This window comes from Schistocerca americana, chromosome 3, assembly GCF_021461395.2.
Source record: "Schistocerca americana isolate TAMUIC-IGC-003095 chromosome 3, iqSchAmer2.1, whole genome shotgun sequence".
NCBI classification, from domain to species: Eukaryota; Metazoa; Arthropoda; class Insecta; order Orthoptera; family Acrididae; genus Schistocerca; species Schistocerca americana.
The window spans coordinates 681189930-681262018 of NC_060121.1; the positions used below are offsets into that span (position 1 = coordinate 681189930).

The 72089-nt window shown below is 41.1% G+C and overlaps 1 protein-coding gene across 1 annotated transcript; it reads right to left on the minus strand.

Annotated features, from left to right (window-relative positions):
• Positions 1-23745: 23745 nt before the first annotated feature.
• Positions 23746-52694, minus strand: LOC124606311. Its single transcript, XM_047138293.1, has 2 exons — positions 51374-52694; positions 23746-23921 (listed from the first exon to the last, which is right to left on the minus strand). Exons 1-2 carry the CDS (start codon positions 52692-52694, stop codon positions 23746-23748), a joined length of 1497 nt encoding a protein of 498 aa, XP_046994249.1.
• Between the last annotated feature and the right edge of the window lie 19395 nt (positions 52695-72089).

Sequence of the window (72089 nt, forward strand, 5' to 3'; positions counted from 1 at the left end):
TTATTCATAAAGTATATGGGCGATGATTCGCCGCAAGAACTAAGTTTTTGGAGTGTCAGAGTGGAATTAATAAAAACAGTAGAGCTGTAAGCTACAATGGTGACAACACGGCAAGCAGCGGAGGCTGTGGCAGTGACTACAGTGTAAGCTGTAGCCGCTCTAACTGAACAAATTCGGGTATTGTCGGAGGGAAGGATAAGGGACAAAGAAAAATATGAAGAATTAGCGTGGAGATTTGGGGCACTGCAAGTAGGGGAAGAGATGTCAGGTGAAAGTAAATTGCAGTTCGGGGAGTGTCATAGACCATTAGATCCTGAAATCATGGAACTGATTAACCCCTTTTCAGGTAAAACAATGGAGGATGTGTCGGTATTCCAAAATGACATTATCACAATGGCTGAAGCCAATGGGTGGTCGGATGTTGTCATGTTGTGAGTGGCGATGTTACGCCTGATAGCGAATAGAGTGCTGTTTCAGGATGCCGAGGAGAGGGCGTTAGATGTGTTTTTGCGGGGAGTACCGCCGGAGATGTCACGTCGAATGAGAATGCAGAATCCCAGTGATCTTGCGGCGACTCTAAGGATTGCCACATACTTACAGTAGGTAAATTATACGACGAAGCAAACGGTGGAGCATAAAGTTCTGGCCACGTAGATTAAGTGTTTTGATTGTGGACTGGTAGGGCATATTAGGACTCAGTGTCAGCGTCAGTTGCGGTGTTACTCATGTAGGAAAATGGGTCACCAGGTAGTGAAATGTAGGAGAAAAGTAGGGGGGAACCTCGGCAACAGCAGCCGTTAAACGAGAACGGGACTGCTTCAACCGTCGGAGGGCGGTCCCAGTGAAATTTGGTAATGCGCTTGTAGGTGCAGACGGAATGCTGCTTATTAGGCTTGCTGAACGGAAGGGAACATAGGTTTCTGGTTGACACGGGGCACACGTGTCTGTTATTACTCTAGACCTGGCTAGCAGGAGAAGGCTTCAGCCACCACATTATAGGTTATGTGGGGTCGGGGATAATAAAGTGGAGTCATTGGGTACGACGGTAATTCAGTTTGTGATGCAGGAACTAAGTTTAGTGAGCGGGTAGAGGTTTTACCATGTGTGGGTGAGGAGTTTTCGGTGATTCTCGGACTGGACCTCTTTGACAAACATCGTGCGAAGATAGGTCTTTGGCAACAAACAGTGGAACTCAGTGGAACACTGATTTGCATGGGGGAAAGAGTTGCAAATGGATGGATGTCGCAAAATGCACTTAACGCGAAGGTGACGCCAGGTAAAATGCGAATGGATTCATTATAGGTCAGTCAGCAGGATAACATTCCGGCAGGTGCAGGGAAGGCAGTTTGGGTTTCGATAAATAAGGACTTACCGAAGGAGACGTTGTACATGGCTCAAATGGCTCTGAGCACTATGGGACTCAACTTCTGAGGTCATTACTCCCCTAGAACTTAGAACTAGTTAAACTTAACTAACCTAAGGACATCATACACATCCATGCCCGAGGCAGGATTCGAACCTGCGACCGTAGCGGTCTCGCGGTTCCAGACTGCAGCGCCTGGAACCGCACGGCCACTTCGGCCGGGCGTTGTACATGGTGGAGCCACTCTCGAGTAATGACAAGTTGGATAATGCGCATTGATTTGTGCGGAGGAGTTTAACTCACGCAAGTTCTGTGGAAGGAAATTATAGGGTACCTGTAAGTATAGATACTTTTGGCAGAGCGGACTTTGGCTTGTCGAAAGGGCTGTTATTGGCCACATTGGGCGTTTTCGATGAAGATGACAACGATAGGGAGGATTTAGAGGCCAGCCATAAGCAAAATGCCGATGCAGCGCAATTGAAGGGGAAATTACAGCATTTGCACGGAGATGACAGGGTCGCGTTGGAGGAATTATTGTTGACATTTAGCGATTTATCGGAACGGAGGGTAGGTTACCGGCAACACCGATTACGAAGCATCACATACCAACGGATGACTATAAACCAGTGTTTAGGAAACCATATAGGGTAGCACGTCACATGCAACCGGAACATGCAACATGGAATCATAGAGCATAGCGATAGTCCATATTCAAGCAATGTAGTCCTCGTACCTAAGAAGTCGGTGGATGGTACAAGGAAATATAGGTTCTGTTGTGATTATAGGTTTCTGAACGCGAAAACATTTGGGACGCATATCCGATTCCGAATATCACGAATACCTTGCATAATCTGGGACAATGTAAGTATTTTACGACGATGCACTTACGGAATGGATACCTCCAGTTGGAAGTAACGCCAGAGGATAGGGCAAAGACTGCGTTTACTGTTCCTGGGGGACACTATCATTATATACGTATGCCGTTCGGGTTGAAAAACCCACCGACCACTTTTCAGCGATTATTAGATGGAATTTTAAGAGGATTGAAACCAAACACATGTATGTTTTTCCTAGATGACATTATAGTATTTTCGAAGGATGTACCAGAACATGTACCGAGTTTAAGAGAAGTCCTTAGAAGATTGCGGTCGGCATGGTTAACATTATGTTTAGAAAAACGTAATTTTGGGCAGACGCAGGTCAGACATTTAGGTCATGTAATCAGTGAACAAGGGGTTCAAACCGATCCTCGGTTAACAGAGGCAGTTCAAAATTTTCCGACATCACGTACCACGAAGCAATTACAATCGTATATTGGGTTGCGTTCATATAATCGTAAATTTGTATAGGATTTTGCTAAAATAGCGTAGCCGTTAATACAGTTTAAGAGAAAGGTGTTAAATTTCAATGGACAGTGGAATGTCAGCAAGCTTTTGATGGAACTTCCTGGCAGATTAAAACTGTGTGCTCGACCGAGACTCGAACTCGGGACCTTTGCCTTTCGCGGGCAAGCGCTCTACCAAGCGGGTAGAGCGCTTGCCCGCGAAAGGCAAAGGTCCCGAGTTCGAGTCTCGGGCGAGCACACAGTTTTAATCTGCCAGGAAGTTTCATATCAGCGCACACTCCGCTGCAGAGTGAAAATCTCATTCTGGAAGCTTTTGATGAATTAAAAATGGGATTAATTTCTGGCCCGGTGTTGGTGTTTCCGAATTTTGAAGAAGTTTACATCTTATCATGTGACGCTTCAAATCACGCAGTCGGATGTGTTCTGGGGCAAATGGTAAAGGGTCAGGAGCATCCGAATGGCGTATACTTCCAGACAGTTAAATAGGACAGAGCAGAATTATTCTCCACAATGGGCTCAAATGGCTCAAATGGCTCTGAGCACTATGGGACTTAACATCTATGGTCATCAGTCCCCTAGAACTTAGAACTACTTAAACCTAACTAACCTAAGGACAGCACACAACACCCAGCCATCACGAGGCAGAGAAAATCCCCGACCCCGCCGGGAATCGAACCCGGGAACCCGGGCGTGGGAAGCGAGAACGCTACCGCACGACCACGAGATGCGGGCTCTCCACAATGGGAAAGTAGATGTATGCTGTAATATATGGAGTAACGAATTTTCGTTGTTACCTTTATGGTAGGAAGTTGAAGGTCGTGACAGATTATGTAGCATTGAAATGGTGACTGGGACTCAAGGATCCTTCTAGTCGATTAAGACGGTGGACTCTAAAATAAAGTGAATTTGAAGTAATTCGTAAGCCATGGAAGAAACATGGGAATGCAGATGCATTAAGTCGCAAGTTAGACGCATTAAAAATAATGGGTAAGAGTGTTGCGCAATGGCAAAGGGCACAAGCAGAGGATGAGGAGTGCCAGGGTTTTTAGACCTCAACCACATTTCATGGTGGAAGGAAATTTCTTGTGTAGAGTTACTAGGTGTGGACCACGGGTAGTGGTGCCAAAGAGTTTGAGAGAAGAAGTCTGAAAGCAGGTCCATTATCATGTGCTCTCAGGGCATGCGGCTCTTCGAGCAACGGAAAGGCGAGTAGCAGAACGATTTTGGTGGCGCACTCGGAGAAGGGATGTGGAACAGTACGTAGCAAATTGTGTACCGTGTGCGCAGCGAACGGATGTGACGCGCTCAAGAATTCCATTACAACGGTTACGAGAGGCTTCGAAACCTTTCGAGTTTATCAGGCCAAATATCTGCGGGCCATATAACAAAACACCGGCAGGGAATCGATACGTGTTAAATGTAATTGATCACTTTTCGCGGTTTCTAGCCGTGGTCGCAATACCAGACCAACAGGCAAGTACGGTAGCGCAATGTTTAATCAATAACTAGTTATTGAAGTTTGGGATTCCTGATACCATTATTACACATCAGGGAACGTACTTGATGTCCGAATTAATGACACAGTTGTGTCGGTTATTGCGAATTAGAAAATTATGGACCAGTCCATTTTATCTGTAGGCGAATGGGAGAACGGAGCGAGTACAGAAGACAATTTCAAAAATTCTAAGTTATTATGTGAATGGAAACCGTGGTAACTGGGACGTTTATGTTGCATGCATGGTATCGAGTTATAACACCAAAATACTTTCGGGGGTCGGAATGTCACCATCCTAGGTGGTCTATGGAAGAAACATCCCATCACTGTTTGAAGTTCCATGTCCGAAATCGGGAGCTAAAGGGGACGCAGCGAGGAAATTTGCACGGACAATACGGGAAGTCTGGAAGAGGGTAGAGAAGGCCAATACGAAAGCGTCAGGAAAAGCAGGAAGAACAGAATAAGAGATTGGGACCTGTACCACAGAACAGTGTGGGTCAATGGGTATTGATCACGAATCCATATACAACTAAGGGAAAGACGAAAAAATTCTTGATGAAGTACCACCGAACATACCAGGTCGTGGAGATGACTCCGCCTGTAAATGTGAAATTGCAGCTGCCAACAAAAACATCCCTTTATCCACGTAAGTAGAGTAAAGACTTTTAAAGGAATGTCGGACGGATTACCTCAGTTACAAGGAAGTGACCGAATTACAGAGGGTAGGAAAAAGCAAGCGGAAGAAGAAGGTCGTGGCGGAGGCAACAGCGGACGCATAACGTTCCGCATGCGTTACTGTCACGGGGTTAGTAAATTATTATATGTGTATGGCTTGTTTACATTTTGTGATTTTCTATCAAGGGATAATTTGCGTTTTTTTGTGTTTTGGTGGGGGGCAGAAAATAGTGGTGTTTTCTTGTTATTGTTTTAGTTTTGTAATTGTATGTGGGAGACTATTACTGAGAGTTCGATAGGGGATGTCATACGATGTTGTAGTAAGATGTGGTGGGAAGGGGTTCTGGAGATATTACTGATGCAGAATCTGACATATTTAAACTCCGCGTTAAATCCAGAGTTTTTGGAAACGTTGCATTCCTTTATCAATGCTCAGGAAGGATCTATCACGGTTAATAAAGTATTGGAACACGTTCGAATGTCACAACAGTATCGCACCTACAGATTAATGACAGTGAGCATTTCAGCCACAGGGTGTGCTGTTTTTCTATTTTTCTTGAGTATAGATTTGTGGAGAGTGCGGAAATATGCACCAGTAGAGGAGGAACCAACACATCAGTTACCAACAGCATGGGTAACGAGTGTAAACTTTGTCGAGGGGTTGCGTTAATGTTTGCATGTTCTCGTTAGTTATAGTCTGTAGCATATAAGTTTTGCAAACAAGGTATATTTACGCAGCCACAGGCCACGGCTATTATATTTCGATTCGGGACGAATCTTGTTGAAAGGAGGAAGATGTGCTGCACTAGTATTAGTCTTAGTCATAGGAAAGGAGAATTCTGTTAAAATTCAGTAAAGGCGTGTTTAGGCAATGAAGTCTGGGGGCGTTGGCAGAGTGTTGTAATACTCCACAGCCAGTAGGCCAGGCAGAGTAAACATAGCGAGGAGATGCAGCGGCGTATTGCACCTAAGATTTGTTCGAGTGAAGCAACAGCAAGACAGGGACCTGGAGCGATGCTTTAAGTTATTGCGATGTATGAGGCGGGGTACTAGGCCAGAGCAAGAGGGCGATGTGTAAGTGGCTGACGTATGGGAATTCACTCGTTCCATAGTTTCTGTGTGTCTCTGACACTACAGACACTACATCAGAAGAAAGGAGAAAACAGTATAAATAGTTGGGGTGGGTTGTTTTGGGGAAGGAGACCAGACAGCAAGGTCATCGGTCTTATCGGATTAAGGAAGGATAGGGAAAGAAGTCGGCCGTGCCCTTTCAGAGGAACCATCCCGGCATTTGCCTGGAGTGATTTAGGGAAATCACGGAAAACCTAAATCAGGATGACCGGACGCGGGATTGAACCATCGTCCTCCCGAATGCAGTATAAATAGTCAGGCACTTTTGGATTGAGGGGTGTGCCACGTCAGTCGAGAGTTGGGTCAGACCCGTGCTGGTCTACGCGTATAGGGACCAGTCTGGCAATAATGTTGTAAATATTCGATGTAAACCTGTACTTTATTTATATGTACCTGTTCTGGCTGTATTCCGCCTCCGGGGACACAACACTGGGGTGGAATGGATCGGCAGCCGGATACGTGGAGGTAGCGTGGCCAGCCTGAAGGAGGGCAGTGACAGTGGTCTGCAGCAGGTCCAAGATGGACCACGTTCGCTTCCCACCTGGCATACTGGGGTCCGGACGAGACATACGCTGTAGGAGGTGCAGCAGCGCCAGAGACGGTGGCCGGTGTAGCCATCCGGCAAGCACCACTAGCGGCAAGTTGCGGCACAGCGTCCAGGAGGGTGCGGGTTCGAGTCCGGTGCTGTCCTGTGATCAGCGGCGGCCCGAGGACCTCGGGTTACCAGTGCAACCACCTTCGCGGTGGGTCCCTGTTTCAGCTCGGCCATCTGGAGTCCCAGGTTCGACAATCGATGCCCTGTAACAGCATGCAGACGGTTTTTGAATTTTAGGAAATATCTTTTTTGACTACGTAACGGTGATATGAAAATGGGTCCTGGCCCGAAACTTTCATCGGCTCCTTAAAACAAATCAAATTTTGCCACTTTGGCCAGTTTCTCGTTGTACTGCATAATAAACTGTACATGTCTCGGAGCCAGAATCGTGCTGCAGTGGTTTGAGGAGCATTATGGTGAACTCACATTGATTTCTCCGCTACCAAATTGGTCTGATGTAAATCCTATGGAACGCATCTTTGTCGTTATTGAGCGCCACCATCGCGTGCGCATATTAGCGGCCCGTTTTTACGCTAATTACGTGACTTAGTGGCCGGCCGCGGTGATCTAGTGGTTCTAGGCGCGCAGTCCGGAACCGCGCGACTGCTACGGTCGCAGGTTCGAATCCTGCCTCGGGCGTGGATGTATGTGATGTCCTTAGGTTAGTTAGGTTTAAGTAGTTCTAAGTTCTAGGGGACTGATGACCTCAGATGTTAAGTCCCATAGTGCTCAGAGCCATTTGCACCATTTGACTTAGTGGGTAAAGATTCAGTGGCACATACCTCTAGAAAGCTACCGAAAACTTTCGGATCCCTGATACGCAGAATCTGTCACGTATTTCGTCCTAACAGACAGACAAACCAGCTATGAAGCAGGTGGTCATAACCTTTTGTCTTATTACTGTATGCCTGGTGTAACAACAACGACGCTGTACTATTGTACATATGAGTAAATTTTTTTCCATCTGATTTTTCGTTAAACTAGTGTAATTGATGTTCTGATTTCATTTCTTTCTTGTTTCATGTCATTGTGTTAAGAAAACTGTAAACATGTTTCAATGTGAATATTAATGTTAATGTCAAATGTCAAGCAATATTGTAATAGAATTGAAATGTAACAAATGTTGAAACTGTTGTAAGATGTTTGAAATTGTAACTGTGCGTCTGGTCCATACGTAGGCAATGTGTTAGGATATGTAGAATGCAAAACCTCGGGTGAATACCCTGTCTGTAAGGGAGCAGTAAAAGGTGGATGGCCGGCGAGCGCGGGAAAATGCGCACGGGCACTGCACGGCACAACGGACTCAGCAGTAGTAGTTGGAGTTTGGCACTGGTTTGAGCAACACCTTCTGGAGCGACGTGGCTCTCCTGGAAGACGTAGTTTCACTGAGCCTCGGGTATGCCGTTCCAAATCTCACACAGCATGGCAAAATTCCATAGGCACTAAATGGACCATAGAGTGAACTGTTCAATAATAACCCGAATTTTACCAGAACTTTCCCCTCATTTAATTATCCTCACAACTAATCTAGACAGGGTCCTTTTGAAATGTTGTGCAATCCGAGTGTCCCGAAATGAAATTTTAAATTTTGTGTTAATAATAATTTCTTGCAGACCTAGTTCTGTTAGAATGGTGTTTAAAGAACTGTTTTGTCAGTGAACCAGTAAATGAATAACGAAGGTCTAACGAAGTTGAAAGATAGCTTTAATATTGATATGGTAATGAAGTTTAACTATTTCGAGATAGATATAAAGGTTTTTAAATGAACAGTAAATAAGAAAAAAAAGAGTAGTAACTCATATACTGGAAATCTTCAACGCATAATAATTTCAGTAATCAATTTTTCTTTATAGTTTCAGAGTTCCCCCCCCCCCCCTTTTTATTCATTTGAATTCTGAGGTGCTCTAAATTGAATTTCACCAGCAAAAGTTAAAGTCAATATAAAAGCCAACATTTATCAGTGTTTTATCTTTATCAAAATTGACATTTTGTATCTGGCTCGAAAGTGCTATTTCTAGGGTAACCTATGCCCGATTTTAATCAGATCAATAGACAGTACGAAGTTTTGTAGTATACATTATAGTGTTGTGTTATGGCTCTGAGCACTATGGGACTTAACATCTGTGGTCATCAGTCCCCCAGAACTTAGAACTACTTAAACCTAACTAACCTAAAGACATCACACACATCCATCCCCCAGGCAGGATTCGAACCTGCGACCGTCGCAGTCGCGCGGTTCTGGACTGAGCGCCTAGAACCGCTAGACCACCGCGGCCAGTGTAGTGTTATGTATTCATGGTTTTTCCATATCAGTACAGAACGTGAAACTATCAGTTCAATAGATTTTCTGGTTCTACAATTTAACTATATTATGCAGTGTTACTACCTGTTGTTTTGCATGAATATACACCAACGTGTACAGGGAAGAAACTCAGTTTATGCCTAATTAGGCTGGCGACCGTATTGTTATCAAATTCGTAGCATCTTCAGTGTTGCGTTTGGTCCATACTGACGTGTAATTGCATTTTGAACTTGCTTGACGTATCATTGTTATTACAGAGTGGGTGTAAGTCTGATTTCCGACCATTCAGGTACACGCGGTCGATATCTATACAAAAATCCTTTCTCATAAGGTGAACCCCGCTCACTTACCATAGTACAGGCCTTAACGAGTATTGTGTGCCCCACGCGCACGTTACACTGGTACAGCATAATACGTGAAACTTTTGTCTGATACCTTTAAATGGCAATAAGTAACTGCAAACTCATCTTATGTATATATAACGGGGAATTCACGCAGTAAGCTATGAGAGAGGAACTGTTTCATTTTGAAGGGAGGGACGAATGCATAACATGAATTAATGAAAAGACGGGAAAAGTGATGTTGTTCGTTTTTCGTCAAAATTATGAAGACGCGAAGATAAAGATAACTGGATCGAATTCACATAAAGTACAGTGAGACACAAGTCAGCTGGTGGAATGGTATTTCCTACTACATTAGAAGAATATTACATACCTTGATTATTTATTTACATCTAGAATCGACTGTAATCGTTCATATTATACTGAAGGGATGTCGCACTTCCTTTCAATTCGTATGACGTCATTACGTAGGAGAAACAGTGAGAGCGATGCCCTATAGCGCGAAGAATGTCAGCATCAAAATTACAATAGACCACGATGGGCACGGTGTCCAGCTTGATATGAACACTTAGATTTTCAGGCATTAATCATAAGGGGGAAAAAATAAGGAAAACACGGACGAAAACGAATGGTACCCCTATCTAGAATTTCACGCACCGTAAGTGTATTCATCAAGTTGCGAAAGTGATTCGATTGTGAATACTATGTCGAGGACTCCGTTTTACAAATGCAGACATAGACTAACATTAAGATCTGTCGTGTTCTTCAGTTTCATGATACAGTTGTCCCGGTAGCCTATGTTGTGTTAGCACCTTCATCTGTGTATAGCTGCAGCAACCTACTACCTTTTTAACCAACTTACTGTAATCAAACAATTGTCTTCCGCCTTAGTTTCTATCTGTTTCCCCCAATATTGAAATTAAAATTTTTTGGTGGCTAGAATACATCTTGTCACCTATTCCTTTCATTCAGTTAAGACCAAAATTATACTACCTCAAGAATATTACCTTGCGCTCTACTGTTCCGGTAAACCTTAACGTAACAGCGAGATTTGTGCTTTACCGGTCTATAAATATGGCGAAGGTATGACAAGAGTTGGTTTAGTTATGAAATACTGTGAAACTCTTAACATCAACGCTCAGTTTTCCTACGCGGACCGGATGATTTTAGGGTGTTCTGCGATGGACAATTTCATTTCTAGTAATAAAAGGAAAGTTTCCTGCTTCGCGCTGGAGTGTAGATCAGTTTTTCACGTTAGCCAAACAGAAGAGGTTTCTCGTTGGGTTTATGCGCATAACCGAATACAAGCGCACGACATTTCCAGAGCACAAACTGCAAGCATGTCGCTGAAACGCTGTAAGGGCAGCCTGGTCAGATTTAACGTACCGTGAATATCGGCAGTTTCCTGATTCACTTGTTAACTGCATGTCGAGCATGAAATTGTATCCGCAGACGGCGGCTGCTGCACTACTTACACAATCAGGCCCGACGGCGGAATATATCCATAATACTGCCCACAGTGAGCGGCGTTCACGTCGCAGAAGTAAGCGTTGCTGCTTACCGCCAGCAGTATTTTCTACAGATGCAACTGGGCAGAAACAATGTTCGATTTCGATTGACTCTGGTAGAAGTCGTTCGATTTGGTCTTCATTGGTTGCGGATTTGCTGGCTTTTAGCACGAATGTAAGCAACTCCACAGTAATAGTAGGAAATAACAGTGGAAATATTACTCAAAGAATCCTAATTACCAACCAATGCGTTCTTGGGCAATTCCGTTGAAGCTACCCCGAGAATAAAATACAAATAAATCTAATCTACGCCACCATATTTCATATAACTCTTTTAAATATATCGCATAATGTATTAAAGTTAATTACATTAAACTCTAGTGATGTAATCAAGTCTTCGTTTACGCTGTAGTCTCGACGACATATGGAAGAAACAAAGAAACTTAGAGATCTAACATTTCATCGGTGTCGAAGTCGTCTGAGGCCGATCTAAATACCACACCTGCGTATCTTCTCCTTAAGCTGCCTTAGTAATGTATTCACGAATAGCCTGGTAATCTCGTGGTAACCTTTAGCTAGTAATCTGGAAGTGCTGAGTCTTGGGTTCAAATTCAGTCATTGCTTAAATTCTGAATAAAAATAAACATCAATGGTGGCCGAGGACTTTCGGAATAAGTAGTCGCCCTCTTCTGCCAATGGCCTTGTCAACGAGGGCAGAGTAGCGTTCAGAAGAACAGGGCACTCTCTTGCCCTCGGGGTAGGAAACACCCCACAAGGGGCTGAAGAGCCAGCAGTGATCAACGGCATAAAGAAGCAGAAACCGTAGGAAACTAGTGAATTAAGAAAATATACTGTGTACGAGGATATGGAACGGGTAATGGAGATGGGCACCTAATAGTCATGAGGGATTGGAACGCTGTTGTAGGGAAAAAACTGAAGAAAGGGTTACGGGAGAATATGCGGTTGGCACTAGGACTGAGAGAGGAGAAAGTCTAACTGAGTTCTGCAATACATTTCGAATGGTAACAAGGAACACTCTATTTAGGAATCATAAGACAAGTAGCTATGCTTTGAAAAAGCCGGGGACACTCCCAGATTCCAACTGAATTACATCATAGTCAAGCAGACATTCTGAATTCAGATACTGGATTTTAAGACTTATCCAAGAGCAGGTATAGTCTCAGATCACAATTTAGTAACGAAGAAGAGCAGGATGAAGTTTAAGAGAACTGTCCGAAAGATGCAGTATGGAAAGAAGTGGGATACCGACACACTTCATGATGGTACAACGCGCGTGAAGTTCGCTAATGATATGAATATTGCGATACGGAATATCAGAGTGGGTAGCTCAGATCAAGAGGAGAGGATGTCCTTAAAAAGGGGACATTAAAGGTACTCGCAATTACGAATATGGACCAACATCAGCAATATAATGGAATTACGACAATGGAAATTTGTGGCGGACGGGGACTCGAACTCGGAGTACCCGCTCATCGGGAGCATTCACCTTACCATCTGCGTATCCGAGCACGTCTCACAGTCTGACCCCAACTTCCTTATGCCGTAGACCACGGGTCCACAACCTGTACTCGTACATCCATTATGTATATTCCTGTACAAGGAAGACATTTTAATGGAAAGTCGCTTGCCTGGTCGCTAACGGAAACCGTCACTGCGTACGAAAATCAGCCTCCCGTGCGTAGATATTTAATGCAACGTACCTCCACAAACCTACCAACAAGCAGTCGGATCCCTGATACGCAGATTCAGTGACGTATTTTGTTCCAAATACGGACAAAAAGCTATTATGCACGAGGTCATAATGTTTTCCCTAATCAGTGTACTAGTTTTAATAACCCTAATATAAATTAATGAAGCGTTTTAAAATAGAAACGCCAGTAGAAACAGTTGTAGGATCGTTGAACGCTAGCTGGTGACGCTTCTTGTTAATGCTAGCTAGTGTCTTGTCGTATGATAAGTTCCTCAACTCGCCAGAGACCTCGTCTATTTCTTATTGTTGGACATTCGATTGAATCAATTACTTTATTGGTTCCTGAATCAAAGAGTTTGATACGGAAAGTATGAGATCTATTCCGACAGTATGTAGATTAACCAAAATACATTAATCGAATGATTAAGAATTTTATTATGATTTTAGCCGAATAGAAGGCAAAGCTAAGAAAAATGAGTGATTATTAGGGGTGCTACCAGAATGCTGCTGGCGACTTACAGTAGAAATGGAGCCCAGACACTTAAAAGACATGAGTGATGTATGTGTATTCAACCGTGACAGTGAAACTTACAATTACGTAAATGATGTTACAAAAATAGACATGAATTCGAACAGAGTTAACGACGGATCAAGAAGTAACGAAAGAATCGCAAACGTAATTACCAGTCGTGTGAACTGAACAACTAAGCGAAATGCCCTTTGAAACAAAAGTTGGACAGCAGAACACATGCGTACAAGAGTGTCAAGCACCTAGATCAAATTATGAACACGCTAAAAGTAGAGGTGCTTAATGAACTTCTCTCCCTTGACTATCGGGTTTTCTGAAGCTGGAGGTGCACCTTACAAACATTGTCTTATCGTGGCTGCGTTTGAGCTGGCTGCTGACGATTCACCATGCGCCATACTACAGTAGAAAGTAGCACTGGGTGATATGGGTCAGTGTGTTTGACTGCGATCCGCTAACCTCATAGTTTTCCCCATTACCGATTTCGGATAAGGAACAATATGTAAGCTCTGGGTAAGTTTAAAATAGATCTTAGTAGCCTTGACAGAGGGCAGAAGTCAAGAAAAACATGGAGCAGCGTGGAACCACGAGTTGCGTTAGAGTCAAGAGTTCCAAGCCAGAATGCCTTTGTACTTTTTGTTAGCCTTCTTTCAGGTCCCAGGTAGGAACCCAGTACGATCTTCGTAGTCAATCCCTAAAAGGGCCGAAGTGATCCTGCAATGAGGGATCTGGAAGTTTGTTCACTAGCTGCCACCAAAAACTTAAAGAAGTACCTGCCAACGAGATTCATGTTTATGGAAACGATAGCCAAGTGTCGCCTCATTCTCAAGGCCTGACTTGTTTGTAGAAAAATTCTGGCCATTTTGGTGTGAGCTTTGCAGTCCTTCCCATAGAATATGCAATGTTTGGAAGCTTTGCAGACTCGTCTACGGCGATATACTCATATTTAGCTTGTGGTATGGTGTTTAAAGACCAAAACACAGCGAATCACTGGAAGTCGACAACTGAAGACTCCACCTACAATTTACAAACTGTAGGGGTTCTCAATTCTTCCACCACCGTTTACTGTTCTGCTACTGAAAGTGCCGGTCAACAGTCCCACCATCCATTGTTCCGGGAGGATTTAGACTGAAAGGTCGCTTGGCTGCTTTTGTGGTTCACTAATATTAAAGTCACACTTTGAGCAATAGTCAGCTCCTTGAAAGCGGGATAAATCTTCACGTGTCTCCTTCAAAGTGGAGTTACCATGGCTGAAGGCTATAAACGTTAAAGAAGAAAGCTACTACAAGTATGAAAGGTAAAATTAGGTACAGAGAGATGACTTACCTACCCTGCATACATTCTGCAGGGCGGTTAGATGACTTTCCGGAACTTGAGTTTCTTCCCTCCCATTGGTTTTGTAACTGGTCTACCAGTTTCATTTTCACAGCTTCTTTGACCACTGAATCCTAACAGGGTGAGGCTGTGTAAACATTATAAAGGACAATCAACACGAACTGCAGAAGAGCTGTGCTCAGAACACCACCCACACACCCACCTTCTAAATCTCTGGAAGAGCTGAACATTCTATTCCGATAAGACATCCCAATGAGGCGTAGCGCCGTATAACGATCCTGCCTTGGAGACGGTTAAGTGTGAGAAGTCTCAGAGCTGGATAGTGACACATGGTGACGCGAGACTGGGCGCGCACGTAGTTTATGTATCAGCCGATAGAGGACAGTATTGGATAGTGATTTAATCTCGATTGTGACCACTAGAGTGCACTAAAGCAATAGAATGTTTGTCATAAACTATACTAGTATTTTCATAAAGTGTTATTATGTCTTTTAGTGTAGGTAAAATGTTATAAATGTTTTTTAGCAGTATGAATGATGCGTGAGTGTGGTTGAAGGTTAATATGAAGACAATTGTTTAGCGAGTTATGTAGTTGGATTTATTGTGGGAACATTTCGAAGAAGTATGGGTACGGACAAAGGAGATTTTTGTAGAATAGATTTGTCAAGTAAGTTTATGGTAAAGGGAATATTAATTCAGGTATAAATAACAACAGTGAATAACTGTATGTGTAAACAAAACTTCAGCATATTAGATAATTACGTCGGTAAAAAGTGCAGTCGTGAGGTTTACTATTTTGCGATTGGTTAGGGATGAAAAGCACGGACTGACGCGGAAGAATGTTGTTTTGCTATTGGCTGTTGAGCAAACTGACCAGTGGTGAAGCAATATTCTTCGCGCGCCTTTCTCTGCTGGTAGAGAAGACTTTTAGAGTATTCTAGAGAGGAGAGGGAGCCTAGCCATGAAATAGTTCGGACGTGTGTAATAGTAGTTCCGATGTAAATGATAATTTGCCGGACGTAGAGGTGATTCATGCAACAAAAGTGTTGTAAAATGACGGCATAATTATTCCGATGGGTGTGTAGAAATTTCGGAATTTTTAAGTGAATTTTGTAACTAGAAAAGACATATATTCCGCGTGGCGTATTGAGCAGGTCGGTGGCTAAAAACTGTGACAACATTTGGTACCGATAGACTTAATATTTGACGAGCATTATCAATAGAAAACAATCAGTATTTTTGTACCTATTACGAATTCGCGAAATGCAACACCATAAACTTGCTAACGTGAGTGAAATGGATTATGAATGACTGTGTTAAGACTAGCACGGGCTTGGCAGTGATACTTGTTCACCTAAGTCTCAGAATATATCAATTGAGGACAAAGTTTCAAACCTTTCATTTGTGTGAAAACTTTCTCCCGAAACGTAGATTAGTGACTTCAATTGCAGCCTGGTTCAGGTCGAAGTACAGTAGGTTACACTCGGCTTTCCTACTGATGATCGACTGCTACGGTCGCAGGTTCGAATCCTGCCTCGGGCATGGCTGTGTGTGATGTCCTTAGGTTAGTTAGGTTTAAGTAGTTCTAAGTTCTAGGGGACTGATGACCACAGTAGTTCAGTCCCATAGTGCTCAGAGCCATTTGAACCATTTTGAACTGATGATCTGCTGACACAATGTTCACAAGTAGATGCAGGTTAGTCGTAAAGAGATGGAAAGAACCGCGCCGCTGCACATGGATCAGGAGGAAGTCAAGATACTGGCAAAAGCCACATCCTATTAAGATCTCGTGGTGAAAGAAGCCTTAGAATTACAGTTGGCAGACAACATGCTAAATCGAGACGAGTGTTTCCAGCTCGGCATTCATGGACACCGAAATTTTCAGTTCCGAATAAAATTATTTCTGTTACTAGGCCACGCTATTATAAAACCCCAAAGCAACTAAACTGCTGACGTTTTGACCGACTTACTGCGCTCAGCTTCAGAGCGATTAACTGTTGGAAACTTGTGAATGTTTTCCCCTGTATACATTAGCCGGCCGGAGTGGCCTAGCGGTTCTAGGCGCTTCAGTCTGGAACCGCGCGACCGGTACGGTCTCAGGTTCGATTCCTGCCTCGGGCATGGATGTGTGTGATGTCCTTAGGTTAGTTAGGTTTAAGTAGTTCTAAGTTCTAGGGGACTGATGACCTCAGATGTTAAGTCCCATAGTGCTCAGAGCCATTTGAACCACTTTATAGTCTTCTTCTGCTATGTGATGGCTACCGATGTCACATGTCTGCGATGTAATTGAAAGGTTTGGAGGGAGATTTGCACTGAGGGGAATGGCTGGTACTCTGGTGGCTCTCTTCAGATTCTCCAGTGACGTTCTAGATAGATGACGTCGGGAGCCATCCCATAACTGAAATAGACACTATATACAGATATGGGAAGGAATTTACCAGTACCCAGCTGACAACCGCGCTGAAGAGGACCACAGCAAGTTCGCTGAAACGTCTTCAGTTTAGTAGTTTTATTGTTTTGTCATGACGCTGTCTTACTACGAAGTTACAGAAGTTTCAGTTGTGCGCCCACAGAAATATTAAGTTTCTGAATCTTCACTGCCTAACATTTCGACACACTATCCATTTTAATAAGTATTCACACAATTTGTAAGCTTATTGAACTTCCTGATTTGGTGGTTGCTGTACTCGTATTTTACTCTTAGACCCATTTACCTGTGGCGCTGATGTCCCGACTGCCTCATCTCGGACGCATCTTATTTTACTCCATAGGATGTTAATGAGTCAAATGGATTTAATTCAGTCAGTGAGGTACATGAAAGAGCCGTTACGATAACAGCCAAAATATCGGAGGAAGATATACCAGTGTCCCGGATGCACAACTAAGATACCTCAGTAACGAATCAAACAGCATGCCGAATACAGTAAGCCTACTGGGAGCTTGTAGACAGTTATTTTAGATTTGCCAAGTATTGCTTTCTGATTGTCAGTACGTTAAAGGAAGACGCCTTCGAAATGGTGGGCGTAACAGTCTATACACATAACTGTTGGCTGACAACATAATTTTGGTTCCAGTCGATAACAAAAATATAAACAGGACATAACTGTGCTGTATCTAGTAAGTCCGACTAATTTGAGGGCAGAAAATTGCGCTATACGAAGTGATTTTACACAAATACTACGAGTTTATAAGCGATAGCCTAAGTTAAATTGTTGCTTATTAATTGTTGAATATAGTAACTCAACTTACTTTGGAAAATTGTTTTATGAGGTCTGCTCAGGTTACGATGAAACTGTTTATCTCCCATCTTCCTTAATGATATGGATTGTATAATGACGTAACGTCCCTAGACATTGAGGTCATAGGACGTGGAGAAAAAGTGTTCGAGGAAAACAGCAGTGCTCTTTCACAGTAACCAACTCGCTGTTTGCCTGAACTGCCTCAGGGAAGAGCGGAAGCTTAAAATCTGCAAAGTGTGGGAGTACATTCCTATGCACGAAAACTTTAAAAGACTGACACAGCTGTAAGCACACATTTTGTTGCGGTGTACAAACAGAAACGGGTGGACGAGCGTGCGTGTTTACACGCGCCCACGTCGCTAGGTTGAGCCCAGAGGGGCAGCGTGTATGTCACGGTGTCGCCACTAGGTGGCAGCAACTTTCAGCCTCAGTGGTTGGTGGACACAGTATGGGAAATACCACGCCGGCCAGAGAGAGCAGGTAACGCACGCTCGCATTCGTGGGCTGGGAAAAATCCAAGACGTGCAGCCATTTGTGAAAGACATGGAAAGGGTGCCCACTATGAGTGACTTGAGTTACCATCATAAATATTACATAAGACTAGATTCAGTATAAAAACTTATAAATGCTAGTTACAGCAAAGCTAGTAACATCGTAACAAAAAGGAAGATAGGTGGAGTACATGAGTCAAAATTCGCCATCGACCGTAAAAATAATTGTTAAGTTATTAGAGGTGAAATGGCTTTATGATGAAGATGGAATTTTGAGATATATATGTCAACAACGCCTTCTTCAATTTTCGGAAGCTGTGTGTCACCTGAGATGGATCATGAAGTGTCTTATGACTACCACTGTAGATTATTTTTTGTTGTTGTAAAGATTATATATTTTAAATTGTAGCCATAATACGTGATCCGTGCATAAAAATGTGAAGTTTCGACATAATCATTGATAACACAATGAGATAAAGGCTGCATAGTAATATAAACTTAGGTATTTATGTATTAATGTATGTAATTGTTTTTAGGTATTAGTAACAAAGCAAGCTAATGAAGCGTCTGCGATAGCAAAATCTCAGTTATTGAAGAGCTATTAAATTTAGCAAAATATCAAGAACTTCAATAAAGAACTGAGAAAATTGACATACAAACTGATGTATAACACGCATGTGTAGTAGAGGAAAAATACTTCTTAAGCATGTTGCAAAAGACATAAATATATGAACTTGACTCATCACATTATGAGGGCTTAAAAGCCTGCAGCTATCTAGTAGCAGGTTATCTGGCTCTGAGGACTGGAGGAGACAACAAGTACTTATGAGTGTTGGTTAGATCATGTCTCGGTAGTATCAGACAATTTACCAAGTGTTGTGGTGGTACGCCACATAACGTGATTAAAATGATAGTAAATAACTTCGCAAAATACCACCGAATTACATAAATATCGTATACGAGTTGTGGAGGTACATAAAGAACCACCAAAACTGGAGCCCAAACCGTGTAGCTCGAATCACTTACATAAATATACTTGAACAGATGTGCAAACAACTACATAGCTGTATTTAGTTCTTGGTTAAACTCATAATCTCAAATTAAAACTTGGATCTTAGTGTATATTTTGTGTATGTAGAAATTCCAGGTGGTACATATTTTAATAGTGTGAAAATAAACTGTTTGATGTACTAATCCCATCAGAATCCTACAACCAACCTATCCATTTGTGAAAAGTGGCTGCAGTAACTGATCCTTGGGATACAGCTTCGAAAAAATGCAAATAACCAGAACAATAAACCAAAAACTACAAAAGGTAAGAGTGCAGATACAAGTGCCGCTGGCTGGTGGACAACAAGACATAAATGAGCAGCAGGCCAGGCAGTCTGGACAGTGAAAATTTTTAAATTGTCTACATATTTTAGTGAATTTACATTTGCATATTTTTGCAGTGAAGTCAAAACGATTCATTTACTAAACGCAGTGAATGATAGTGTTCAATTTGACTGTCTGACACCGATAGTTTAGTGCAGTGCATATTTCATACAAATTTGCTTGCTAGTTTTAGTTTAAGGTTATTTAAAGTAAAATGTGCACAAAGGTAATTTCAGATCATAGATCACAAGACAATTTTGCAGTGTTTTTGATAATTAACAATTCAGTATAGGTAAAACTTGCAGTGCAGTTACAGAAATTTCTGTATAGGTATACTAGTTCAGTTCATGTACAGAGTCAAGTTTAGAGTCAATTTGAAAGATTTTTAGTTAATGATAGGCCTACAGAACTAAAGCCAAATTGAATTTACGTGTAAAGTTTTAAATTTTGTCCTTTTTTTTAGTATATTGTGACTAAATTTCACTTAGTGTGTGTGATTTATTTGTTGTGTTTTTGTGTGTGTTTTGTATATAGTGTCAACGAATAAGCATGGGTAGGTTACGTAGGAAGAAACGTATCGAGAGTGAGCCTATATCTGAGACGAAAAGGGACGATAATGTGCACGAGTTCCAAATAACTAGCCCATCGGAGAATACCCATTCGCAAATTACTCAGAAGGTACCAGAACTGGGATCAACATTTCACGAGTTTACTGCTAATACTGAACAAGCTCAAGTGAGCACACATATTCATGAGAATAGTCCAGAATCAAAGACTGATATCACAGCATCGGCTGATGGTGAATCAGTAGCAGCAATTCCTAGTCATGATTTTCTTGCGTTGTTGTTAGCACAATCAGATATCCGGGAGAGACAACACGAGGAAAACGACAGACAAGAACGCATACAAGGCGAACAAGCACTTTTACGTCAGGTAAGGGAAGTGTTACAATCAGAACGTAACGAACGTGAGTAAAAAGAAAAGTTACACACCAAAGCTCTTGAAGAAAGACAAAAGGTTGAAGACCCGGCTAGAGAGAAAAGAGAAGGAGCGTGATGCCTTCCTTGTTCAGAAATTAAACTACCATTTAGAAGAGTGTTCTTGTCTGTCGTTTTCCTCGCGTTGTCTCTCCTGTATATATAATCGTGCTAACAACACCTCAAGAACATCGTCACTAGGAACTGGGTGCTACTGATGTACCATTAGCTGCTTATACATCGCAAGAGATGGATGTGATAAATCAACAAGTTTCGGAACTTGTAGAACAAAACAAAGACGTTCTGGAAAAAATCAGTGAACTTGATGATGGAATAACAAAGCGAGACAATGTTCATGACGTGCTCGAGGATCAACTAACAAGTTATCAGCTGGTCGGTTGGTGACCTCTCACAATACTTAGACCAACACTTTGGCGAGGGTATATCAGAAGCAGTGGGATGCTTGCAAATCAACCCACCCATGACATCACTCGTTGCCGGGAAACAACATATAAATCGGCATTCGCTGCAAGAAAATTACACAAAATACACAAAAAAATTCTCTAACTTTCCAGTGAATATAAGCCGTTATGATAAATTTGTCTGCGAGAGTCCGCCAAGCCAGACTTTTATGGCCATTGTTGCGGCCACGGATTCAGGCGTATTACCAACCTTGCCCAAGTAAGACATTATGAATCGTTGATAAACATAGTTTCAGATATACAATGATGAAAAACGGTTCGGAATTCTGTCATTTTTATAAAAAGTTTTGAAAACGTTTTGCCTCTCTCATGGACAGAGGCAAAAGATTCAGTTTGTCACAATCTTTATAACAGGAGATGCAGTGCTGTGGGCACTAGAAACTCCCAATATGTGCGCCTCGTTTTCTGATTTTGAAAACAAATATCTTGCAAGATTCTGGTCCTGATCTGTACAAGAACGTTTAAGAAAACAGGTCTACAAGCCCGAGATACTGGGATACTGGGATGAACCGATGTTGACAAGAGATGTACTGAGAATTCTTAAAGGAAAACTCGTGCATGTCGCACACACTGACTTAGAACAGTTTATGTGACCACTAGATTCTTTGGATTTAATCCAAGACGATGCACGTCAAAATGAATATGGCAATGTGGGCAGCAATGAGAACAACAATCAGTCACTACAGTCTAATAGTAGCAGCCCCAGAAAGAATTTAGAGAAGAATTATGACTCTTCAAATGGTGAAGAGTGGAAATAAAAGGCTGGTGGAACATAATCAGCAGTTGACTAACAATAATTGGCATCCTAACCATGCAGAAGGAAGTTTTAGAAAGGCGATTCCAAATTATGCTGCTGAAACATTCATTTGGCTTCTGTGTCTCACCATTCATACATTTCCTTAGAAGGTCAGGATGAGTGAAGTGTCTGAAAATAGTTTTAATTGCTGTAATAACAGCAGCAGGAAGAGAATGCTGGTGAGAATAAGATTCTCCAGTTGCCTGAGCCCTATTGTATTTGCATCACGAATTTTCTCCTGATGGACACAATACATGACATGGCTTATCATCAGTAAAGGATTTAGGGAAGAATATGGCCAAAACATCTCTCTTCATTGCTTCCAGGTTTTCTTTACTTCTCGTAATTGCCTGCCCGTTGTATACGTGCTAGATTTCTGTTTCAGTTTTAGTTAACCGACCCTCCCCGGTCAACGATTTTCCATCTTCTAATTTTTTCCTCTCATATCAACAGTTCGTTTTCTCAGCCTTGTTCCTAAACGTTTTTGAACATGGCCTACTCATTCTATTTAGCTAATAATGGCATCTCCATATGGCTCAGAGTTGACAGTCACTAGGTTGACAGTGGGTGACAGGAAAGTGGTTGTGGCACATAAACACACGTGGCAGTAAAATGCTCTTTAAAGGCTCGAAAACAAAAATAAAAATTCAGAAAAATCCATTTCAGAGTACTTAAATAAAACATTAATTATCTAAATACGATGAAAACCGAAAATCGATTTTTTTCGACCTGAACCACAGCGTGGTCCCCTTAAAGGGCGAACTAATATCTGAATCGCAACTGCAGAGTACGGATTATATGGAATTAGTTCAGGCTACCTTTCAGGCTAAAAGTAACGATACTTTAATGGCGGTTGTTCTGGACACTGGTGCCAGAACATCCGTAATAGATGAACAATTGTTCCGTCGTGTGGACAAGATCAGGAAGTGTAGTGGGACGAAATTGAAGCGTCACCCATCCACCAGTGTCAGCCCGGTTTGCAGGTGAATATAAGTTCATTTAGTTTTGTTTATGTACTTTTCTTAATATTTGTAATAGCTGTGAATTACCTAACAGTTTTGTATTTTTTTATGTTTCATGTACGGAGAGGGCGGCGCAACGAACGGAGACAGCATCTTCGCTGCCGCGACCAGAGAGGAAATTGCTGGCCACTATACGTCGCGGGTCGACAGCCAAAGAGCAACGGAAGATCCTGGAACCGTGTTGTTGCGTCGTGCTTCTAAAAATTAAAAATGAATTTTTTTGTACTCTTTTTGTACAACAATGACGTCATAGAGAGCTTAATCTTATTGAAAAGTCAGTCCTAGTTTGTCAACGGTCAAGTTCACATCTGTATGTGTAGGAAGCTAATAAAATAGTGGATGCTACTAAAGTTGAAACACGTGTTCTGAGGATTTATATATGAAGAATTATGTGAACGGATTAATAATATGTTTGACAAGATTATTGAATTCTGACAGCGTTCATCGAAACTTTGAATCTCAAAGGTTTATTCAATGTGTGATGCTGATATTGATTAAATCAAGATAACGTGTGTCAATATAATTTCTGAGGAGAAACAAACGAAATTTAAATCGAAAAAGCTTACGAAAACCAATTGGCCCAAGTGATGTAATTCTTTGCATACGACTCAACTGATGTTTTGCAGTTTCGTTCAAGAACCATTCTATGACAATTTAAAAAGAATATAAATCATTTTGAAGTGGGTTGTAACTGACGTAGGTGACGAAGTCTGCACGTGGTCATATATCAAACGAAAATCGGTTATAAAAAACTTACGTCGTTACACTACACCGTGGCGACCTTAGAAACAGGACTTGTGTGCACCTAAGGCACACAGGTACGAAACAAAACATCAAGAGTCCTTTGGAAGTCAACGCGAGTTTTCGTGGAGCCTTCACCAGCCAGCGGCGACTTCGCGGGTGTGGGCATCTGACGGAGCGCAGCCAAGCAGTACGGTCACGCAGTTGTTCCACTAGAAGGCGCATCTGTTGGGCAGCAGCCGAACGCTGCAAACCCCGACAACCTTTTTTCTCCCTAAACTAATAGGCCCAGTACGTCAGCTGCGGGGCGTTCCTCCGGCTGGTATTAGAGGTGTTGCTGAGGGCTTCGCCTGTCTACGGCGGTGCTGGGCGTGGTTGCAGCCAGTGACGTCTCCGGTGTTCGACTCAGCGTCCTGCTGGTTGCGGAAGCGGGGTCGCAGCATCTCAGCGGCTGCATCGACGGCTGTTACATCTGCAGCCCACAGCAGCACACTGATCATCGAGAACTACAAATTACAATATTAGTGTCCGGTGAGTTTGTTTCAAGTTGGAAGTGGAGTGTTGTACATAGGGAGTGTGCTTCTACAGGATTGTTGATTACAAGTCTGCGTGTGTAACTAGTTAATATTTTACAATAATGTCGGGAAGTGAAATGTCAGACAAAGAGCAGTCTATGTCCGATAGGAGCATGAGATCCCGTTTTAGGACGATCGCTAAATTGAAACAGGAATTAAAACAGTCTAATGAAGAATCTATTGCTAGATTAAAACAGTCTAACGACGAATCTACGGCTAGATTAAGAGAGGAAATGAAACAGGAATTAAAACAGTCTAATGAAGAATCTGTTACTAGATTAAAACAGTCTAACGACGAATCTACGGCTAGGTTAAAAGAGGAACTTAAAGGGGAGCTAACAAAATCGACAGACGGGTTACAGGAACATCTTCATGAAACCAGTCGAGAATTAAGTGATAAAATAGAGGCTTCTAAAGTTGAGATGCAGCAAAAATTAGTAAGACTTAGTAATAAGATTGCGGATAATTGTAAAAGGTCAGAAGAACATATCCAGGAATCGCGTGAGGAAGAAGCTCGCATGCTAAACGATATTACTGACTTAACCGAGAGACTAGATAGTGTCAATATCTTAGTTGTAAATGAAATACAGATAAATAACGATATGTTACGAGATGAATTTTCTATGCAAACAGAAACTGTTCGTAGAGAATTATTGGAATCTATTAAAGAGGTCTCTACCAAACCTGTAGAGATTTCGTCAATAGATAATGTAGAATTAGAGACATTAACTCATCAAGTAGGAAAAGATCATACCGAAATCGAAAACATGAAATTTTTAATTACTGAAATATGCAGTAACCTTGAGACTGCCAAAGATAATAACATTGACGAAGGTACAGAGCGTTCACATCGTGAACACAGTGAAGAATCGATATTAGCAAATCGCGTATCCAATACAGAAATGCGAATGCAGGAAATTACTAAACGGTTATCGGAATTAGATAATAATGAAAACATTTCAAGTAGTAGAAGCAATAACGTAATCAGAGACAACAGTCGCATCGAATTTGCTAGCTCGGACGACAACAATACGAATAAAGAAATCACGGCAAGCCAATCCGATGCAACTCCGTCTCTGCAATCTAAACAAAATCCAACTATTTCTCTCGCAGAATGTTTGGATGATATAACGACAAATTCAAATGTAGCAAGTCGATTTCCTGTATTCAAACCAGGAGGCGAACTTCACCCTATAATCTGTATAAAAGCTTTTCAAACATCATTATCTCCTAAATGGAGTAATGAAAAACGGATTCAATTTGTAATAGGACATTTAGAAGTAGAAGCTGCGGAATGGGCAGTACTGCATAGAACTGAATTTAGGGACTGGGATGATTTCGTTAAGCAGTTTAAACAAAATTATTGGTCAAGAGGAAAACAACAACACTTAACTTTAGAGTTGTTAGACCCTCCTCCATATTCCAAACGCTGGAGAGGTTATAGGAATTATTTCAAATGGCATTTAAACCGTGCTAAATTAATTGAAGAACCAATTATTGAAAGTCATCTAATACGAGTCCTGATTAGTAGGTTACCGTATTACATAAGGGAAAGAAAAGTGTTAATCTACGAATTGTCTATCCAAACGAAAAGATTTGCGAACAGATTGTTGAAAATGCTGAACGGAGAATTAAAAGTTATAATCAACATGCTATAGAACCCTCATTCCAGGTAGGAGATCTTGTGTTAGTACGATCTCATCCCAAAAGTTCTAAGATCGGTAAGGAATGTAGAAAATTCTTCTTTATCTTTGAAGGTCCATATGTTGTACATAAGATTGTACATCCCAAAGCGTTACTTCTTATGGAACCTTCATCAGGTGTAATTAAAGGATTATATAGTGTTGATCAAATGAAAACCTTCATTCCTAAATAAGTTAATATTTAGTATATGTTACACTCGGAAGAGCGTTCATAGTTTATTCATGTGAAGTTTTTCGTGATAGTTGCGTACTATTTTAAAGAATTAAACAGAAAGCTTAAACAAGTGTTCTACAATAATCTACTGGTACTTCGAAAAGAGAAAGATAACCAAAAGGGGGATTAATATGGAAGAAATTTTGCTATTAGGTCAAAAGGAAGTTTGTATATTTTAAATTTACTCGGATAGTAGGAACCAAAGGGGATGGTTAATAATTTTAGGGACCATTGGCGTCCAGAGCTATATGGCTCACGAGAACATAGCAGAGTGCCTTTAATAGAGGTTTGTAATAGTGTTAATATAGAATACACCAGACGGGTCTCTCTCGCTTGTTTCTCCTAAATTAATTGCCATTACCCAACAAGGTGTCCGAAGGTAAAGAAAGCCGCGCCGAGATTCTAAAGAAAGTTTTGCTTGATTTCTTCTTGACCTCAGGCATAGATAGGGCATTAGGGAAAAGAATGACGTAAAGTAAATTGTACTATTAGTTACTGTGAGAAACTTATTAGTAATATACACTTTTGGAAAGAATAACTCTAGTAAGTGAAAAAACTGAAACTAATTTATCACAATTTGAACGCTCTGTCCTAATGTAACAACGTTAAAGAACGTACTAAATTAGTATTTATTAGCAACTATAAAATGAAGAGGAGTAATCTACATATATTCGGTTATGAATTACCATAATAGCACAATTAAGAGTAAATGAGAAATACTCACAACAATATCGTATTAAAATGATTAAATCTATCAAAGAGCAAGGACTCTAGATTACGTAAAATGTGAGGAAAATGTATTAACAGTTAAATATGGTATATAGAATAGGTCTTATTTTCGGTTAAAACCTGACAAACTGAGCTTGTGGGTGGGGTATGTAGTGGGACGAAATTGAAGCGTCACCCGTCCACCAGTGTCAGCCCGGTTTGAAGGTGAATATAAGTTTAATTTAGTTTTGTTTATGTATTTTTCTTCATATTTGTAATAGCTGTGAATTATCTAAAAATTTTGTATTTTTTTATGTTTCATGTACGGAGATGGTGGCGCAACGAACGGAGACAGCATCTTCGCTGCCGCGACCAGAGAGGAAATTGCTGGCCACTATACGTCGCGGGTCGACAGCCAAAGAGCAACAGAAAATCCTGGAACCGAGTTGTTGCGTCGTGCTTCTAAAAATTAAAAAAATTGAGATTACAGAAGCTGCAAATTTTACCAGTGGAAAACTGTTGAGTGGTAAGAATCGTACAAGCTAAGGGGCAGTTAATAAAAACCCAGATACAGGTAGAGCTAATATTGAAAAAAATAAGCATTTATCTGCTCATTCCTCGCTGTACCCAGTATCCTTAGTTTAGAGGCTCTCTGTGAAACGTAGGTGAAAACTGACCTGGCACCAGACACCTGCACCTTAATACACCATGATACGCTGATCGAATTGGTGTTAATCAAGACATGCAACCATGAACTATTGTTGGCACATTAATGTAGACCTCTCTGACAGTCCCACACTAATGGAGGTGAACAATCTCTCAGTAGAGAGTGAAAATGAAATAGAAGAAGCCTGGTTTCAGAAACCATGGAACATTAATCAAAATATCGTCGAAAAGGTAGCCAAATCCACGTATTTGAATGACCAGCGACAAAGTGAACTGACACAGTCGTTTAACCCATTTGCTGATGTATTTACCGAAAGACCTGTAATAATCACAGGGTATGAGTACAATATGCAAGTCTCAGCACATGATACTTTCTGCTGCGCGACCTATTCTATCCCCTGGTAGAAAAAACAGGCGATAGGAGGGAAAATACAGAGTATGTTCAGATGCGAAATCATCGAGGCATCCCTGTCGCCATATAGTAGTCCATTACTACCCATGACTAAACCTGATAGTGCTAGATGCACGAGAAATAAACCACATTATACCTGTGCATACTCGACCAGAGACATAGAGGAGCAGATACAAAAAACTGAAGGGATAGAATATCTTACTAGTCTTGAATTTTAGTCCTGTTATTGGCAGGTTCTCTGAGCACCCGAAATGCGAAAGTATACAGCCTTTGCATCTGCTCAAAAAAGTAAACATCTATGTAGTCGATGTACTGGTAACCATGGAGAGGCAGTCCGAGCACATTGAAATACTCTGGTGCGCTCTGTATAAATTTCAGATGTGCAGAGTTACTGCCAACATAAGCAAAGTGAAATCTGGTTGTGAGGAAATTAAATTCCTGTGTCATATAATTTCACCTGCAGGGATATTACCCATCCGTAAAAAACTTTATGCGATCGAGGAAATGCTGTATCCCACATCCATAAAACAATTAGCGGCTTTCTTAGGGATCGCATCATCTTTTAGGCGATTTGTTTCTCAACAACGAGGACTTACTGAACTTATTAAGGAAAAATAGACCATTGATATTCACACAGGATCGCCGGAATGCATATGATCAGATAAAACAGGCTCTGATTACTGCAATCATACTACACGATCTTAATGTGTCTCAGGATTTCTACCTGGCGACGGACGCTTCTATGTCTGGGCTTTGAGTCTGGCTGTTCCATACAGATCACATGGAACAACAGACAGAAATAAAAATTATAGGATTCAAGAGTTGTGTACTGAACACCGGCAAGATATTGTACTCAGCTATGGAGTTGGAAGCACTTGCTGTCGTGGGGGCCCTTAAGAAGTATCATTACGATGTCTATGGCAGAAATATTATTGTATTTTGCAATCACCAGACATTGAGCTACATCTTAACTGACTGGCTATTACACAAAAGGCTCACCAGGCGGGTGTTAGAGCTGCAAGATTATAACCTACAGATAAGGCACATGAAATATGCTGACAATGTCGTCACAAATACTTTGTCTCATTTACCGTGAGGTTTACCAGAATTCTCCAATCTAGTGGAGCAATCCAGCGATTTTAAGATTCTCTTACTCAGAGATCCTGTTAGGAGGCCAACATAACTACGTATGTGCCATAACATCAGAGAACATCAGCGAGAAGACCCTACGTGGGAAAATATAATTAACTCCTCAGAAGGCAACAATGAAGGCAATATAATAAGGTATATGAATTGCACAATGACCTATTGCACCTCAGAAAGAGTGAACAATCAGAACATTGGTGTGTTTGCATTCCAGCAGGATTTATTAGTAATCTGGCCGGGTACACACACTCTTACTAGTGACGTTTTGGAGGCAAAAAGTGTGCCGATTTAATGGCCAGGTATTGCTATATCTCCAACCTGTACAGCAAAGTGAAGCAAATATTGAGAACTTGCCTTATGTGTCGGAAAACTAAGTCAACCATGCATTGTGCAACGAACGTACTTCTTCCAATAGTGCCAACTGGACCACTGCAAATCGCAGCAGTCGACTCCACTGGCCTACTACCCGTCGCATGGGGAGGCGGAAAGTATGTTTTTGCTGTATTTGACATCTCTACAAAGTATTTAAAGCTTTACCCATCAAAAAGTTCCACTTGAACTACTACAGTGAGGAGATTAGCAAATGATTTTATTCCCGATGTAGAAAAACCAACTTCCTTGCTAATTGACAATCCAGCTTACTTCTAAAACAGACAGTGTTAGCACTTCGTAAAAGATCAAGGTACAAAACATACACCTGTATCATACTTTAATCCTAGAGCCAAACCGGTCAATAGGTGCTTTCGCGATCTAAATAGATTTATATGGACTTATGCTGTCAATCAACAGACCAAGTGGTTAGAGTACATCCTGTTGTTCGAAAATATTTATAACCACTTACCAAATGAGTCAACTGGATACATGCTGGCCGAAGTCCTTCTTTCTAATTTGCCTGGCAACGAATACTTAAAACAACTTCCCATTATACCAAACGTAGTGACAAAAGAGAAGAGGTTGAGAAAGGTTTTTAGGTCGCTGCAATACCGGACAAACGATCAGGAAAGAAAGTTTGACAAGAATTTGGAAGAAGTGCATTCATACCGGACTGGAGAATTAGTTATACTGCGAAGTCATTCAAAAGCATCTAGTATTAAGAAAATAAATAAAAAGTGGCAAGTACTACATAGGGGGCCACATGTAATTGTGGGTATACCGAATGAAAGGTGCTATTTGCTAACACACCATGAGGCTAGAGAAATCCGTGGTTTATATCCACAGAAAGACCTATAACATTTTACTGGAAAAACCAGTGACATTCCTGCAACAAATCATTCAGTGAAAATTTTAGATTGATAAGCAAGCACACGTTGAACAAATTTGGGTTAGTGTGATTATGTATTTTTGTGATTTATGTGTGCTTTGTTCATTTTTGTGGACAAATTTGCTTGTTTTGTTTAGTCTGTAAGTGTGTGTATTCTTGCATGAGTTGAACTGAATTTGTGCATCATGTATGTACATGAACTAACATATGAGCAAATGAATCGGATGTACGTGTCCATAAATGACATACTAACACTTAGCACAGTGCATGCGCCCGATAATTTGACCCATTAAAATTTTGATAAAGCTGTCTCTGGACGGGATCGTTCGTCTTTCTCATTTCAATGACATTACAGCTTGACAGATTTAGCGTGAATACCAGCTAGAAGTACTTGTGGCTGTACTCTCACGTGCAAGGCAGCTGCAAGTGCGCAACCTACGTTAAGCTAATGATTCTGTGTTGAATAATAGTTTTATGTACAAAATTTACTGAACTCCCAATGTCAGAGTGGCCAAATGGCTTACACTACATGAATAAGAGGATTTGGCAAAGAGCATGACAATTTTCTAACAGACAAAGCATATTACTGACCAAATTACCTGTCGGTAAAACCGACAAAAAATGTAAAATCGGTTGTATATGTAGTTATCTATATAATTTTAATTAAAGGGAGGAAAATTTGCTCACTGTGCCTTTAATGTGAAGTTCTTTTCCGAACACTCAGATAGTGACATAAGGAAAGAAGCAACTTACACACTATAAACTTTAAAGAAAGTAAGAGTGAAACAGACTGTATAAGTTATAACTAGTCAGAAATTTTAAAAAAGCTGTAAAAAACATCGATAAACTGCACCAAAGTGCAGCAGTAATTAAGTAAATTTAAATGCGCGTCACATATGAGTGAACTGTAATAAGCGAAGTGCTACGTGATTGTTACAGGTTCACTGAACTGTGAATAGCAATAAACAGTGGTGTTTATGGCAAGGAAGTGAACCTAGTAGTTAAAACTGAGTGGTTAAGATACAGCAAGCCACGAGCTAAAATCACAAGCGAACGCTTTCAGCTGCACAGGTTTTAGCGGACACAGTGTGAAAGTGTCACAACGGTGAACCTTGTATGGACGCCCATCAGAGTGACGTACACGAAATGCATAGTGAACGCATGTGTTATGAATCATTCCTTACGTTAAGGTAAATGAGTGATCTCAAAAAGCCAAAATCCTAAGTGATCTACTGTTATTGTCTGTTCCCGACCAACGTACTACAGACACTTACAATTTTATTTATTTATTTTGTATTCGATATGCCAGATCCCTTACAGTACTATACACATTCAGCATGGGACACTTAATTAACATGCAAATGTATCAAAACATTATTCGTCATCAATTTAGTTACACACATTACAGTACTTACAAAAACATATAGTGCATATACGTTGTAATGTGTCAAAAAAATTAACAGTTAAACAGAAACACTTAAATAACAAAGCCAAGAAATGGCACATTTTGTGAGTCTATTCAGATCCTCTAGTGAACGGTCCTAAAAACAGTGAATTTCACACTCGATTATGTGTGCTTATACGGTAATCCTTTAAGCTATACTGTGTCGTAAGCAGCTGAGAGATCAATAAATACATACACTGTATTTCGCCGCAGTCATAGTGAGGATCGTCCACGTAGCCCCACTGGACCATCAGCTCGTTGCACCGTCCAACAGTAGTTCTCATTCTGTTTAGTGCCACCCAGGTTCTTCGAGGGTTGTTGAAGCCAAGGACACGAGCCAGGTTCTTTATGAGGTGTTAACATTTTCTTGTTGCCATAGGTGTTTCCACTCCACTATGGTGTCCCGGTTGTTCGAGGAGTGGTACCAGAAGGAATTTCTTGACTTTAATCGAGTCGGGCCATGCAGCCTGGTATCAGCAGAATTTTTTTGCATTTCTCTTTGGATTGCGTGTTGTCTGCGGAGTGAGGGAGGTTCAATGTTTGCCAACAAAGAGAGTCATGGTGTTGGGGTAGGTCTCACTGTTCCAGTTATTGTTCGCAAGGTGTCATTTAGGCAAACATCTACTTTACTGACGTACGAACGGTTGGCCCACACATGTGCACAGTACTCTTCAACGCTGTTGACTACAGCCAAGGAGGAAGTGCGAAGTGTCGTAGCTTTACTTCCCCAGGTAGAGCCTGCGATTTTCTGGACGATGCTGACTCTGCTTCTAAGGTTTTGGCTGACATCCTGCAGATGTTCTTTGAATGTTAGGCTACGGTCCAGCTTAACACCCAGGTATTTTGGTGCTCTTCCATACTTATATTCTGGCCTGCTACATTCAAGCGCAGCTTTCTGTCTACTTGTTTATTATTCGGGTGCATCACTGTGCTTACTGTTTTTCATGCTTTAAGCTTCAGTTTCCAAGTCCTATAGTAGTTATGAAGCTGCACCAAGTCGGAATTTAGGCCTGATTCCAATTGTTCGAATGACTCGCCATGTAAAGCAATAGCCAGATCATTGGCATATGTGAACTTCCATGATTTGGGTTCCGGCATATCTAAGATGTGCAAATTGAACAGTAAAGGAGGTAGCACAGAGCCTTGTGCAGTCCATTATTGAGGATTCGTTCTTTGCTGTTTTTTTCCGTGAAGATGCACTCTGTACTTCCTTGTCGATAGCATATTATAAAAGAGCCTTAATGACTTCTTACATATGACTACTGTAGCCAGCTTATACAATAATCCTTTAAGCCATACTATGTCGTATACAGCTGAGAGACCAATAAATACTACAACAGTTAATTTCTTGTTCTGAAAACCACGTTAAATACGCGAGGTTAGTGCCAGGACTTGATCGCTGCAACTCCTCTTCGACCTGAAACCAGCTTGCTCCACGGGTATTACTGCATTCACTAGGTGGGTCACTCTCTTCAGGAGAATTTCTCGAGAAGTTTGTACATCACACGCAGCAGAGAGATAGGTCCGTAGCACTTGGGATCTCTCTCGTCTTTTCAAGGATTAAAGATAGCTGTTATCTTCGACTCCTTCCATTTGTTTGGGATGTTTCCAATCTCAAGTATGGCGGAGAAAAATTTTCAGAGCCATGTGCGTGCTCTTGGACCTAGATTCTTTAGAAAGTCCGGTAGGATTCGATTAGGTCCGGCCGCTTTCCATCGTTTTATGTTATTTATTTCAGCTATCATCTCTTCTTAAGAGATAGTGCTCACAATGTCTAACTGACCTGCGCAGTTCTTCAGTGCTTCAGCCAAGAGTTTCCTAAGATCCTTCTACTGTTGTGTAGGGATGAGGACCTTCGAGTTTTCAAGTATAACTGAGCTTATCTGATTAGGATTAACAGCACTTTGTTTGGAACCAGGATTTACAGCACCGCCTAATTTTCTAAGAAGGTCCCAACTGTTACGGCTCGAACGGGCGAAGTCAAGCTGCTCAGCTAGCTCATGCCAACGTTTCCTTCTTTCTTCGTCAAGAAGCTTGGTCAGTGAGTCTGCTGTCTCTGGATTTCCAGTGTTTTATTCCTGGAGAAGAGATTCACATTGTTTGATAAAGCCTGGTATGTATTCTCTTCTAAGTCTATGTGGGATAGTTTCTTGGGCTGCTCGCAGCAGCAGTTTAGTAAACCGTTTATAGTTTATCAGAATTGCGGGAATTCTGGTCACAGTTTGTTCGACGCAAGACTGGAATTTGTCCCATTGTGCCTTACGAAGGTTGCAGCGGGGGATTGGTGGTCTATCTATGGCTGGTACCTGCAGGCCAATCTCCACTGTGATTGGTGGGTGTTGGCTTTTGGGCAGGCATGTCAAAAGAGTTCGCTTTGCTAGCACTGGGATCCCGTCATTACTGGTCGTCACGAAACAGAGATCTGGTGAAGCTGAGTTTTCCATGCATTTGATGTGAATGTGGCCTTGTCCTTAGCATCGTATTTGAGATGGGTATTGTTGACATCAGCTCAGTCTGTTAACTGGAGACCTGGGTCATGACAGGAGTGGTATCTCCATCTGAAATGGTGAGAATTGAAATCCCCAATGTACACTGCTGGGTGGCTTACAGCAGAAAGAACAGGTGATGCCTAGTTTTTGGATGGAGGTTTTTACACGTTGACTATCGTTAAGTGATTTGCTTTTATCCCTATGGAAAAATCAGTGGGCATGGAAAGCTCTAAAGTATTATTCAATAGTTCATTGTTAATTAGTTTTGCGATTCCATGCTTTTCATGGCCTTTGGAGGCAACTGAGGTAAATCTTTGCACTTGAAGTTGTTACGTTGAACTCTCATCGGTATGTGTTTCTTAAAGTGCCAGTACGTCTACCTCATTTTCTTTCATATTGTTGGGAGGATATCACCTTTGGCTCTGCTATACCATTCAATGTAGGCTTGGCAAATTCTTTGAACATGCCTAATTTTTGGTTTTTAAGTGAGTCGCATTCTGCTAGCCATCGAGTAGCGCATCTGGCAGGGCCGGCAGGTACGAGTACGTCCGGCCACCTCTTGGGAGTGACATTTGTTTCGTGTTTTGCTCATCTTTATCTCATCACATCGAAACACTACGAGGGGAGTGGGCCAGGTCGAGGCTGTCACCGTCCTCTCGAGACACTTACAAATATGACTGTTTAGCGTATGGCCTAATAACGTTTCCCTTACAACCACCGTATTTTGTAGTACTACTGGTGAGAAATCTGATGTGCGGTGGGTTATTTTTCATGTTGCGCAAGTGGTGAGCGGGCACGTAACAGTTCTGGACCTCTCAGCTGGTCGGCGCCGGACAACGCCCGCTTGTCCGTGGCCCCCGATGACGGCGTACGCTGGTCATCGAGGATGCTTTCCGCGCGCGTTGTTCCCGCTTCTGCCGCTGCCCTGCACTGAATACTCGCCAACACCATCGTTAACTGCGCCGTGACGATCGACGAATTTTCTTCAACTAACGTTGACGTGTAATATTTGTATAAAAAGCTTTGTAACAATAATACGAACGCTAACATGTATGTTTCCAATACCAAACTACATGAACACTTCACGAAAGCAACTGAGGAAACATAGAACGTTTTGTCCATGAATGTAAAGTCAAATGAACATTAATTGTTAAAGATCATAAATGCCAAGCTTTTCGCCAATATTTCTAAACTGACGAAGAATTTAGCCTTATACGCAAAACCAATGTAACTTGTTAGGGGCATTTTATGCAAATAGTTGAACCTTCAGTGACAAAATATGTCATGGACATTTTTAACCAGCGAATATGAAAACTTTCTTAAATAACTGGTACAACAATCATTTGCTACATGAACTTTTTTCTGTTGATGGAAATACTGTTTTACCATAATCGTTGTATATATGTATGTTTAAATGTCTACCATTCGAAAAATCATTAAATATCACATGAAAGTAGACAGTTTGAAGACTCCGGGCGGGGTTATTTTCGGCCCGTTTCTTTCCATACGCCGTAACCCGGATGGGGGAATTTATTCCTTTTGTTATCGCGTCGTAGGTTATTCTGAACTGTTCGCCTTCATGTGTAGACACAGGGCAAACAGTAAGTTAAACACTAGCCCTGACAAAAATAATTGTAAACCTGAAAACACATTTTAAACAAATACTGTATGTGTATGTTAAAGCTCTACTTGCTTAATAACGTGAATAGTCAAACTCAACTTGTTTAAATCGCAGTCACAAGTGTGACTGAAAACTTTAAAAATCATGTGAAGTGATCGGGTATGGTAATGAGTGACACCCAACATCAAAAATATTAGCTTACCCCCTCACTAGGGCCCCTGTGACGGTAAGCCACATAACGCGATAAAAATGACATTAAATAACTGTGCAAATATACCAAAACTGATGTCGTAACGAAATACGTTTTTGTGTGAATTTTCAAAGATATAAATATTATCTAATGTCGGAAAAATACCAAAGACTCTGTAATCAATTAATATGATCTGTAAATGTAATTGCAATTTTTTTTTTTTTTTTGCAAAAAATTCCTTCTCTTTCCTTTTGTTTTTTCGTAATGTAAGGAGCCGTTTTGCGACGAGGCACAAAAACGTGTACGTTTCATCCAATATTTAGCCTAAATATAATAAAATATTACTTAAAAGTGTTGTCAGTTTTTATATGCACCAGCCAATATATTCATGAAGTGGTAAAATTAATTTCTTTATGAAAATTTTACAGGGGATCATGGTGCAGAGGTCAGCACCATTGTTCAAATTGATAATGGCCCACAGTTGTAATGAATATCTTAGTATTCTGTAATTTTGACCAGTCAAAGTAAATCTAAGTGATTTCTCTTGATGAGCGGTTCTTCCTTTGCAAAAGTAAAAGTAATCAACGTGTTCCGTATTGAATCATATTCGAGTAAACTGAGCTCAGTAAGTCATTTTTCGATCCTCGTTTAACGAAATCGCGAGTATCTCCTTAGCCTTGTATTTTCACAAAAACAAAAATAATTAACGAAAGTCAATTCTAACAACAAATACAGTCATATATCGGGAATTTTGTTTCTTATTGGACCACAAGTTGAAAGCCATGAGATGAAAACGAGTCGTACGCTTAACCCATGTGCATTACAAAGATTTTCAAGCTGATACAGACGTTGTGGCTCGTAAAACGAAACTAATACAAAGCCGTGAGCTGCATGCTTTTCACTTTTTCTTTTAAGTTGTTCTGCAATATTCGCATTATTCAGAGTAGTACGTTAAATATGTGTAAGGGGACGTCTGTTTAATATAAAAACACCGTGTCGGGCAAATTAAATGCGAGGAACACCACAACTGAGTCACTGCCGCATACAATTTTCCGGTTGTGAAGCAGGCACAGTAACATTAACTTCAACTTTTCATAAAATATAAAAACCAATACATAAAGCACGAACACAGTGTCAACTCAGGAACGTTTTTCTTACAAATGTTTCGTCAGCCACTATCTGAAATCTGTCACTTTAGGTGAAATATAAATCTGAATCTTTTGTATGACTATTTGTGAGTTATATTGACTTGTAATATTAACTGCCTCGCTAATATGGAAATTTAACTTACAATTTACGCTAAATCAACTTTGCTTTGTTTCCCAGAACGTTACTGGAATTTTACCTCATAGAAGCTCCTCAGATTTGGTCCAAACTTATGAACAGTCGTACTTTAAGTCACTGATAAACAATTATTTAGTTTATTCTAAGTTAAAGAGACAAAGAATGATTCCATTTTTATTTAAATCATAGAACACAATGAGCTGCGCACATTGTATTTCATTGTATATTTATGCCTGCATGGCCCACGCAAACCGTCATCCGTAGTTTTAAGTTTCCCACATAAGTTAGCACAAAAAAGGCTTGCCTCATCACTGCAGTCCAAAGGGGAAGTGCACGTAGAAGCGAACCTCCACCGAGCTGTGCCGCCATCTGCATGCGTGTTCCTTCTAGGTCCGCTCTGGTAAGGTCGGGTGGTCGTCTGTTTGAAGACTGAGTCAGATCTTACAGTCAGACAGGTGGTAGGGGCACAGTACTCCAGCGGAGAGTAGAGTAGAGATGAGTAGATACTCATCTACGGGGCACTGAATGCAATACAGCTGAGGCTCGCAGGCTGCATTCACAACGTTTTCAAATACGACGTGTACCCTCTGCGCGCGTTTTTAGACGTAAAAAGATGAATTTAAGAACCGAGAGAGTTTTCCAGGTACAATGTCTCACGCACGGTAAACACAGCTTAAATGAAATTAGGGCATACGTACAATGTCGTAGAAACGAAAGTGTCTCGTCATATTGCATTTAGGTTGCAGCGGACCTGGGAATATCGAGGTGTTCGGTACAAAGGATTCTGGAGAAACAAAAATGGCTTCCCCTTATGCCGCACCTACACCAACAGCTATTTGGAAACGCTTTCTAGATTCGGGTATAGTTCTGCAGTCGTCGCGTATATAAAACAGCCTTAAGTGCTGATTTTATGTGGAGATTAATGATATTTGGCCAATGACGCCACTGTCAGTAGATGTAATCTACATTACTGGGCTCTTACAAATCCTTGCGGGTTACGACCACATCGCATGCAATCTCACTGGGTTGTCGACATATGCTGTGGCATTACAGGAGACCATATCATTGGATGAGTTTATTTGGCTCCCACCCTAACTGTGTCTGTAATTCCTACACAATGAGCTCAATCTTGGGCGTATCCTAGAAGACATCCCACTTCAATCATCTGCGACGCACTGGTTTCAGCACCGTCATGCTTGCGCTTCAGTATCTACAGAAATGGTAAGAAGTGTCCATGCTAACACCGAGAGGCGCTCACATCAACGCATCCAACAAGGCAGACGTGCATTTGAACATATGTATTATGAATAATAGTATTATAAAGATCTACCAGTCTATGACGTAGGTTTAAGGGAACATCATTTATGATATTCATTGTACTCATTGTACTTTATTCCAAACCAAAGGTATGATGGTATTTATGTAATACTGCAGTTGTGAAGCAGGAATTGGTGCATTATGTGTTCTTAATAAATGAGCTATTGCATGTTGATGTATGAAGAAACATTCATGTACTCAGACTTCGCAGTGCGATTCCTTACATACTGGCAGTATAAAAATGTCTCTCACAAAATTTCGTCCAGGAAAAATGTCGTGCATTAAATGGACGTTACAGATTGGCAGCCTTGCAAAACTGTAGTCAGAAGTACGGCAACTAATTCCTTCACCACACAACACGTTCTGTACTTGGTGCGGTGGATAGCGGTTTGGGTTGGCAAACAGGAGGTTGAGAGTTCGATTCTGGGTCGAGGAATATTTGTTTTAATTAGCTAAAATTACTTTGTGTGGTACGGTATCTGGAGTCTTTATCGTCATACATCGATTATAGTGGGTATTCTACAAAATATTTGCAGTTACGTACTACGAACACAGAAATGGAGGTACAATTGTTTTCATTGGTCATCTTTCAAAAAAGCCTTTAGTACGTCGCGAACGCGAACTGTTTCGCGCCACTGTAATTACCAGATTCCATACCTGTTCCCTGTTTACCTTCCCCCAATGGTCCAGTCGAAATTCCTGAACGTGGCAAGAATAATAGTTGGTATTCATCGATGAGACCAGTGGGGGAGGGGGGGGGGTATACATAAAAGACAATTTTGGAATATAATAGATGCAATGGTGTGAAGCAATTAGCCTCCACGACATGCAAATTGTTTTTTTGAAAGCTACCAACGAAAATGATTATATTTCCAATCCTGTGTTCGTTACATGTAACTGCGATAGTTTTGTAGAAGACCCGCGGGAATCCATGTATGACGAGTAAGACGCCTGATAACCGCACCACGCAGACTACTTTTAGCAAATAAAAACAAATAATACACGACCAAGAAACGAACCTTCGCCCTCCTGCATGCTAGCAGAAAACGCTATCCACTGCACCAACTGCACAGCTCTACTGCTGTGTTGTGATAGAGGTACTTACCGTAGAAGGGATTACATTGTTGCCAAATTTCCGATCTTTAACGTCCATTTAGTGCCCTAAATAAGCGCAGGACGAAATTTTGTGACAGACGTTTTTGCATTGCCATTATGTGAGGAATTGCGCTCAGAAGCCCGATTGCGCGAATTTTTCGCCACACAAATGTGTTTCGTTGGACCCTATACAGTAGCGTAGCTGAAGCACAGTAACCAGACACAGATTCATATAACCTGGGGACAGCGACTTCGGAGTAATTTCAACTTATAATTCGGGCAGGTGCATGTGGTGGCTGAAGAGTTAAAATCAGTAGACCGATTTGTATATCAGCATTTTATTCATTCATACTAATACCTAGCAGTGTCTTAATGCCCGGACCGGAGTCTAACCCACAATCATTTCGTGAACAATCTCGTGATTTGCCATCGCACTACATAGTTTAATGACGGAATTCTATCATATTATGTGGGGCAGTAACTATATATAATTCACGCGTGACATGCAGAACAGTAACTATATACGAAATCTGTTACTGTTTAATTTTAGTTTGTGTAAGTGGGTTTATGTTGCATACCGCACAATAGCGTAATGAACATAATATGGTTATAACTAAAGCAACGGGAAGTACAAGTCCAACCAGTGAGAAGCATGGCGTTATCTCGTTCACAACGATTGACGAATTGTAACATGTGTGGCGTAATACGCCCACACCGATAGCAATCTCTATAACACTACAATTCATTCGTTATTGATACAAACTGATAACTGTTAAACCACTTGTTTAGTGGTGTGGTCCAGCAGTGGTGATAGATCTGACTTTGTCGCTGGGTGGTATTCGTTCCGTTACCAGAAAACATAGAGTGTATCCTTCTTGCTGTTATTCCTAATTGTCAAACTAACTTCGGGAACTGGTTGGGGGGAACACAATAAAAATTATAATTTAGTGTGCAGAGTCTGATATGCCCTACTGTTCAAGCCGAACATAGAGCTGAAAAGTGCTTTTGGTTAAAGAAAAATGTGTTTAGCATATCATGTTCTGCAGCTGTCGTAGCTGGTACTTTATCGAATTCCGTCGAAACGTGGCGCGTAGTTATGTGAGCTGTATGTCATATTTTCATATATTTTCAAATTTAACTTACATGTACTGTGTATCAAGAATATCAACTACAAACATCCACACGAACTGAACTGGCTCTGTCTCTTAAACGTACGAATAATAGTAGAGGATGTTGTAAACACAGTTTTTAGATTTACAATAAACAGGTAAACGTACATACTGTTGTAAGTTTATTAATTAGGTCCATATAAGCAAATCAAATATCATAAATATTTTTTGTGTGGGACATTAGCATTGTCCATACAAAAAATGGTGGTATTTCATGTCCAAGCAATTATTTTCGAAATATTCAATTATTAAACAAAATATTCAAATATTCTAGTTACCGTCATTTGATACCACTCCCGTGCTGAAATGTTATCAAATAATAGATAGAGAAGTTTTTAAAATCAGATAAAGTATAGTGTATGATTAAAATGTCTACATTTTGAATGATCAGCTGTATTGTTTTACATGGTTTTCTAGAAATGTTTGCACTAGAAATTGCATTTTTAAAAACCGCTTTACAATAAAAAAATTCGGTCTTCCTGGAATTGGAACTAGTAAATTGACTGTACATTATCTGATCGAAAGTATCCACACACATGTATGAAGCGTGGAATTCAGCACTAGTCGTCATGAGTACGGTCTCGCCTATATTAATATAGGTCGAGAGAACTGTCTTGTCAGTACAGACGCAGTAACAAAAGATTGGGTTTTTGAGGTGACCTCAGCGACTTCGAATATGGACTACTCACTGGATGTCACCAAAGTAACACATGGTTCAAATGGCTCGGAAAACTATGGGACTTAACTGCTGAGGTCATCAGTCCCCTAGAACTTAGAACTACTTAGACCTAACTAACCTAAGGACATCACACACATCCATGCCCGAGGCAGAATTCGAACCTGCGACCGTAGCGGTCACGCGGTTCCAGACTGTAGCGCCTAGAACAGCTCGGCCACTCCGGCCGGCAAGTAACAAGTGCATTAAGGGCATATCAACGCTGCTGAAGCCGATCTAGTTAACCTTTGACTATGTGAGTGTAAAGTTTGAAACGCGAAGAAGCAAAACAGCGAAACCACGACCAGGTAGACCCCATGTCCTCACGGATAGGTACCGTCGAACATTGCCGCTAGGGGGTTGTAAAATACCACATGAAGTCAATGGAAGGAATCACTCGTCAGTTTCAAAGCCGAGCTAGTATCATTGTTGTGCCTAGGGACTTCAAATGAATCACTGTTGTTAACCAGCTCCTCAAAAGCCACAAATTTCTGACTGAAATAGAGTTATGTAGAGTGGTTAAGCACACCCTACCTTGTCTCAACGGTTTAGGTTTTCGAATGCCTGGTGAGCGTTATCTGCCACCATTATTAGTGCCAATGGAGAAGGCCGGAGGAAGTGGTGTTGCGGTATGTGGATGTTTTCTGTGGTTAGGCTAACGCCTAAGATTATGAATACATTGCACAGCATTGTGTACTGGATATAGCAGAGAAAGAATTCGGAGACGTCGATTGTGTGCAACCCATCATAAATCTTTATGTGCGAGGAAATATTTGTGGACAATACCATTCCTGATATGGCCTGGGCTGCCCAAAAACTGGTCCTGACCCTAGCTGGACACACATTGTGTGAGTTAGAACATCACAGCATCAAACATCGCTAGCTACTTTGTTTTCGTCCGCAGTGGGCACATCCCATATAAATGCCCGCTAATGTCAGGATACTTCCGATTACGAAGTGCATACGTATACACGAAGCACTGACCTATACAAACACATATTTAGCGTATGTAATGAGATAAAGATTTTTAATGTCTTGCGTAAAAACCTCTGTTGCGGTTATTGTGTGATTTATCCCTATAATGTATCTCAAAGCCTGTATATATTCCTGATCCAAATCGTACACTTTGTGGACGGCAACACAAGACTTCGACCGAAAGATTTCTCATTAATGAATATAACGGTTGTTCATGTACCAATTTGACATTTCGAATCTACACAAAACCAGACCGAAGATGAGGATCAGATTACAGTGCACGTACGAAGATGATAGAAAGGTGCCCATTGAAATAATCACTGGTCGTGTTCGTAGCCCACATTGGGCAAGTATCGTCGTAGCACTAAGGAGTACAATCACTTGATTTCCTGACGTGTGGAGCAATGTCGTTTTCAGCTATAAATTATACGTCAATGACCCTTCCAGAGTTACAGAGCTTTCTGTGTTTTACTGAATATTCATGTCTTTTCTCATGATGATTAAATTTTATTTAGTGTAAAATTATTTTCATTTCGGGAAAATTCTTTTGCTATCACTTACTAATTAGGTGGGACACGCAATTAAAAAATTAAATCAGCAGGTAAAGAAAGATATTAAAGCGAAGGTGAAGAAACAAGAGAATAAACTATAGGAGTTGGGCAGATATTGCGAGTTAGATATTGGATATTATTGACGTCATAAGTTAATAGCATTTCCTGAAAGTTTCTTATTAAGATGTTAGTACGTTCGACCACATCAACGCAATTAGACTACAGATGAACGAAGACCAGGTGGAACTAGATTTGAACCTAACTATATTTTGTACAACGAAAAACCAACAAAGCTGCAAATTTCCCTTTTTCATTCACTAGACGACTAGTTTTGGACCGGGATCCATTTCAAATCAAAAGATTGGTTCCGTCCCGAAACTAGCAATGGAATGGACAAAAAAATGTTAAATTTGCGTCTTTCTCTGGTTTATAATTGTACTGATTAGCAGAAGTTGCTGATGCACAATTATTCCAGCATGCTGGATGTTCGTAAGTATATTTTGTACAACAATAAAGGAGTGATACTGACCACAAACCACTGCTGTTTGCGGCTTCAGTGGAATCCAGCCTCAAGCGGGATCTCATTCGAGGACAGGGTGGAGGTCTGTTGTATTTTATGACGGGAGCTCGTTCTGCCTCTGTGCCAGACAAACCCGCTTGTAGATTAGAAGGAGACCGATTTAGGGCCTCCAACCAACCTGTCTGCGTGCTAGATGCACTGGACCTACACATGGAGCGCGATTTCGTAAAAGACCAGGAACACTCTCGTGGTTATCCCACGCACCCTGACTGCAAAGCTGTACGTCAGTCTGATGATTCGACATGCTGTGCTGCCATTCATGAACAGCAATCCGAGGAGTATTGTCCAACAGATAAAGCTCGACCACTTACCGCTGTTGTAGGACAACAAGCTCTACTGCGTGTCGACATATTGTTTCTACAAACACCGTTAACCGACCTTCAACTTACTGACCAAGTGCAACCAGGTATATAACTCCATACCATACACTGACACCTGGAACCTGAATAACATAATGCATGCACGTTTGCATGCTTGCATTCAACATTCTTGCCGTTACACGTTATTAATGTACCAGCACTTCACATTTGCAATTGCACTTGGAATTGTTAATCACTTAAACATATTACCTAGGCGTACTCCGAAATTCCATTTGTCTTTGTTGTTTTCTGGTGTCGCGATTTTTTTACGTCAATGTATTTAGCAATGGCACTTATGAAAACTTCGAAAGATGTTGCTGAAACAAAGGAAATAAAAATAAGGAAAACGTAACGGTAGACGGCAACTACTAAAGAGACGGCGGCAGTTTCGTGCAAGTCATTAAGTGAGTACACGGACAAACGAAACTATTCGGAAATATCAGCGAAAGGACTTACTAAATGTGTGAAGTATAGGATAATTCCCTCAAAACTGATAAAAGCTGAGATTGATTTACTACAGGAGAAGGACGCAAAAGATGTAAAAAAACCTTTATTTGTCAACTTAGCAAAAGTTATGTGCAGGATATTTACTAATATTATCAACAACCGCACAGAAAGAAAAAACGGTACTTTAATTTAGCTTAGTATGAAGTCCAGTTTAGAAAAGTAGTTATAGCTAAATGGATCGCATGCTCTTCGAAAACTAAATCTGGGTATAGGTTTCAAATATTTATATTTTTTTAAGCGTAACCTAAATGAGTAATAACACTACTTAAGAAACAAATCTTTGATTCACTGTACATTACCATAGGGAAGAATTATACGTCAGTCTTACATCCTCAGTGAGAGCTCCTTAGACCAAAAACTCAGAATTGAAAATTGCAACTTGATATTACTTTTATGTATTTACTATGCCAAGTCGTTAGTTTTCATGTTTCTGAAATCACAGTTCAGTGAACAATACGCTGTAGTATTCGTCCTACGGTCGTGTAGTTTTCGTCATCAGTTGGGCAAAACCGTAAGAGGACAGCTGAAGGGGCCTGTAAGTCCTGTAATAAAGTCTTAGGTTTACGTTTTACAGATATTTCTAATACGCAGTTCGCAAAGTTAAAACCAGGAATAACACGTAGAAATGCTACGAAAAATTAAAAACTAAATCCCCTCTTAAGAGGTCGCTGCTGTATGTTTAATGCGTTTTTATACTGCTGATAGGAGTGTTTCTCATTGCAGTCATTTGCACGCGAACAGTTTCGAATAACAGATTATGTTTTAGGTTTACTTCTCTGAAGAACAATTTTTCCTACAAGAAAATAATACGAGGGGTTAGTATGTAGTTTATTATAAAGTTAATTTATAGGGTAGGTCATTAATTTCTATTAATTTTTAAGTTTTTAATTAGAAACTTTCTGAAAATATTGCTCCTACCGAGTGCTTCCTAGGTAGTGAGCTCAAGAATGTCTGGAGTAAAAGCCCTTCAGTAAGCGCTGGACTTCAGTGTTTGAGGAGAAAGAGAGTAGTTGTCATAAGAGCAATATCAGTTGAAAATTACAGTTATATGGAAATTAGGTGGAGGAAGAAATGCCGGTTGTTGTACGGGGTGTATTTTTCAAGTAAGCACCATTTTGAAATAAAAATAGGGCACCTTGACTTTTCTTAGCAATTTTATTTTTACATGGAATCCTGTACTTTAATCCACATGTGTACATAATGCGCACCAATATTAAGGCACTTATCAAGTCGTACCATCAGCTTTGAATATCATTCTGTAGCAATTTATTGCTTGAGCATAACTTTCGATAGTTTAAACATTGTTTAACAATTGCATAAAGCACGTCGAAATTGTAAAGTACATGTTTTCTCCCATCTTTTACTCGACCTCCCGTACCAGCTGTTCAGTAACGACTGATGGTCGTCCACTTCTTTCTTCATCATTCACGTTAGCACGGCCATCTTTAAAAGCACTCACCAATCTCCGTATCATCCCATTTCTCATAAGTGTCAAGAAATGTGCTTATGAAAGTGTTAGAAAAGTCTAAACCATCAAAAATTACTCTCAGGTTTTAGATTTCTTTGAGGATAGTACTTAGAGATGGTTACATGAGACTAAGAGTGCCTCAATATTGGTGGTAATTACGAAGGAAAGTAGATCTAAGTTCAGGCTTTCATACAAAAATAAAATTACGAAGATAAGTATAGTTGTTTTATTTTACTACCAAACAACACTTACTTAAAAACGCTTATCATATGCCTATAGGGCATATGACAACGTTTATAAAAAAATAGTTTCCATTGGTTTCTTAGGTAGCCAGGATAAAGAAATGCTACATGAATGCTGTGATGCTAGCATAGTCGAAACAACTTTTTACAATACATCGTCTGTTAGGCATTTAGGTCTCATCAGAATTGGTGTTTTATTTACATGGGTTCTATAGCCAACCAGAACGAAACTGAGTGAAAATTTAACAGCGTAAAGGAAGTGTGCTTAAAATGACTAACATGTTGCAATGTCGCAAATGACTGTGCATTATTTCAGTGCTAAAGTGAAAAGCACGCATAAATACGTAGTAATTTTGGATTCAAGAAGCCACCCTTTGGTGAGCAGAGTTGTTCCTAAATTACGACGATGAACATTTACGGAAGCGTCGCGCAAAGGAATTCAGCTGGAACCACTTAAAGAGGCAATAAAATACGACGCAGCGAATGTAATTGATGTACAGTCGCATGCGAAGCAGTATCGGCTCCAGAATGGCCAATAGGCAGCGAGTCTCAGAAAGACGCATGGCCACTCAGACAGAAGAAATATCGATGCTCTTTTAAAATTTCACGCCATTTCTTTGGTGGGAAAACGACAAAGCTATAATAGGGTGTGACGAAAGTGGTGGGCCTTGCGGAGTGGCCGCGCGGTTAGAGGCGCCTTGCCACGGATTGCGTGGCCCCTCCCGCCGGAGGTTCGAGTGCTGCCTCGGGCATGGGTGGGTGTGTGTGTTGTCCTTAGCATAAGTTAGTTTAAGTAGCGTGTGAGTCTAGGGACCGATGACTCCAACAAATTGGTCCCTTAGGAAATCACAAACATTTCAGCATTTTGAAAGTGTTGGAAGTGAAAAGGTGAATCGACGTAGACGTAATTCAGATTACTACAATCTCACTTCCAACAATCGAGGAAACACTGCGTGAAATTTCCAAGTGCCTATTGCAGGAAAATATAGAAACAAGCAGAACGGTTAAGATAGGAAAATTACAGTTTATGAGAGCTAATAATGACCGAGGATAAATTTATGAAGCTAGTTTGGATGTGTGTGGGTTAGGGTGGGTAGGACTTCGAGACACGTGTTCTACTGATTTACATTGAAATAGTTTCATTTGTATGGTTACAGATTCATTTTAGCCGAAGAGAGTCTTCATTCAGCCTATTCCGTCATCAAGTGACTTCGTGGGTCATTGCAGGCTACTGGTTTCTTAGCGTGTAGAAATTGGAGAAAATCTACAAACACTAATGGGTTTGCAATTACCAATGATCTCAGAAGGATTGCTGAATACCTGTTATAGTATGAGAAGGTGCGTTTTTTCCATGTTTACAATTATACACTTTGGTTAAATACTTTCACCCGGAAACATATTGCCGAGTCATTTGCGTCACTGTGGGTCATCCATCAGTTCCTACAATCTACGATTACCTTCGGGGAACTACGTGATCACTACGTTACCTAGCACGGTCGACTCCTGTGATGATGCCTGACTCCGAATCGAGACAGACACGACACATCCATGGCACTCTGATATCATGCTCCTTATTAAAATGCCGTCAGGTTTCCAAATGCTAGTCAGCGCGCGGTGTTACGATATCACAGCCACGTCAAATTTTGAGCTATCCCACACGCTGTCCCTCGAAACTAGAAGCTACCCCTCATTCAGTTGCTTGTCGACGTAGGTTTGCAGATGAACACCACCATGTCCTAGACAGTATAGGGAATGGATGACATCAAACTTCCGTTACCACAAGCGATTTGTCAAGAATAGATAGCACGCATCGGTGACATAAAGTAACTCAAGCAGTGCACGTGTTGTGTGAATTCCCAGTGGACCAAACTGCTGAGGTCATCGATCCCTAGACTTACACACTACTTAAACTAAGTTATGTTAAGAACAATACACATACCCATGCCCGAGGGAGGGGTCGAACCTCCGGCGGGAGGGGCCGCGCAATCCGTGACATGGCGCCTCAAACAGCATGGCCACTTCGCGCAGCAGTGCACGTGTTCGCATACGTATTATAACTCTGCTGTAACTTAACCCGTTTATAAATTAGAAACTGCTGCACACACTGTTGCTGGGTCCTGCAACAAACATGTCTGTGACGTGCGACAACGCGCCGTCAAGCGCCACTGTGCTGGATAATAAGTGTTACGGTTGATTTTTTATTTGGATCGCAAGTCAGCACAGTATTTGTTAAAGGGAAGTCTACAAAAACGTGTTCCATCGTGATCTCTTGCTCGGAGGAAGCATTAGAAAGGTAGCCTTTCAGTGATCAGAATTTTACGATTGGCAGAATATTTAACAGAAACCTACAAGTAGCGAATGTCGCCCAAAATTGAATTATTCTTGACACTTGAAATTTTGTTTGAATCTCGTGACGTAGTTCTGTTACTATAGTTCAGTAACAGCTTTCGGGTATAAGTACACTAAGGTAATATTAATTCCTAAGTGCCTTGTGCTTAATGAACTCCAATCAACCGAGTATGAAATAATGTTAAGAACGAAACACTCCATCATCGTCAAGAAGAGCGTTAATTACAAACGAACTGATCAAATGGGGGCTCATGAAAATAGGGACGTGTGTCGGACAGCAATTCCATCGCATTATCCGGATTTATTTTGATATGGTTGATGCAGTGGAACTCCAGTAAATTGTGACTGGGCAGAAAAAGGGGTAAACTAGGAAACCTTTAGTCTGCCCAGCAATGGAAGTTATCACACTAATAATTACCCGTGAAACAGTAATAGTGAGACCAAGTCAGTTGTCTGAGTACATTAAGGCAATGAATAATAGTCTTTAATAGGAAACTGCCGACAGCGAAGTTAAATAATCTTCAGTAGCGAAGTGCCGACAGTAAAATCAAATTAATAGTCTTAAGCAGCAAGCATACTAAAGAATAAAATCGGATACAGAATCGTGTAAAAAGTATAAAGAAAAATTCGACAAATAACAAAAATGCAAACAAAACAACGCATCCCAATGATCGCTCGAAAACAAGATGAATTACGTATCGAAGCTATAATGGTAGAATGCAAACACATATTAGTTGAGAAATAAAATTCAAGCAAAGACGAAGTTCGAGTATAAAATAAAACTCTATTCGATCACACGGAAGTTAAAATCTATTAACATCGCGGAGAACGCGATATTAAAGAGTGATGGTGCACAGCATATATAGTGATTCTTTAAAATGAGAGTTGGCGTACAGGAAAAATGGACAGGTCTAGTCGATGAACTGCAACCACTGCAGCAAACCACGTCAGACCGTCGTCGTCGTCGTCGGCTGATACTCGTATCCGAGTTTTCATTTCTCTGCTGAGATTTCCTTTGTCACGGTTCAGGCGTGGAAGTGTCGTTGATGGCTTAGCAATCCAATCCTAGCGTGGAACAGGCGGCCACAGACATTACAGCTGATGGAAGGTGGAGGACGTGGCTGAGCCTGGAGGAGTTTACGTCTCTGGCGTTTGTCATTCTCCATTCTTCGACGTTGCAGCTCAAAGTTTTGAAGAGCATTTGAGGTAACTGAGCGCCAGCGACTTCGGTCTTCTGCTATTGTGGACCAGTTACTCGGATCGATGTTCAAGTTTTTCAGATTTTTCTTGTACTGATCCTTATAACGTTTGAGAGGGGCACCTCGTGGCCTTTTACCTGTGCTCACTTCGCTGTACAGCATTTGGCGTGGAAGTCTGTCATTTTTCATCCGCTGGACATGTCCGACCCATCTGAGTTGATGCCCAATGATAAGAGCTTCCATGCTATGCATTTTTGCTCTCTCTAGAACAGCCGTGTTGGATATGAAGTCATCCCATTTTAGGTTCATGATATATCTTAGCTTCTGTTGGTTGAAGCGTTCTAGTTTCTTCAGATCGCAGCGATACAACGTCCAGGTTTCGCAACCATATAGCAGGGTGGAAATGACTACAGCTTTGTACACCATCAGTTTGGTGTACAGTGTTAGGTCTTTATTCAGGAAGACACGCTTTGTAAGACGACCAAATGCTACATGTGCAGCACGTATTCTATTCTCCACTTCTTTTCCAGATGAGCAGTTGGATGACAGTATGCTTCCCAGGTAGAGGAAATGGTCCACTTGTTCCAGGAGTGTATCATAGATGGATATGCTGAAGTCAGGAACGGAGGAGCCAGGAGTTGGCTGCGCCATCACCTTTGTCTTTGAAATATTGATGGAGAGACCAAATCGTTCGTACGCCGTGCTGAAGGAATCAACTGACAGCTGCAACTCTGCAGGTGAATGAGCTGGAGAGGCATTGTCATCAGCATACTGCAGCTCTGTCACACGAGTGGTACTGGTGAACCTTTTTGAATGGAGTCTGGACTGGTTGAATAATCCTCCATCAAACCTGTACTTTAGTTCTATTCCTGCATTGTTTACGGTTGTCTCGTAAAGCATAGCTGCCAGATACAACGCAAATAATGTAGGTGCAAGAACGCATCCTTGTTTAAGCCCACTTGTTATTGGGAATTCACCAGTCATTTCATTCTGGCAGAGGACCTGTCCAGTCATATCAACGTGGAGAGCTTCAATCAGGTCAACAAAATGTTCAGGACAGCCGAAGCGTTTTAAGACCATCCACATGGCTTCTCTGGGAACTGTATCAAAGGCCTTTTCTAGATCGTAGAAAACAAGTAGTAAAGGCTTTTGCTGTTCTCTGCACTTCTCCTGTAGTTGTCGTGCACAGAAGATCATGTCAATTGTCCCTCTTGAAGGTCGAAACCCGTATTGAGACTCAGGTAGTATAGTCTCTGAAAGTGTCTGGAGGCGATTTAAAAGGATTCTTGCAAAAATTTTTCCAGTGACAGAGAGTAGAGATATTCCCCGGTAGTTACCACAGACGCTTTTGTCGCCCTTTTTGAAGATGGTGACAATTGTGGAGTTCTTCAAGTCAGCTGGTACCTTGCGGGTTTCCCACATTAATATAATAAGTGAGAAGAGTCTAGTTTTTAGAGGCAAGCCGCCACCCTCAATAAGCTCCATCGGGATGCTGTCAGGTCCAGGAGCCTTCCCAGGTTTCACACTCTTGAGTGCCTTGCAAAATTCTTGAAAAGTTGGAGGATCAGCCAGACAGGGTTTTGAAGGGTGCTGTGGGACATTTTTGAGAAAATCTCCAGCGGCAGTAGAAGGGCTGTTTAACAGTGAGCTGAAGTGCTCTTTCCAACGATTTAAGATGTCCTGACTTTCAGTAAGAATGGTGGAGTTGTCTGCAGCTTTAAGTGCTCCTGATGATGAGCGGATAGGTCCATACAGCTCTTTAATACCAGCATAAAAGCCACGCAGGTTCCTTGCATCAGAAAGATTTTGGAGTTCTGTGGCTTTCTGTTGCCACCATTTGTTCTTGATTACTCGTATTTCACTTTGACATTTCTGCTTGAGTTCTAGAAAGTGTGCTTTCTTTTCTGCGCAGGATGGATCTTGAGCAAGGGATAGGTAAGCATCCCGCTTTGCATTGATGATGGCTTGGATTTCTCCGTGGTTGTCATCAAACCAGTCACTTCTTTTCCGTGCACTACAACCAACAACATTCTCAGCAGTTTCTTTGATGATGTTCCTTAATGTGGTCCATTCTTGTTCGACGTCATCTGTGGTTGCTGGAGCTTTGTTAAGTTGTTCGGACAGTATGTCTTGGAAGTGTGAGCGAACATTTTTGTTGTTCAGGTTGCTTATGTTGAATTTTCTGCGTGGTGGGTTTGAAAAGTGGGATCGTGGCTTGCGATACTTTGGTACTCTCAAACGGCTGACTAAAAGTCTATGGTCCGTCCAGCACTCATCGATGTTTAGTGCTGCTTTTGTGATGAGAATGTCTTTCTTGTCACGCTGTCGCGTAATAACGTAGTCTATAAGATGCCAATGTTTGGAGCGTGGGTGCATCCATGTGGTCTTATAGCGGTTACGCAAACGGAATTGGGTATTGGAGATGAAAAGCTCGTGCTCAGCACACAGACCAAGAAGTAGCAACCCATTTGCATTGCAGTTTCCCACCCCTTGTTTACCCATGACTTCTCTCCAAAAACGGTTGTCCCTTCCCACTCTGGCATTGAAATCACCAAGTAAAATTAATTTATCTTGAATTGGTATTTTAGAGAGAGTACTGTTCAGTTGGTGGTAGAACTGATTATTTGTGTCTTCATCACTGTCTAAAGTAGGAGCATATGCAGAGACGAAGGTGATGAATCTGTCTGAACCAATGGGTACTCTAAGAGTCATCAGTCTTTCATTAATTGAGACAGGTGTAAGTCGAAGATCTTTCACTATTTTCGTTTTTACGGCAAATCCTGCACCATGGATGCGTGGTTCTCCTGCATCCTTTCCCTTCCAGAAGATGGTGTACCCTGAACGTACCTCACTAATGTGTCCCTCACCTGAGAGTCTTGTCTCACTCAAGGCAGCTATGTCTATATCTAGACGGGCTAGTTCTTGGGTGATAAGAGCAGTTCTTCTCTCTGGTCTGTAATTGTTCACGTCCAGGAGGGTCCTGACATTCCATGTCCCTATTGTCATAATCATTTCATTCTTCTTTTGTTTACGTCCGCAGTATAAGGAGTGACCTACTGGGTGCGGATTCCCAGCCCGGTTCAAGTGTGACTTCCGATGTTTAGCCCACATTTTCTAGGGCCTTCCCCATTCAGGGTGGGCAGCGGTCATCCTAAATAGGCCTGCCCAGTCGCAGGTGCAGGACCGGATTCCCGAGTAGTCACACGGGTTCTCAGGAAGGCGACCATCACACACCTGCCGCCAGTGTGCAGGTCCAGACTAGTAGCTTCCAGCCTCACTCGGAGCCTGCTACCATCGTCCTTATCCCATCGCCATTGGTCTTTAGAGAAAATGACAGGAGAAATTGCCATTTGCGTGAATTTGTTTAAGGTGGATTACAGCTTGCGAGGAAGTGACCCACACACTATGATTCTGGAACAATTCATCACGGCACATATGTATGTGACATGTGACTTCCGGTACCAGAACTGCAACGAACTGCCGCGAGCTCAATGATGGCTGAGCGGCGCCTTTACAGCCAGTTCGTCTGGCATGACCTCTTCCGCCTCCACGATCTTTGAGAACCTGGGATATTAGATTCTTCTTCCGCTCGCTTCGCCGTTGGGTCGGAGGGTAGATAATAGATACTAGAGAGGAAAGTGAAAGACACCCTTGGGCCTCGGAAACCTAATACCGTTGGGGTCGAAGAAACCAAGAGTTGGCCGAGGGGGGCCGGATAGGAAAGGAAACAGGAGAAGCCTGACACAAGTAAGTGGAAGTAATGCCAGGCTTAGCTAAGGGCCCGTGTGGTTGCCACCCACATACTCCCAAGACGGGAGCCCCCTGCGGAGCACGTCAGACCAACACACTTAGAAAAAGAAGTCCGTACTACTGTACCAGAGAAATGTTGCCTTGTGCTGAGCGCTACGCCGTGTTCGATTTTTTATATCACTATTTGTACATACATACAAGTTTCACAAGGTCAACCCGATCCAAGAAGTGCATCACGTTGCTTTCATGTAACAGTTCAAACGTGCCTACTACATATTGTACTCCGAAACATAAAGCACAGGTATTTTTAAGCAACTGGAACGACAATGCTACGACGTGATACATTAGATTAGCTGATTCTTACCATAATTTCAGTGAATTTCTGGCAGCCTTATTTAGTAAATTCTGAAGAGAGTTGGTGTGTCTTGTCGAGATTATTGACGCCATTTCCATACAACCGCAAGAACATTAACATTAACGAAATGTAGCAGGGGTACTGTGACTGCTACAGGCTCACCAAAAGTATAGCATTATCTCCCTGTACAGCCAAGAGAACTGTAAATCTAGATGAGACAGAGAGGCCTTTATGAGTGACTACTAGAACTTATCAATCTGACAACTTCAACTGAACTTTACCCTGCCCACATTGCCAATGATCACAGCTTACTTAAGGCCAAAATCATATTGCCTTTAAGAAGCAACAAGAATGTTGCAAAGCGTACCTTAAATAGATGAAAACTTTAATGTAGAGTCACTTGTGACTAAATCTACAGAAATTTCCTGTTAGAAACGATTAGGAACGGAAAGAGAACACCATTAAACCTACTTTTCAGTTCGGTTCTATATGACACGAAATGACTATAAATTTCCTTTCTTATTATTTAAATATCAGAATAACTTTATGAAATTTCGTGACTTCGTCGGAAAATGCAAGGGCAGTATGCGGTTAAAAAAGTTTTAAAGTAGTTTAAGTCATCTACACATAAACCGTAGGGCTACATACGTAATATTCGGTCAGTGTGACTTGACATTATTATGATTTCTCTAAAGATAAATACTTTCTGGTTGTCTCATATTTTATAATATTACTGGCTCCATTGTTCAGACTTACTCTCAACATTCAACAAGTAACAAAGGCGTTGCATTTGCAGTAATGGACTTGTCATTACGGCTTGTAAATTGTTAACTTGAGTTTGATTCCAAACACGTGCCCGACTCATACGATAATAGTTGGTGGTGACCTTAATTTACCCTCCGTATGTTGGCGAAAATACATGTTTAATTCCGGGGGTACGCATAAAATATCATCCGAAATTGTGCTAAACGCATTCTCTGAAAATTATTTCGAGCAGTTAGTTTATAAGCCCACGCGAATAGTAAACGGTTGTGAAAATACACTTGACCACTTAGCAACAAATAACCCTGAGTTAATAACGAGCGTCAAAACCGATATAGGGATTAATGAAAACAGGGTTGTCGTAGAATATTGTAATCCCCAAATGCTCGAAAAATAATTGACAAATATACCTATTAAAAAAAGCAGATAAAAATTCACTCGACGCCTTCCTGAGAGACAATCTCCACCAATTCCAAATTAATAATATAATTGTAGACCAGATATGGCTTAAATTCAAAGAAATAGTTTCGGCAGCAATTTAGAGGTTTATACCAAATAAACTAACAAACGACGGAGCTGATACTCCTTCGTACACAAAACTGGTTGGAACACTGTTGCAGAAACAACGGAACAAACATGCCAAATCTAAACAGATGCAAAATCCCCAACATTGGCGATCTTTTACCGAAGCTCGAAACTTAGCTCGGAGTTCAACGCAAGACGCCTATAACAGTTTCCACCTCGCAGAAAATCCAAAGGGATTCTGGTCGTATGTGAAGTATGTTAGCGGCAAGAAACAATCAATACCTTGTCTGCGCGATAACAATGTAAATACTATAAAAGACGGTGCTGCCGAAGCAGATTCACTAAACACAGCCTTCCGAAATGCCTTAACAAAGAAGGAGAAGTAAATATTCCAGAATTCGAATCGAGAACAACTGCCAACATGAGTAACGTAGAATTAAATATCCTCTAAGTAGTAGAGTAACTCAAATCACTTAATAAAACAAGTCTTGTGGTCCAGATTGTATACCAATTAGGTTCCTTTCGGAGTATGCTGATGCATTAGCTCCATACTTAACAATCTTATACAACCGTTCGCTCGACGAAAGATTCGTAGCCAAAGACTGGAAACTTGCACAGGTTACACCAATATTCAAGAAAGGTAGTAGGAGTAATCCACCAGATTACATGCTCAGATCGTTAACGTCGTTATGTAGCAGGATTTTGGAACATATATTGTGTCAGAACATTATGAATTACTTCGACGAAAACGAACTATTGACACACAGTTAACATGGGTTTAGAAAACATCGTTCCTGTGAAACTCTTTTATTCCTATGAAGTGTTGAGTGATATTGACAAGGGATTTCAGAACGATTCCGTATTCCTGGATTTCGGGAAGGCTTTTGACACTGTACCACCTAAGCAGCTCGTAGTAAAATTGCGTGCTGATAGAATATGGTCTCAGTTATGTGACTGGATTTGCGATTTCTTGTCAGAGAGGTCACAAGTCATCGAGTGAAATAGAAGTTATTTCAGGGGTTCCCCAAGGTAGTGCTATAGGCCCATTGCTGTTCCTTATCTATATAAAAGATTTGGGAGACAATCTGAGCAGCCGTCTTCGATTGTTTGCAGATGACGCTGTCGTTTATCGACTGATAAAGTCATCAGAAGATCAAAACAACCTGCAAAACGATTTAGAAAAGATATCTGAATGCTGCGAAAAGTGGTAATTGACCCCAAATAACGAAAAGTGTGAGGTTATCCACATGAGTGCTAAAAGTAACTCGTTAAACATCGGTTACACGATAAATCAATCCAATCTAAAAGCCGTAAATTCATCTAAATACCTAGGTATTACAATTACGAACAATTTAAATTGGAAAGAACACATAGAAAATGCTGTGGGGAAGGATAACCAAAGACTGCGTTTTTTTGGCAAGATCCTTGGAAAATGTAACAGACCTACTACGGAGACTGCCTACACTACGCTTTTCCGTCCTCTTTTAGAATACTGTTGCGCGGTGTGGGATCCTTACCATGTAGGACTGACGGAGAACATCAAAAAAGTTCAAAGAAAGGCAGCACGTTTTCTACTATTGCAAAGTATGGGAGAGAGTGTCACAGAAATGATACAGGATTTGGGCTGGAAATCATTACCAGAAAGGCGTTTTTCGTTGCGACGGAATCTTCCCACGAAATTCCAATCATTAACTTTCTCCTCCGAATGCTAAAATATTTTGTTAACACCGACCTACATAGGGCGGAAGGATCACCACGATAAAATAAGGAAATCAGAGGTCGTTCGGAAAGATATACGTGTTCATTCTTTCCGCGCGCTATACCAGATTAGAGTAATAGAGAATTGTGAAGGTGGTTCGATGAACCCTGTGCCAGGCACTTAAATGTGATTTGCAGAGTATCCATGTAGATGTAGATGATTTATCTATATTTCTTCTCGCTTGTGATCAATCTGAATTGTGACGTCATAGCGCTTACGTCACTGACTGACGCTGAGTTGGAAGAACTAGTAAACAGCACAACAGACAAAGGATCACTTTTCGAGTTTGAATATCACGTCAGTAATGCACCTGAAAGCAAGTGTTCTGATGATACCGGCGACAGTCCACAGTCTGATCAAAGTAGTTTGCAGACCTCTATTTCTAAAAACAGGAACACAGAATGGCAGTTGCAACCATTAGCACAACAAGGCTGCCTACCTGCTGCGAACGCCACCAGGAGTACCCCAGGCATGCAAGCAGCAGAATAAGTGATGTTAAATGTTCATGTGAAGTATTATTTTCTACAGCACCACAGTATAAAGTAACAGAGATGTCCAATACTGAGGGGCAACAAGTTTATGGCACACAATGGACAAACTCTGATGAAGTTCTTTTTCACACACTTGTTGTAGCTGTTGTTGTTGTGGTCTTCAGCCCCGAGACTGGTTTGATGCAGTTCTCCATGCAATCCTGTGCAAGTTTCTTCATCTCCCAGTACATACTGCAACCTACATCGTTCTGAATCAGTTTGTTCATCTCTTGGACTCCCTCTACGACTTTTACCCTCCACGCTGCACTCCAATACTAAATTAGTTATCCCCTGATACGTCAGAACATGTCCTACCAACCTACTCCTTCTTCTAGTCAAGCTCTGTCACAAATTCCTCTTCTTCCCAATTCTATTCAGTACCGTCTCATAAGTTACGTGATCTACTCATCCAATCTTAGGCATTCTTCTGTAGCAACATGTTTCGAAAGCTTCTATTCTCTTCTTGTCTAAACTATTTATCGTCCATGTTTCACTCACATACCTGGCTACACTCTAGACAAATTCTTTCAGAAAAACCTTCCTGACACATAAATCTATACTCGATGTTAACAAATTTCTCTTCTTCGAAATCGCTTTCCTTTCCATTGCCAGTCTACATTTTATATCCTCTCTTCTTCGACAATCATCAGTTATTTTGCTCTCCAAATAACAAAACTCATTTACTACGTTAAGTGTCTCATTTCCTAATCTAATTCCTTCAGCATCACCTGATTTAATTCGATTACAGTCTACCATCCTCATTTTGGATTTGTTGATATTCATCTTATGTCCACCTTTCAAGACACTGCCCATTCTGTTCTGCTCTTTCAGGCCCTTTGGTGTCTCTGACAGAGTTACAATGTTATCGGCAAACCTCAAAGTTTTTATTTTATCTCCGTGGATTTTAATTCCCTAATTTTTCTTTAGTTTCTTTTACTGCTTGCCCAGTATATGTCTTGAGTAACATCGTGGATAGGCTACAATCCTTTCTCAATCCCTCCCCGACAACTGCTTCCCTTTCATGCCCCTCGACTCTTATAACTGCCATCTGGTTTCTGTACAAATTGTAAATAGTGTTTTGCTCCCTGTATTTCAGCCCTGCCACATTCACAATTTGGAAGAGAGTTTTTCAGTCAACATTGTCAAAGGCTTTTTATAATTCTACAAATGTCGGAAGGGTTTGCCTTTCCTTAACCTATCTTCTATGATAAGTTGTAGGGGTCAGTACTGCCTCACGTGTTCCAACATTTCTATGGAACCCAATCTGACCTTCGCGAAGGTCAGCTACTAACCGCTTTTCCACTCGTATGTACACAATTTTTATTAATATTTTGCATCCGTGACTTATTAAACTGTTAGTTCGGTAATTTTCAGACCGGTCGACTCCAGCTTTCTTTGGGATTGGAATTAATGTATACTTCTTAAAGTCTGACGGTATTGCGCCTGTCTCACACATCATGCTCACGAGATGGTAGAGTTTTCTCATGGCAGGTTCTGCCAAGGCTATCAGTAATTCTAATGGAATGTTGTCTACTCCCAGGGCCTTGTTTCGACTTAGGTCTGTCAGTGCTCTGTCAAACTCTGCACGCAGTGTCATATCTCCCATTTCATCTTTATCTACGTCCTATTCCATTTCCACAATATTGCATCAAGTACAACACCCTTGTACAGACCCTCTATATACTCCTTCCACCTACGTGCTTTCCCTTTTTTGCTTGCACTGGTTTTCCATCTGAGCCCTTGATATTCATACAAGTGGTTCTCTTTTCTCTAAGGGTGTCTTTGATTTTCCTATAGACAGTATCTATCTTAGCCCTAGTGATATATGCCTCTACATAATTACATTTATCCTCTAGCCATCCCTGCTTAGCAATTTTACTCTTCCTGTCGAGCTCATTTTTGAGACCTTCGTATTCATTTATTGCATTTTTATATTTTGCCCTTGTGTCAATTAAATTTAATATCTGTTCTGTTACCCAAGGATTTCTACTAGCCTTCGTCCTTTTACCTACTTGGTCCTCTGCTGCATTCACTATTTCATGTCTCAAAGCTACCCATTCTCCTTCTTGTGCTGCTAGCACAAGTGCCTTTACAAGTACCACAGAACATGAGTTTCATGCACGATGGAGCTCATGCACATTTCAGTCGAAGTGTTCATACGCTTCTCAACAACAAATTCGGTGACCGATGGATTGGTATAGACGGACCAATTCCATGGCCTCCACGCTCTCCTGACCTCTACCCTCTTGACTTTCATATATGGGGGCATTTGAAAGCTCTTGTCTACGCAACCCCGGTACCAAATGTAGACAGTTTTCGTGCTCGTATTGTGGACGGCTGTGATACAATACGCCATTCTCCAGGTCTGTATCAGCGCATCAGGGATTCCATGCGACGGAGGGTGGATGCATGTATCCTCGCTAACGGGGGACATTTTGAACATTTCATGTAACAAAGTGTTTGAAGTCACGCTGGTACGTTCTGTTGCTGTGTGTTTCCATTCCATGATTAATGTGATTTGAAGAGAAGTAATTAAATGAGCTCTAACATGGAAAGTAAGCGTTTCCGGACACATGTCCACATAACATATGTGAGGAAATGTTTCCTGAAAGTTTGGCCGTACCATTTTGTATCACCCTGTATACCACCAGCTGAAGTCACTCCTCAATCCAGTACGATGTAAATCCACAAACTGAACGATCTAACTGTTTCATCTGCATAGGCAGTAGCAGCTGCATGTCTGCTAAAATATAGGACGGAACCTAGGCGCTTCAGTCTAGAACCGCGCGACCGCTACGGTCGCAAGTTCGAATCCTGCCTCGAGCATGGATTTGTGTCTTGTCCTTAGGTTAGTTAGGTTTAAGCAGTTCTAAGTTCTAGGGGACTGATGACCTGAGATATTAAGTCCCATAGTGTTCAGAGCCATTTCAACAATTTTTTTACGAAATCCAACGAACTGCTAGAGGATAGGGTATTTCCACTAACTGAACAAATAATGAAGCGAGTTAACAATGTTAAAACTCATAATGAAATTCCAAATGAATGGAGAACTAGTATTACTATTCTCATATATAAATAAAAGAACGTAAGAAAGTCCTGCTTATTTACAGAGGGACAAATCTGTTAATTTCTTAAAGTCATAACAAAAGTTAAAGGAATATTAATAAAGTTATAATCTTTTCAGAGGAACACTGTGGCATTGGATCCCTCTGTTTTTCCACATATGCGGTATTCGTTCTTAGACAGGTTGTAGGGATGTCCACCGAATACAACAGGCCAGCCACATCTACATCTTCATCTACATTGTTACTCTGCTATTCACAATTAAGTGCCTGGCAGAGGAATCAATGAATAAACGTCAAGCTGTCTGTCTACCGTTCCAGTCTCGAACGGCGAGCGGGAATAACGAACACTTAAATTTTCCTGTACGACGCCTGAGTTCTCTTATTTTCTCGTGATGATCATATCTCCCTATGTGGGTGGGTACCAACCGAATGTTTTCGCAATCGGAGGAGGTAACTCGTGACTGAAACTTAATGAAAAGATACCGCCGCATGAAAAGATACCGCCGCAACGAAAATGGTCTTCGTTTTAAATATTGCCACTCCAATTCATGTATCATGTCTGTGGCACTATCTCCCCTATTTTGCGATAATGCAAAACGAGCCCCCCGTCTTTGTACTTTTCGATGTCTTCCGTCAGTAATCTCACACTGCAGAACAGTGCTCCAGAATAGGGCGGCAAGCGTGGTGTAAGTAGTCTCTTTAGTAGACCCGCTGAAAGTTGTAAGTGTTCTGCCAGTGAATCGCAGTCTTTGGTTTGCTCTATCCATAAGATTATCTATGTGATCGTTCCTATTTCGTATATTTGTTATTGTAATCCCTAAGTATTTACTTGAATTTGCAGCATTCATGTTTGTGTGACTTATCGTGTAATCGAAATGTAGTGGATTTCTTTTAGTACGTATGTGAATAACTTCACATCTTACTTTATTCAGGGAAAATTAGCACTTTTCGCACCATACATTTACCTTATGTAAATTATTTTGCAATTAGTTTTTGTCATATGATAGCTTTACAAGACGACAAATGACAGCATCATCTGCAAACAATTTATATTAATGACTTGCCATTCTATATTCACAAGGATGCAAAGCTGGTACTTTTTGCCGATGATACAAGTATAGCTATCACACCCAACAGACAAGAATTAACTGGTGAAATTGTAAACGATGTTTTTCAGAAAATCATTAAGTCGTTCTCTGCAAATGGGCTCTCATTAACTTTGACAAACCACGGTATATACAGTTCCACACAGTAAATGGAATGACACCATTAATAAATGTACACTTCGATCCGAAATCGGTAGCTAAGGTAGAAATTCAAAATTGCTAGGTGTATGCATTGATGAGGGGTTGAACTGGAAGAAACACACTGAGGATCTGCTGAAACATTTGAGTTCAGCTACTTATGCTATTAGGCTCATTGCAAATTTTGGCGATATGCATCTGAGTAAATTAGCTTACCACGCCAATTTCATTCTCTGCTTTCGTATGGCATCATATTCTGGGGTAACTCATCATTGAGTAAAAGAGAGTTCATTGCACAAAAGCGTGTAATCAGAATAATTGCAGCAGCTCATCCAAGATCATCCTGCAGACACTTATTTAAAGAGCTAAAGATCTTCACTGTAGCCTCACAATATATTTATTCCCTTATGATATTTATTATTAACAATCCGAACGAATTCAGAAGTAATAGCAGTACATGACTACAACACTAGGAGAAAGGATGATCTTCACTACTCAAGGTTAAATCTAGCTTTGACTCAGAAGGGGGTAAATTATGCTGCCACAAGAGTCTTTGGTCACTTACCTAATAGCATCAAAAGTCTGACAGATAGGCATATAGCATTTTACAGGGAATTAAAAGAACTTCTTAATGGCAACTCCTCCTACTCATTAGATTAATTTTTTGGATGTAGTAAGTAGGTAAATTCCCCAACCCCCGCAAAAAAATTAAGTTTCATGTAATACTTTGTGTAATGTAGTATCTTGTATGGGCCTGTATGTTGTATGTCGTATTCATGATTCATGGAACAAGTACCAATCTAATCTAATATAATCTACTCTACGACGACGACTAAGATTGTGTTCTATACGTTAATATAGGTCAGGACCTACAGAGGGCCTATAACACTTCCTTGGGGAACGCCGGATATTACTTCTGTTTTACTCGATGCCTTTCCGCCTGTTTCTACGAACTGTGACCTTTCTGACAGGAAATCACGAATCTAGTCGCACATCTGAAGCAATATTCGATAGGCACGCAGTTTGGTTAGAAGACACTTGTGAGCAACGGTGTCGAAAACCTTCTGAAATTTAAAAATATGGAATCAATTTGACACCCCTGTCAAGAGCACTCATTACCTCATGAGTATAAAGAGCTAGTTGTGTTCCGCAAGAACAATATTTCCTGCATCCGTGCTGACTGTGTTTCAAAAAATCGTTTTCTTCAAGGTAATTCATAATGTTCGAATACAGTATCTGTTCCAAAACCTTACTTCAAATAGACGCTACAGATATGGGCCTGTAATTCAACGGATTACTCCAACTTTCCTTTTTGGGTATTGGTGTGACTTTAGGTACGGATCTTTCTGTGAGTGAGCGGTTGTATATAATTGTTAAATATGGAGCTATTGTATCAGCATACTCTGAGAGTAACCTGGCTGGTATACAATCTGGGCAAGAAGCCTTGCCTTTATTAAGTGATTGAAGCTGCTTTGTGACACCGAGAATTTCTGCTTAAATGTTTCTCATATTGGCAGTAGTTCTTCACTGGAATTCAGAAATATTTACTTCGTCTTCTTTGGGGAAGAATTTTCCGAAAACCGTGTTTAATAACGCTGCTTTAGTACCACTGTCAACAGTGACTTCACCGTTGTTATCGCGCAGTGAAGGTATTAATTGCATCTTGACACTGGTGTGCTTTATGTATGACCAGAATCTCTTTGGGTTTTCTACCAGTTTTCGAAACAGAATTTCGTTATGGAAATTATTAAAAGCATCTCGCATTGAAGTAAGCGCTATATTTCGAACTTCAGTATAACTTTGCCAGTCTTTGGGATTTTGCGTTCTTTTAAATTTGGCATGCTTTTTTCGCTGCTTCTGCAACAGACATCTTTCCGAAACATTGGGGATCAGTACCATCACATAATAATTTATGTGGCTTATATCTCTTAAATGCTGTCGATACTACCTCTTTGAAATCGTTCCACAACTTTTCTATGCTTACACGACCAGATCGGAAGGAGTGAAGACTGTCTCTTAAAGAAGCGTTGGGAGCATTTTTATTAGCTTTCTTAAATAAATATAATTTGTGTTACTTTTTGATGGTTGTAGATGCTACGGGATTCAGCCTAGAAGCAACTGCCTTGTGGTTGCTAATCCCTGTATTCTTCACAATAGTCACTATTCATCCAGGATTATTGTTCCTAAGAGCTCAAGTATGCTTTCGCAACCATTCACGCTTCGAGTGGGCTCATGCATAATTGCTCAAAATAATTTTCTAAGAAAGCATTCAGTACAGTTTCGGATAACGTTTTATGCCTGCTGCCAGCTTTAAAGGTATAATTTTTCCAGCATATTGAGGGTATATTGAAGTCACCACCGACTATAGCTTTATTAGGTGGGTACCTATTTGAAGTGAAACTCAATTTTCTTCGAACTGTTCAGCAACTATATTTTGCGAGTCGTGGAGTCGGGAAACAACCCAATTAGTAATTTAGTCCTTTTTTCACGTATGTCCTCTACCCACATTATTTCGCACAAACTATCTACTTCAGTTTCACTACAAGGTAAACTACTTCTGACAGCAACAAATACTCCACCACCAACTTCATTTAATCTATCATTTCTGAACACTATTTGATTGTTTGAAAATATTTTGGATGAACTTATTTCCGGCTTAAGCAAGCTTTCTGTACCTAAGCTCTTTGAGCTTCAGTATTTTCTATTAGGGCTTGGAGCTCTGGTTCTTTCCCAACACAGTCACAACAATTTACAACTACAATACCGATCGTTTCTACAACTAACTTACTGTGTTTTACCTGTCCCCTTTTAGATGGACGCCCTTTTCTGTGGTTCCCTGTGACCCTCTAAGCTAAAAAAACCCCCAGTATCTTCCACTCAGCACCCTCTATTCAGGTAGCCGATACCAGTGTGTAGTGGACTCCTGACCTATTAACCGGAACCCGGAAACCCACTACCCGATTGCGCAAGTCAAGCATTCTGCAGCCTACACGGTCACAGAACCGCCTGAGCCTCTGATTCCGACCCTCCTTTAGGCTCTGCACCATTGCAGCACAGTCAAAATCTATCGACGATGCTACAGATGGTGAGCTCCGCCTCAATCTGGCAAGCTAAACTGGCAGTCTTTACCATTTCTGCTAGCCACCCGAAATCAGAGAGAATTTCCTCCGATCCAAAGCGACACACGTCATTGGTACCGACATGGGCGACCACCTGACGTTGGCTGCACCATGCACTCTCCATGGTTTCCGGAAGCACCCTTTCCACATCCGAAGTGACTCCCCCCTTATGCACATGGAGTGCACATTCGCTTCCTTCCCCACACTGGCAGCCTTTTTACTAAGGGGCCGCATTACGTCCCCAACGCTGGAGCTACCACCTACCAGCAAAACCACCTGCTGTTAACGCCCAGACCTTGTGCTCCGAGAAGCTTCCACGGGAAGCTTAGGGAAATTTTTGTCTTAAGGAAATTCTTTGATAGTATTTAGTTAAGAGACAGGGTAAACCAGCTATACATACGGGGCATACCTACCAACTTAATAAAAACAACTGAAGCCACTTATTTCAACAACATCCAGCCGAAAAATGATTGCTGCTCAACTACTTCTATAGCAGTTAATAGTGATAAGATGTGAGAGGTCCTTAATTTTTAATATATTCATGGACGAGATTACAAAGAAAGTGTCGGCTGTGGGGGATAGGGAGAGGGGAAGAAATAAAAATAATTTGTTGTACTGACAGCGCAATTTTAATAGCAAACAGCGAGGATATCCTGCAAATGTTTTTACATATATTTAATGTGGCAACGCGGCACATCCATTCAAAAAATCAAATGTGCGATCGTTTTTGTGGAACTAATTAGATGCAAAAGGGAAGTAGGTGGAAAAATAATTCACAGGTTATAACACTTAAACAAATAATTGTATATCGGATCCGCCATTTATGCAAAACACTGTGTTTCCTTATTACCCAAATATTTTTCGTTGCAGTGGGTTTTGCTTATTGAAAAATGATAAAAAATGAACTTATTTTAGGTTGTAACTGATCTAACAAATTGTTTGTACCTTGATTTTAGGCTATATGCTTTTGCAGGGCGATTTGTATGGTGTGCAGCACTGATAGTTTGTCATCTGCAAACCAAACGGTGTCAATCTCTATTTTATCAGTGACTTACCACATTTTTATCTTTTTTTAAACGTAATTTTGGTGTGGGAAAATTTTTTGCGTATGATTTTGTTATTAGGTTTTGTTGTGACTGGCCATTCTCAGTCCACGTTCTTAGTGCGCCGCACTCACACATTTAATGTACTTTGTGAAATTTCGGCTTCACAAGTGCCTTTCACTCAGCAAAACACGATGCGCACGATGTTGTTGTATGTCGTAACACCGTCGTCGTTCATTTGTTCCCGAGCGTGTTTGGCACCGAAAGTTTTGTTCACTTTTATTTCTACTTTTCCGCGCGCGCACGTGTGTGTGTGTGTGTGTGTGTGTGTGTGTGTATCCTTTAATGTGTTAAATAATGTGTCATTACAGAGCGCAGTGTATTCTTCATTTGTGTGGCCTTGTTGTTCGTAGCTACTTTCGTTCCATCGTTGCAATTACAAGGAAACGCCTAATCTATTCACTAGAAGCGTTTCGCTTTATTCAGGTAAAGCACCATCAGCAGAAATCACCACCACTGATGAAACTTTCCTTCAGTAACACTAAACATGTGTGGTGACAGAGAATGACGCGTTTTCTTGTAGTTGTAATGACGGAAAGAAAACACCGTCAGGAATTGTATTGTTGTTGTTTTTTTGTGGTCTTCAGTCCTGAGACTGGTTTGATGCAGCCCTCCATGCTGCCCTATCCTGTGCAAGCATCTTCATCTCCCAGTACCTACTGTGGAGTCGCGGAATAGTAAAGAGTTGTAAACGTGGAATATTGTCAAAGTTTCGTTGCCTATGCCGAGAGACAGAGGCAGTACGTTAGCCAAGAGGTAAGAGGATTGCACATATATCGGAATGTGTCGTCACGCAGGGGCAATGACCTGGTTACACTAAACAGGCGAGAGAGAATTGCTTAGCATGCGGTTTTGTGTTAGAAGGATACTTTCGTAGGGTGCAAGACAGATGTATAGCGTCTGCTGTACTGCATTTCACAAATTCGCGTAAGTCTGTCGCAACAACAAATAACTTTGTCGCAAGAACACCTAAGGGGCGCGTACGACAGATGAATCAGCAGTATAAGTGGAACGAATGCGGTCATTACAAACGAGCATGACGTCAGGACGTCGATCGCGCTTCCTTTAAATACGCCAGATTTGATAGCAACAAGGGACTCGCACTCGCACTCACAGTTAGACTTGCAGTTAGATGTGTACTGGGTCGTTGCGTAGCGCTCAGCTCGGTGATCATATTAATCTTCATTAAGGAGATGTTGCAGTAAGGGCGGCCCATCCAGCAGCAACGTGAGCGGACAGTACCAGTTCTGGTCCTCTCTGCTGCCACTGTCACTCATCGACCCAGGATTAGCAGACATCGCGGCAGACTCGCTCGCCGCCAATGCTGACATCAGTGAGCCGTCGTCGAGATCGTGCGGGGCCTAGCCCCTGTGCATCCGCCGTCACAACCGGGTGAGCCGACGACGCTGGGGGACTGCGGCCCGTTCCGCCCGTCCACCGTGGACGAGCCACCAGGAGCAGGGAAGAAGACGGGGTGGGATAGAGTACACTCCGCACTACGAGAACGCCTCTCATGCCGACAGCATCAGGACTCCAACCCGGAGCCACCTACGTGCAACAGCTTGCTGTCCGCAGCCGAGTCGACCAGTCAGCAGGGCGCCGCCAGCCACGCGCGGACGAAGTAAGGGCATTCCTCCTCTACGTCGTTGATATCACCAAGCCACATTGTACTCGGCAGGAACAAAGTTGTTATGAACTAATAATGTTTCTTTGGCGTTTCTGACGCTTCTACAGCCATCTCTTAGCATCCTGACAACTGGAGAGGTCACCGCTCGGGCATCCAGTTCACCGTAGGCGACCGGGACCACAGGGGCGCCTACACTATTGCAATCTACAACCTTCTGAGTTTGCTTAGTGTATTCATCTCTTCGTCTCCCTCTACGATTTTTACCCTCCACACTGCCCTTCAATGCTACATTTGTGATCCCTTGATGCCACAGAACATGTCCTACCAACCGGTCCCTTCTTCTTGTCAAGTTGTGCCACAAACTCCTCTTCTAACCAGTTCTATTCAATACCTCCTTAGTTATGTGATCTACCCATCTAATCTTCAGCATTCTTCTGTAGCACCACTCTTCGAAAGCTTCTATTCTCATTTTGTGTAAACTATTTATCGTCCATGCTTCACTCCCATACCTGGCTACACTCTACACAAATACCTTCAGGTACGAATTTCTGACACTTAAATCTATACTCGATGTTAACAAATTTCTCTTCCTTAGAAACGCTTTCCTTGCCATTGCCAGTCTACATTTTATATCGTCTCTACTTCGACCATCATCAGTTATTTTGCTCCCCAAATAGCATAACACCTTGACTATTTTAAGTGTCTCATTTCGTAATCTAATACCCTAAACATCACCCGACTTAATTCGACTACATTCCATTATCCTCGTTTTGCTTTTGTTGATGTTCATCTTATATCCTCCTTTCAAGACACTGTCCATTCCGTTCAACTGCTCTTCCAAGTCCTTTGCTGTCTCTGACAGAATTACAATGTCATCGGCGAACCTCAAGGTTTTTATTTTTTCTCCATGGGTTTTAACACCTACTCCGAATTTTTCTTTTCTTTTGTTTACTGCTTGCTCAATATACAGATTGAATAACATCGGGGACAGGCTGCAAACCTGTGTCACTCCCTTCCCAACCACTGCTTCCCTTTCATACCCCTCGACTGTTATAACAGCCATCTGCTTTCTGTACAAATTGTAAATTGCTTTTCACTCCCTGTATTTCACCGCTGCCACCTTCAGAATTTGAAAGAGAGTATTCCAGTCAATATTGTCGAAAGCTTTCTCTAAGTCTACAAATGCTACAAACCTAGGATTGCCTTTCCTTAATCATTCATCTAAGATGAGTCACAAGGTCAGTATTGCCTCAAGTGTTCCAATCTTTCTACGGAATCCAAAGTAATCTTCCCCAAGGTCATCTTCTACCGGTTTTTCCATTCATCTGCAAAGAATTCGTGTTAGTATTTTGCAGCAGTGACTTATTAAACTGATAGTTTCACACCTGTCAACACCTGCTTTCTTTGGGATTGGAATTATTATATTCTTCTTGAAGTCTGTGAAGTCTGAGGGTATTTCCACTGTCTCATACATCTTGTTCATCAGATGGTAGAGTTTTTTCAGGACTGGCTCTCCCAAGGCCGTCAGTAGTTCAAATGGAATGTTGTCTATTCCTGGGGCCTTGTTTCGACTCAGCTTTTTCAATGCTCTGTCAAACTCCTCACGCAGTATCGTATCTCCCATTTCATATTCATCTACATTCTCTTCCATTTCCATAATATTGTAGTCAAGTACATTGCTCATATATAGACCCTCTAAATGCTCCTACCACCTTTCTGCTTTCCCTTCTTTGCTTAGGACTGAGTTTCCATCTGAGCTCTTCATATTCATACAAGTGGTTCTCTTTTATTCAAAGGTATCTTTAATTTTCCTGTAGCCAGTATGTATCGTACCCTAGTGAGATAGGCCTCTACATCCTTACATTTGCCCTCTAGCCATCCCTGCTTAGCCATTTTGCACTTCCTGTCGATCTCATTTTTGAGTCGTTTGTATTCCTTTTTGCCTGCTTCATTTACTGCATGTTAATATTTTCTCTTTCATCAATGAAATTCAATATTTCTTCTGTTACCCAATGATATCTACTAGCCCTCCTCGTTTTACCTTTTTCATCCGGTGTTGCCTTCACTAATTCATCCCTCAGAGCTACCCATTCTTCTCCTACAATATTTCTTTCCCCGATTCCTGTCAATGGTTGCCTTATGCTCTCCCTGAAACTCTGCACAACCTCTGGTTTAGTCAGTTTATCCAGGTTCCATTTCATTAAATTCCCACCATTTTGCAGTTTCTTCAGTTTTAATCTACAGTTCATAACTAATAGATTGCAGTCAGGGTCCACATCTGCCCCTGGAAATGTCTTACAATTTTAAGCCTGATTCCTAAATCTCTGTTTTACCATCATATAATCTATCTAATACTTTCTAGTCTGTCCAGAATTCTTCCATGTATACAACCTTCTTTTATTATTTTTGAATGAAGTGTTAGCAATGATTAAGTTATGCTCTGTGCAAAATTCTACCAGACAGCTTCCTCTTTCTTATCTTACCCCCAATCCATATTCACTTACTACGTTTCCTTCTCTCCCTTTTCCTACTACCGAATTCCAGTCACCCATGACTATTAAATTTTCGTCTCCCTTCACTATCTGAATAATTTCTTTTGTTTCATCATAGATTTCTTCAATTTCTTTGTCATCTGCAGAGCTAGTTGTCTTATAAACTTGTACTACTGTAGTAGGCATAGGCTTCGTGTCTATCTTGGCCACAATAATGCGTTCACTATACTGTCTGTAGTAGGTTACTCGCACTCCTATTTTTTATTCATTATTAAACCTACTCCTGCATTACGCCTATTTGATTTTGTATTTATAACCCTGTATTCACATAACCAAAAGTCTTGTTCCTCCTGACACTGAACTTCACTAATTCCCACTATACATAACTTTAACTCATCCATTTCCCTTTTTAAATTTTCTAACCAACCTGCTCAATTAAGGGATCTGACATTCCACACTCCAATCTGTAGAACATCAGTTTTCTTTTTCCTGATAACGATGTCTTCTTTAGTAGTCCCCACCCAGAGATCCGAATGGCGGACTATCTTACCTCCGGAATATTTTACCCAAGGACCAATACCAGCACAGCATGGCCGTTTTGGTTAGTGTTACAAGGCCAGATCAGTCATTCATCCAGACTATTGCCCCTGCAACTACTGAAAATGCTGGTGCCCCTCTTCGGGAACCACAAGTTTGTCTGGCCTCTCAACAGAAACACCTCCATTGTGGTTGAACCTACGGTACAACCATCTGTATCGCTGAGGCACGCAAGCCTCCCCACCAACAGAAAGGTCTATGGTTCATCGGGGCGGGGGGGGGGGGGGGGCGGCGAATTGTATTGTATTCATACAATACATACTCTGACATATGGAATACAATAGCAGAATTCCAACAAGTTTTAAATTGTATTGTATTCATTTAAAACTTGTTGGTATTCTGCTACTGTCTTCTGTACGTCATAGTTCTCCTCTGCTTTAGTTTGTGATGCACACTGTGGCTGGATTTCAGTGTTTTTAAATCTGTTTTTATTGTAGTTGTTGTGGTTAATGGCTATTAAGTGGTCAGAAATTGTGTCATGGGTGCTGTCACTTTTTAGGGCTCTGATGGGTTCTGAGTATATTGTTTCAAGGTTCCCACTCGTTTGTCCCACGTTTCCTGATTGGCTAATGTTGCATGTGCGTTCATATGTTCCTTATCTGTTGAATTTATCTGTATGTGTCTCCAGTGTTCATAGTCTTCCGTTTGTTGTGTTGTCTGTCGCATATAGCATTTGAAAACCCTGTTTCATTAATGTGTTGCCTATTTCTGGGACAGTTTGGTGAGTACATGCAATTTTGTTTTCTGCTTTTCTGTTGCTTATATTTGCTGTCTTGCATGTGGTCACTGTTTGTGTATTCTGTTCGTAAGTGCTGTGAAAGATTTTTTGTTTTGCATTGAGCTTTCGTTTCTTTTCCATTTATAAATTCGCTGGTTTAATTATCTGTAAAATGGGGCCTGTGGACATATTCCGCAGCAATTTTTTTATTTTGTTTAGATTCTGTGTCTAATTGTATTCCCTTATCGGTGTTCTGGTGAATCTGTGAAGTATAGATCTAAAGCTTGCTCATTTCTGCACCAACTGATAGTTCGATAGATTGTGAATGGTGCTGCTTAACATTTTATGAATATTAGGGACGTATGGATATTGTTTATTGTTGTATGGTGAGATTCAGAAAATTTAGTAAGTCGTCTGCCCACGTTTCTAATAAAAGTTAATTTCTTTGGTTATTTCATTGTGTAGCTGTTCTATGTCTTCAACATAACAATACCAGTATATAACTTTGCTTCGTTTTGGTTTCAATATGTGTGTGAAGATCTTGTCTGCAAACTGTCCATGAAAATATTGGTCAAGAGGCCACTAATTGATTATCACATTGGCTGCCCTTCATGGTCAGAATAAAGTTCTTTGTTGAACAACAAGTTGTTTTGTGCTATTATTATTATGAATATAGTTTGTATTTCATATTTGTATGTCTGGTATGTTTCATTGTGATTTTAGTCTTTATATGATGATGCTGATTGTTTCATTTT

What these genes read in the sequence shown, in the direction of transcription:
- LOC124606311 (XM_047138293.1), bottom strand. Translation starts at nt 52,694, where the DNA reads ATGACAATAGGGACATGGAATGTCAGGACCCTCCTGGACGTGAACAAT. An exon ending in CTCCACCATTCTTACTGAAA is followed by an intron (nt 23,922 to 51,373) that starts GTCAGGACATCT and finishes TGTGGGCTGCAG; the next exon opens with ATGTAACAGCCGTCGATGCA.